This window comes from Ascaphus truei, chromosome 21 (genome assembly GCF_040206685.1).
Source record: "Ascaphus truei isolate aAscTru1 chromosome 21, aAscTru1.hap1, whole genome shotgun sequence".
In the NCBI taxonomy this organism is placed as follows: Eukaryota; Metazoa; Chordata; class Amphibia; order Anura; family Ascaphidae; genus Ascaphus; species Ascaphus truei.
This window is the reverse complement of record NC_134503.1, coordinates 16,883,828-16,955,916: the sequence shown is the minus strand read 5'-3', so window position 1 is coordinate 16,955,916 and position 72,089 is coordinate 16,883,828. Positions and strand designations below refer to the sequence as shown.

The window sequence follows — 72,089 nt, the reverse complement described above, 5'->3', positions numbered from 1 at the left end:
TAAACTCACCTGGGCAGGGACTGTGTGTGTGTAACAATCCTATGTGCTGTGTACCGTGCGCTAGTCTGTGATTGTGAAGCTTTCAGTCCCATTGGGAGAAAAGCGCTATATGAAATAAAGTTATCATTATTAAGTTCCACACTGACCAGTGGCAGACACACACCGGGCTATATCCTCTGGGTTATAAATATAACTCTGCAGGCGAGATCATTCAGTGAAAGAACTCTAACACTATTCCACGCTCACAGCAAGGAGTGAAAGCTTTCCATGAAGCCGGCGTGCAACAATACAATTGGAACTGTGCAGCGGTGGTGGTAACGTTGACAGCAATTTGGGGACACGAGTGCTGAAATGTAACCCCTTCATTGCTAGAACAGAGAAATAGTGCACACAGCTGTAACAATACTCGCAATTACACGTGTGAATATTAAAACATGTAATGTTACTCCTGAAAGGTGCTGCATGATGTCTAAGGTCCCACACAAATACCTCTAGGGAGAAATACAGAGAAAAATAACGTATGCGCAAACATCCAGCAGAACAAAAACTAAAAATCTAAATCGTATGGGGGGAACAATGTGAATCCCAGTAGTTTAGAACCAGAGGTGGAAGTCCAGCAGAGAAGATATGGATGTAAAACAATCCTGAAAATGAATAGAGGCACAATATAGGGAAGTGCTGGTTAAAAATGTTTAGTACGCAAGAATAAAATGCCACTTACAATCTAACAGAGTAAAATCGCATTCTGGGAGATAACCCGGTACCGCACACGGTGGTTCCGCGTGACGTCACGTAGCGTCTCATTGCAATGGCAACGCGGCTATTTTAACTGGAGCTACAGGGGGAAAAGATGAATTTGCAGAAGATGTCGGAGAAGACCGGGGGCCACTGACGCAGGTAAGCAGTCAACAGTGGCCAAAATGCAGCCGCCCGTGGCGACCGGGAAAGCGCATTTGTCGAACCGTGTGTGTGTGTGCGTGTGTATATATATATATAATATATATATAATTATTAAGGTTATGGTGGGTAAAAAGAGTGACAAACCCTCCACAGTAAAGCATAAAGCAACTGTAAATATTACTGTATGTTCATTTGCATGTCTTAGACAGGGTTGCAGACCTGTCTAAGACATGCAAATGAACATACAGTAATATTTACAGCTGCTTTATATATATATACATATATATATATATATATATATATATATATATATATATCTCAAGAAGAAAGGGGGCTATTTCTCCTTTTTCTTGTCATATTATCTAATCCCCACAGCACCATCAGAGTATATAAATTGAATACTTAGATTTGTATTTGTGATATTTAGTCCTTTATATATTTATTCTCTGATTATCAGTTTCCTCTTTTGTTGGTTTATCTATACACCCACCCACACACACATAAAACGGAAATAGCCGTGTTAGTCCAGTTACGATAGTGCAGAATAAATGAATACTTCAGTATTAGGTAATACCTTTTTTATTTGGACTAACAATATATGTCATATGACAGGCTTTCGAGAGTTCTCCTCTCTTCCTCAGGTCACCAATACTGATTAACACAGGGATCTATGGCTAAAACAGAGGTTAGGAAAGCAGGGGAAAAAAACAGATGTAGATAAGCTAGAGTGAGAAAGCATGTCTGTAGACATTGGAAGAGTAATAAAATGGCGACAAGGAACAGCATGGAGGGGGAAGGGGATGCTGTGGGGGGGGGGGGATGTGGATAAGAACATTGGCAGAGAGGCAGGCAGGATAATTATAAACAATTGTGATAATGTGTGAGAAACTCCAAATCCGCATAAAGTCCTCTTGTTTTGGTGTCAAAGAGTCTTATCATTACAACTAACTTCTTGATACCGAATTGGTGGTCATTATATTTCCCAAGTGGTCATTTTTCTGAGCCATTCCAATTTGAATAAATATGAGATCTGTTGTTGTTTTTTCTGCCATATGAATTTTGGCAATTGTTCCATTGTTATTTCTTTGTCTTCTTGTGCCAATATTTGTCAATTGGTATGCTGTACCACTTTTGGTTATATCATGGCTTTAGTATTCTTGATACAAATTTACCACTGCTAGTAGATACTATAATACTCTATATATGTTACCAAGACGATGATTATATCTTATTATCATTATTTAAAAAAGAGAAACCGGCGCCAAAAAAATAAGAGTCAATAAATTCCAAACCATAAAGGTGAAGTCCAATTGGAAGTCCTCAGATGAACAAAGGAATTGTGCTGACAACTCTCCTCCCAGACCGTGCAAATGGAGAAAGAAAAAGAAAACAGATTATGGTGCAGTATGCCAATTACTGTTGACTAATAAAACAATACCAACTAACAACACATAACGCACAAGACTGACAACACACCAACACTAGCAAGGCTAAAAAGTAAGATTAAAAAGCTATTTATTAACACAACTAATGTGGGTAACGGAGGTGGGATATCCAGAGGGGTAAAACTGGAATCCTACTTACAGGACCCCAGTTGGGTAAAGGCAGTTTGCACAGAATGGATGGTGAAGTCCTCCAAAGATGGCGACCGGAGCTCCCTCACAGGCGTCCCCACGTGATGTGGGTGGGAGATGAATCACTCGAATTGCAGGGCTTTCCGGCGGATATGACGTCACGCCCCTCACTGCTCCTAACGCAACGGGATGTGATGCTCCCAATGTGAGTGTCCTCTACGGCTCCACCGGCTCCACCGGCTGTGACTCCACACACGATTCCCCAATGTCTGTGACTGGTTCGTGTGTTGTCAGTCTTGTGCTTTATGTGTTGTTAGTTGGTATTGTTTTATTAGTCAACAGTAATTGGCATACTGCACCATAATCTGTTTTCTTTTTCTCCATTTGCACGGTCTGGGAGGAGAGTTGTCAGCACAATTCCTTTGTTCATCTGAGGACTTCCAATTGGACTTCACCTTTATGGTTTGGAATTTATTGACTCTTATTTTTTTGGCACCGGTTTCTCTTTTTTACATGGTCTCCTACTGACTGTACGGTCAGTCTTCACCTGGCTGCCAGTTGTTTGTTATATGCACTAATCAAGTTTGCCTTTATTATCTATTAGCACTGTTTTACACCATCTTTTTCTGTGTTTATTATCATTATTATTTTTTTTTTGGTGTACATAGTCCAAAATAATATGGAGAATTATTTTATTAATTCATCTACTTGTTTATTATTATTTTCTTTACATCAATTAATAGATGCACTATTTATTCCCCTTTCTTTTAGAAAATAGGGGTTGTGCTTTAAAATCTATGTGGTTGGTTTTGTATTCACGTCTATGCCCGCCATGGTTAATCCTGCCATTATCTGATTACATCTAATGACCATCAGGTGTCTGTTTTGGAAAAGGAGGGGCTTTATAATTTACCTGTGTCAGTGTTCAAGCATACTCCTTGAGAAAGTGCTGTTTAAGTGTGAAACGCGTCGGAGTGCTATTCCCTTGATTTGTCCTTATGTTTTTTGTTTTTACCATGTAGTTCAATAAATCCTTTTTTATTATTGTGTGCTCCCGGTGGGTTGCTGAGTGTTTTTTTCATGGGTATGCTGTCCAGCCTATCCCTGCTACCTCTTTGCATCCCTTTCTCACTTTAGCTTATCTACATCTATTTTGTTGTTGTTTTTGTTTCTGCTTTCCTAACCTCTGTTTTAGCCATAGATTCCTTTGCTAATCAGTATTGCCGACCTGAGGAAGAGAGGAGAACTCTCGAAAGCTTGTCCACTGACATAAATTGTTAGTCCAAATAAAAAAAGTTATCACCTAATACTGAAGTACTCATTTATTCTGCGCACACACTCACACACCCCATACCATTTTGGAACTTGCTCTTTTAGACCGTGCACCCTGAGGAATTTTGGTACTTGTTTGTTTTTTTATTGTTTCCTCTACTACCCCAATGATAAGAATCAGATTAGCATTTTCGGACATCCGGTCATTAAATGAAGTAAGAAAGGAGAAGGGTGTCCATTAAAACAGGCAGATTATAAGGGAACTTAAAATTCTCAAATGACATTATCTACAACAGCGGTGCGCAAACTGTGGGGCGCGACCCCCAGGGGGGGCGCGAGACTGCCGGTGGGGGGGCGCGGGGTTTACAGAGGCCCCGTGTGCTTCCCGAAGGCACTTAAATTAAGTGCCCGGGGAGCTGCAGGGCCTCTGTAAATCATACTTACCCGTGACTCCGGCGGCTTCCTTCTTGCGTCGCCATGGCAACGCGGCGTCAAAATGACGCCGCGAGGTCATGTGACGTCACGTTGCTATGGCAACGTGACGTCATGACGCCGGAGGGCGGGTCAATGGTGGTTAGGGGGGGCGCGGAAGAGAGGGGACCACCGGCAGGGGGGCGCAGGGAAAAAAGTTTGCGCCCCCCTGATCTACAAGACAACACAAGAGACATTTGAAAACACTTATCTGATTAAGGGCTGTGTATACGTCCTAGTCATCTTTGTTATTACCAGTTGGTTATTAGAACACTTAGCCCGGGTAAAGCGGACTGTGGGATAGAGTTTCACAGATTGATGTGGGCACTTCACAAGTTGTGGGCTCTTTAAATCCTGGAAAAGAACACAGTGACAAACGTGTAGTTTTGACATTCTCCTCTCAATAAACAAAGTTATCCCACAGATAGACACCCCCCGCAGCACGCGTGTGGAGGCGGCCAGAAAATCATGACACGCAGCAGCTGCCAAACTGATTTCGTCTTGGCAGCATCGGGAGAATCTGGCTCCATCCTCCTGGCTTTTAAAAATGATGCACATAGCTTGTTTCATGTTGTCAACCTGTGATGTGTTAGTGTTTCAGTGCTAGACGAGAGACATTGGATAGTTACAGGTAAGCGCAGAACAGGTGCAAAACTGTCATGCCAGTCTACCCGTCTCAGACTTGGCAAGCATTCTGCGTACATGGTATAAACAGAAGGGAATAGCTAGACCATTATTTGGATACCACAAATATCAAAATGAGAACACATAGATAGTACATAGTTACATAGTTACATAGTGGATGAGGTTGAAAAAAGACATGCGTCCATCAAGTTCAACCTATGCTAAATTTGGACGACAGATACATTATCCTATATTTGTATATTGATCCAGAGGAAGGCAAACCAAAAAACCCCAGTGACACATCATCTAATGATATCTCATAAGGGGGAAATCAATTCCTTTCTGACTCCAAATATTGGCAATCAGATTACTCCTGAGATCATCATCCTTCCCATGTTTACTTATGTAGCCCTGGTAAGAAATTGGGCTATATGTCTTTCCTCCTCCTGGTATAAGCCCTGGTAAGGGCAGGCTGCCAGGAGTTATCATGGGTTTCCCTCACCTCAAGCACTGCTCTGAGTGGTGGAGGTAGGCCACCTGACTCTGTGTCTAAGGCAACAGACACAGGGAAGGGGCCTGCCAAAGTCATAAAGGGCAGTGCACAGCCTATTTAGTCAGAGTTCTGTTCTGTTAGAGTGTGTGACTAGTGAGAAGTGCATGGAGTGCACCGCTGGAGAAGGAGATTCTGCGGCCTATGATTAGAGCTGCTAGAAATATAGTAGCTAGGTGGACCAATTCCTCTCACCCTCCTTAGGGGGTGAGGGAAGAACTAGCCCCACCCTGGGTGCCCGTGGCCTGGGGTGGTGGCAGGGACACAGATACCATCCTGAGGGAGAGCAGTCTGGAGGAAGAAAGACCCTGTACCTGATTGACTGTGTTGTTGCTGCTACTCTGCTGCTGGCAATAAAGAGCTGCTGCTGCTGTTACTAAAGACTGTGTGAGACTGGAATCTCTCGTCCCTGAGTGAGGGACTCTCTGGAGGGATTCCACCCCTCATCCTTGGGGCTTACCAGAGATGGAAGCGTTGCACCATTAAATGAGACGGAGGCACGCACCCCAGTAACCTGGTCCTGTCATCCCCCATACCATCGCGGGAGTCTCAGGCCCTCCTGTTGCCAGCATGTATGCACCACACATATACACATAGCCAGACCCTAGTACAGAGGGGGGGGGCCCAATCTGCGATTGGCCCCGGGAAGAGGGGCTACACTTATTAGGTATATTCCTGCATACCTTTCCTTTCTAAAAAGATGTCCAACTCTTTTTTAAATATATCTATTGTATCTGCCATCACAGTCTCCATGGGTAATGGATTCCACATTTTAACTGCCCTTACTGTAAAGAACCCTTTCCTTTGTTGCTGGTGAAATCTCTCTTCCTCGAACCTTAAGGGATGACCCTGTGTCCTTTGTACTGCCCATGGGATGAATAGTGTCACGGTGAGATTATGGCAGGCTGTATAAGGTCACATAAATATATATAACAGATGATATATATTTATCACTGGGTCTGAACTGAAACGAGTCTTAGATATAATAAAGTGATTTTATTCCTTAGGATAGGTGAACACACGAATAATACAATAACAGACAAGAAGTACACTTACTTAGGGGTTGGGGAATGAGAAGTTAGATGTAGCATTTCTCTTCAGCAATCAGGTAATCATTCAGGTGATATCAGGTAACCATACCAGCAAACGAAGACGATTACCACAGTGAACGAAGACTCAATGAAGACACGAATGAAGACAAAGGATATATGGGGAACAGCAGTTTATAAACCTTTTGTCCCTCTATCCTTAACCTTAAGTACCTGTGATTGGTTTTCAATTACCTCCAGCCAATCTTTGATGGGGGGACACATTGTAGTACCTGCCCCCCTGCTAGCTGGCACAGGCACAGTAGAACTCTGGGGTCTCATTTCTGTAGCCCCCACACATACAAATGGAATGCCAGCCAGTCTATCCATCTGGATCTCTAGCCAGATAACCTTTGTTGGAAGGTGATAACTGGGACACTTGGAGACTGCTCTGGTTTGAGCCTCCTCCGCCCTTAAATCATCAGGGAGGGTGACAAGACCCTTTGAACAATACTTAAATCCTAGACATTGGGGCGCCTCTGGGGCCATCTGCTATCCTGGTATGCAAAGGAATTTTTCTGAGTCTTTGTCCATACCTTGGGACACAGTGTTAAACATAAAACATAAATGTATTAAAATATCCGGTTCTATTGGGTCTAGCAGAACCAAACTTCCCAGTTCTCATGGCCGGAACTGGGACACCATATGGTCCAAAAAGCGACTTGCTATGACCTATGGAACCGGAGTTACACAAATGCACATTAAATCATTTTTCATTTTAATACAAAAATCTCCGCTAAAAAAGAAATCTCAGCTTTTCACTAAATCCCCATTGAAATCAACGGGCTTCTCCGCCATAGACTTTCAATGGGAAATTGCCGCCATTGAGGTCAATGGGGTTTCTCCGCCATTGAAGTCTATGGGAAAAGTATCGAACCTTCAAGGGGGTCCATACTCCGTCGGGTTGGTCCAGGAGGGTCAAGGATGGTTCTGCAGTGATGCCGGAGCAGTGACTGCAGATACCCCAAACCTTGATCCGCTGGGCCCTCCGGAACCGGAGATATGGAGTACCAAAATACAGCATTTCACACTTAGTCATTTTTCTGAGCCGTTTCTGCCGCCTCCGGCAAAGCCTATGGCGCGACCCGTTCTTCTCGGTTCAACCCTTATCGGGGGTCCAGGATTTGGGGACCCAGTTGTGGTCGAGTGGGGGGACGCCTAGGGACTAGGGGCAAAAAGAATTTTATTCCTAGGGGCCCTAGAACTGTTTATACCCACGCCACTTGACGTTGACCTTGACTTGTAAGTGATCAAAGCTCTCCTATTGAAAATGTATCCGCTTTGCGGTTTGCGGTCTGGACGGCAGCCAACTTGTTCTTCGAAAGTTACCTAGAGGAACCTCCATTGAAGTCGATGGGCCCATTGACTTTCAATGGGAAACCGCCGCTCTCCCTCTCGGACGCCACCTGCTGGTCTTTACAGGAAACAGGACTAAAACAACCGGATTCTCCATTAGAATTCATGGAGCCCTAATGGCGGCCAATGGGGACCTGCAAAATGGTGCCTGAAAAGGCGGGAAAACTTCACAAAGAGCTATAATCATTAAAGGACTATTAACCCTTGTGCTCCCGGATGGATTCCAGTGTGTGTGTGATGCAGACACTGATTAAACCAGACATTACAATGGAACAGGGGAACAGGGGAATACAAATGTACATGCCATTACAGGGGTTAAATCACTGTTCTGGGTCTTAGCCCAGTTAACCCTTTGACTCCCGGGTGAGGTCAGGGGATGGCCAAATGGGGTGTAACCCCTTTAATCCCGGGCCACCCCCTTTCTCCCTCTACAAATAGTTCTTTTGAAAGCTCCTTGTATTGTCCCTGAATATATTTGTATATAAAACTTGCGTAGTTCTAATTACAATTTGGAAACATTTATTACATATTGCATAGAAACAGTATATACAATTGTAGATATCAAGGTGCCATTAATTATTTTGTTATATTGTGTTATATTGTTTGTTATTATTGTTTGTGGCACTGCTGTCACAGTCACTGCTGTCACACTGGGAATGTCTTAGGCTACGGTTATACCAGCACCGGCTGGGCGCGCGCGATCTCGTGACGTCATCATTGCGATGCGTCCGAGCGGCATGTGTACTGCAGGCAGGAGGCAGCCGGAGGAGACAGGGTGGCGTGGTGGAGGGGTGGCCGTGAGCGGTTCGCCCTCATTGGCTGAACCACTCACGTGACATGGCTGTCACCTGAAGAAAATAATTTCCCTGGTCTGTTCTCCTGTGTGTCGCCCTGCAGTTCCTGTCTGCGCGCGCGTCGTGCTGGGTGTGTACACTTTAATTGTCTTCTTGCAATTAGATTTTGAGCCGCCGGTCACTTTTGGTATAATCACGGCCTTACAGTACATTAGGAAGAGAGCTGTCTGCAGGACGCACACTGCTTCAGCAGAGAAACAGCGGTGCCACCAAACGCAGCACTTGGAGAGACCCAATTGCAATGAAACATGCATTCAAATGCTCATGTGTAAAGTAAACATACAGAGGTCATGTAAAGAACATGCAATGAGTTGCTGGCCTCAGACCACAAAAGGGTATTTATGTACGTATTAAAAGGTACGTATTTATGTATTAAATATTTATCTGACGCCTCGGACATTGAATCCAGCCTCAAACATTTAAGGGTTATTCATTCAACTACAATAGTGCCGATCAGGTCCCAACACCACGAAAACGCCTATTAGCTTCAAATGGGAGTTTCTGTGCATCGGGATGCAATGATTAACCCCCAATAATAAGGATTAATGCAATAGTTAGCTACTATTCATTATGAAGTGAAGCCAAGCTCCTGTGTTCCCTTTATATGAATGGGACGGAAATCTTCTGCACAGCAGGAAGCAACCTCACCGTATATTGCACGAGATGCCTCACATTGTACCCCGCGGCGGAATATGTTGGCACTTTAAAACAAACAATAATAATACTCCTTCTGCGGGGGGCTTGGACAAGCCTCGGGCACTAAACATTCATCTGTAAGCTCTTGAAGGTGGGAACTCATTGAACTTGGTTTAATCTACGGTCAGCATTGTGTTCATATAGAGATTGTTTTTTACTATCACAAATGCGCTATAAAGTAATTCTATGTTCCCCAAACAATATAGGAATTAGTTTCAGGCGTGATTTCTTTCTTAGTTGTGACTCCTAAGGGCTTGCCCCCCCTGTCTACTACAGCGTCCGCTGTGGCGGACGCTGCACGGACGAGAGCCCTCCCCTCAATGGCGCCGGGCCCGCTGCGAGGGGGGGCCGCAGCGCTGGGGCGAGAGCTGCTCCTGCTCTCAATAGAATTGAGAGCAGGACTCGCGTCGAGCGATTAGGCACGCCCCCCGGCGGTTCAGCCAATGAGGGCGAACCTGCCGGGTGACGTCATGGCCGCGCCCCCCGGTCTCTTTTCCTGCAGCTCCCTGCAGACCAGGTAATCGGCTGCACGCGCTGCCAATCTCGCGGGCGCGCGTTGCAGCTGAGTTACCGGGGCCTTAGCCTAAGAGATGTAATGTAAATGACTTGTTCCCGCTGCAACAGATCGGTTATCCTTATGTTATTAATCATCAGCGCCAATGGCGTAAATGAATCTGTAGACTCCCGTGGCCATGTTACACTTCCCATGTATACACAGGCAGAGCACTATACACAACGCTAGTCAGTCAAACAACGCTATGGGCTAGATTCACTAAAGGTCGATATCGCTGCGTTAACATTTAGAATTGCCCCCCAAAAAACGGTATAGTGGCGCAGCGTTCACAAAGAATTATTCCTAAATGGCAGTGGCATAATTAAGGGGGAGGTATGCCACCAGCACTTGAGAAAGGCTGTTACATCGGTCAAAACGTCACCATTTTGGCACAATAAATCAGTTTATAGCAAATCCGTAGTGCCCGGATTCACTTTTCTTCTGTAGACTTTTGTTCACTGACAGGTTCTCCCTGGACAGGAGCACCGGGGATTGTATCACTTTATTTTCTACTTTATGGTGTGCCGCATATAACTATGTTACAGTAATTAAGGGGCCCCCCATGCCACAACGTCGCAATGCCATGAAGGAGGGCGGCTCTGTTATAGAGGCCCCGCGCTCTCCCCGGCAATGAGCGTCATTGCCCCGTGGGGAAGAGCGCGGGGCATCTGTAACAGCTTGGAGGGGTCAACAAGTGTCCGGAGAAAGGGTTCAGACTCCCTTCATGGACGACGGAGCCACCTTTGCTGAAGCCGGCATATCCTGAGAAACTGACCTGCTGGTGGCCCTCTGATGGCTGGAGTTGGCCACCCCCGGTTCTAAGGCATCACCCCTATAAAAAGTATGCACATTTGTACACTCACTGTACAGATAACATGTTCTTCATTTGGACTGGGACTGAAGAAAGCCTTACAAAAGCAGGTAGGAAACACCAGAGCACTTCCAGATGGTAAATGGAAGGTTCCAGAGGGGGCTCACATACAGTATACAAATATAAAGACTTTATTGGATCACACAAGACCCCCCAAAAGATCCACAAAATGAGTTCCTCATCCCTGTTACTGTTTTTGGATTATGTCACACTCTGGACTTTTATTTTTAATCTGGGGAGTTGTTTATTGCGCCATCCGGGCTATTTGTATTCATTGCTATAGGCAACACTAGGCACCATTCCCCCCCTATATGTACATTAACTTTGAGAAGGAGGTAATATTTATATACTTTTCAATGTTTGATATGGACACAGTCGTTGTCTGAAGCACCGGACGCACGTTTATATTTGAAGAAAGTCTTACAAGCTTTGTCAATGAACTCACCAATCTCGATACCCCAGTCAAATTAGGACAATGCCCCTAAACACTACCTTGATTTGTTCGTTACCATTGACGGATCTACGCTCTCAACCAGTGGCTTGATGCACAGAACCTTTGGACATCTCCATAACGGAAAAGGGCCTACAAAAAAGACACAACGTGAGGTGGAATTCCACGTGTTATGTATTTGATTATATGCCCTTGCACCATGTCTCAAGTTTTACCATATAATAGTATAAGAGGATGTGGAACTTTAGGATACACCTGAATGTCCTCTGTGTCAGGTTATATATCTACCACTCTCAAACCCTATAGCTTTATATATTATATGATTATATCCCTCAGAGTTGGATTTATTGCCCACATCCTTCACGACTCGGTCTTTTTATGGTGCACCATTTAAAAGATTTACCATGATTAACCAATGTATTAGTCTATAACAATAATTGTTTATCTGCCCTACATTTTGAGTGCGTTTACACCACTTTCTAGATATCTATCACACTTCTGTTTCCTCAGAGAGAACCATTTGTTCCTTATTATGAGTGATTTATGAATTTTAGGAAGTAGAAAGAATCGTTCTGTGGGACATTATATCTCCATATTGGGACATTATGTCTATATTTAAATGTTCTTTTAATCATGGTGAGAATGTGACTCGGACTGCGATTGCTTCTGTTTCTCTACATTTTTATAAGGATGTTATATCTTCAGATTTCAATTGTTTTTTTTACTCATAATGTTATCTGCATGGACTGAGCTGGTTCTCAGCCAATTTAAGGTGTTTTTCTTTATTTACGCAAATTTCTATATTGACCAATTCCCATCAGCCGGCTCTCCCCTCAGCCAGGCTCTCCCCCTCAGCCAGGCTCTCCCCCTCAGCCAGGCTCTCCCCTCAGCCAGGCTCTCCCCTCAGCCAGGCTTTTCCCCTCAGCCAGGCTTTTCCCCTCAGCCAGGCTCTCCCCTCAGCCAGGCTCTCCCCTCAGCCAGGCTCTCCCCCTCAGCCAGGCTCTCCCCCTCAGCCAGGCTCTCCCCCTCAGCCAGGCTCTCCTCCCAGCCAGGCTCTCCCCTCAGCCAGGCTCTCCCCACAGCCAGGCTCTCCCTTCACCCAGGCTCTCCCCACAGCCAGGCTCTCCCCACAGCCAGGCTCTCCCCTCAGCCAGGCTTTTCCCCTCAGCCAGGCTCTCTGCAACCTGTTTCCTCACAGGTTGAGTGCAAAATGACAGCCTGGAAGAAATCTGCTGTCTTCCTTATAAACCTCCCCTTTCCAATCAGCTAGCAAACCTGCCAGCTGGGGTGTGGTTCTTTTGGTCTGCTAAAGTCAGAGAGTTTTTTTGTTTCAATCTGTTTTTATTATTTTTTTTTAGTAAGAGAGTTTTTTAACCTCTTATATACTCCCTTACAAGGGGTGACACATTTTTCGCCTGCCTCGGGTGCAGTCTGGCATACAGTAGTTCACCTTTGAATTCACATTTCTGATTTCTAAATAGTTATCACACCGTTGCATCTGGTACTGGAAGCAAGTGTGCGATACAAAGTCACTAACACTAATTGTTAGAAGAAAACGTTACTGCCAATGTGTACCAGGTCAAGATGTGTATAAATACATTATTAAGTCAATCTCTTGTGATAATAGTAGTCCAGGGACTATCCCAACGAGGTTTTGAGGAGTGGGTTGTAACCCACTAACTCTTACCTTCAGGGTGTATATATATACAGTGTTCGACAATTGTATACATTTACTCGCCCGGGGCGGGTGGATTTAACCCCCGGGCGAGTAACTATTGGCCCAAGCAGCACACGTGTTTTTTTTTTTAAATTCCCCCGTTCGCGCTGAAATTTCCCTGCTCGCGCTGAAAAAAAACCAAACAAAAAAAACTCCCCTACCTGACTCCTGATTGGCGCGCGCTCCAGGCTTTGTGGGCGCGCGGCCAGGCTCTATATGAGCCCGCCCCCAACGAGCGGCCATTCTGCCTGGAGCTCTGTTGGAGGGTAAGTATTCTCCATGCTGCGGCCCCTCTGCCCCTTCCCTGCGATCCCCCTGGTCCCCACATGGCTCCCTACTCCCCACCGCGGAAGCTCTCCTGTCCCCTGCTCCTGTCCCATTCCCCTGCTCCTGTCCCCTGCTCCTGTCCCCTGTCCCCTCCTCCTGCTCCCTTCCCCTCTTCCTGCTCCTGTCCCCTTCCCCTCCTCCTGTCCCCTTCCCCTCGATCCACCGATGTCAGGGGCGGGAGGTCCCCGCTGCTGCAGCCCGGTTGGCTTGCGGGGGAAAGGCTCGGCCCTCACCACGTGCCTCCCATGCGTCCCCTACCTTCATGATGGCGCAGCCGCCGCATGAGGTGGGGGGATGTCGGCCTGGCCCCCCCCCCGCCACGAGCATCATGCCGCCGCGGGCTGGGGGGGAAGAAGCAGCCTGCAGCTTGGCCGTGCACTGTGACATGCCGGCGAGGGGAGCAGGGCAGTGGCGGCCACGGCGGGGCTGACTGTCACCTGGGGCGCCCAGTGGGGGATACCTCGCCACGTGCCTCCCACCCACCCTTGTCATTGGGGGGGGGATGTCGGCCTGCCCCCCACACGAGCGGGAGATGGGCGCGGGTGGGTGGGGGATTTGCGTGGTGCTGGTCGCGGCCTTTCCTCCCCTGTGTGTGTGTGAGAATGTGTATGTGTGTGTGTGTGGGAGAATGTGTGTGTGTGAGAATGTGTATGTGTGTGTGTGTGTGAATGAATGTATGTGTGTATGGGAGTATGTGTATGTGTGTGACACCAGAGGTCCCCCCCAGTCAGTAACCCCCCCAGTCAGTAACCCCCCCCCCAGTCAGTCACCCCCCCAGTTAGTAACCCCCCCAGTCAGTAACCTTCCCCCAGTCAGTCAGTCACCCCCCCCTGTCAGTCACCCCCCAACCCCAGTCAGTGTCAGTCACCCCCCACCCCCAGTCAGTGTCAGTCACCCCCCACCCCCAGTCAGTGTCAGTCACCCCCCACCCCCAGTCAGTGTCAGTCACCCCCCACCCCCAGTCAGTGTCAGTCACCCCCCACCCCCAGTCAGTGTCAGTCACCCCCCCACCCCCAGTCAGTGTCAGTCACCCCCCCACCCCCAGTCAGTGTCAGTCACCCCCCCCCACCCCCAGTCAGTGTCAGTCACCACCCCCAGTCAGTGTCAGTCACCCCCCCACCCCCAGTCAGTGTCAGTCACCCCCCACCCCCAGTCAGTGTCAGTCACCCCCCCACCCCCAGTCAGTGTCAGTCACCCCCCCACCCCCAGTCAGTGTCAGTCACCACCCCCAGTCAGTGTCAGTCACCCCCCCACCCCCAGTCAGTGTCAGTCACCCCCCCACCCCCAGTCAGTGTCAGTCACCCCCCACCCCCAGTCAGTGTCAGTCACCCCCCCACCCCCAGTCAGTGTCAGTCACCCCCCCACCCCCAGTCAGTGTCAGTCACCCCCCACCCCCAGTCAGTGTCAGTCACCACCCCCAGTCAGTGTCAGTCACCCCCCCACCCCCAGTCAGTGTCAGTCACCCCCCACCCCCAGTCAGTGTCAGTCACTCACCCACCCAGTCACCCCTGCCCCACCCAGCCACTCACCCAGCAAACCACTCAACCAGCCAGTCACTCACCCAGCCTCTCTCTCTGTGTATCACCCACCCTCTGTGTGTGTCACCCACCGTTTCTCTCCTCTGTCTCCCCCACTCTCTCTCCCCCCCACACACTCTCTCTCTCCCCCCCACACACTCTCTCTCCCCCCCCACACTCTCTCTCCCCCCCCACACTCTCTCTCTCCCCCCCACACTCTCTCTCTCCCCCCACACTCTCTCTCCCCCCCACACGCTCTCTCTCCCCCCCACATGCTCTCTCTCCCCCCCACACTCTCTCTCTCCCACACACTCTCTCTCTCTCTCTCTCCCACACTCTCTCTCTCTCCCCCACTCTCTCTCTCTCCCCCACTCTCTCTCTCTCCCCCCCACACTCTCTCTTTCCCTAACACTCTCTCTCCCTCTCTCCCCCACACTCTCTCTCCCTCTCTCCCCCACACTCTCTCTCCCTCTCTCCCCCACACACTCTCTCTCTCTCCCCCCCCCCCCACTCTCTCTCTCTCTCCCCCCCACTCTCTCTCTCTCCCCCCCACACTCTCTCTCTCCCCCCCCCACACTCTCTCTCCCTCTCTCCCCCACACTCTCTCTCCCCCACTCCCTCTCTCCCCCACACTCTCTCTCCCTCTCTCCCCCACACTCTCTCTCTCCCCCCCACACTCTCTCTCTCTCTCTCCCCCACACTCTCTCTCTCTCTCCCCCACACTCTCTCTCTCTCCCCCCCACTCTCTCTCTCTCTCCCCCACACTCTCTCTCTCTCTCCCCCACACTCTCTCTCCCTCTCTCCCCCACACTCTCTCTCTCTCTCTCTCCCCCACACTCTCTCTCCCTCTCTCCCCCACACTCTCTCTCCCTCTCTCCCCCACACTCTCTCTCCCTCTCTCCCCCACACTCTCTCTCCCTCTCTCCCCCACACTCTCTCTCTCTGTCACTCCCACACTCTCTCTCTCTCTCTGTCACTCACACTCTGGATCTCTTATTTACCCTATATATCTTAACTGCTCTATACTACACCGAAATCTTAACTACCCTATACTGCTTTCTTCCAGATCTGGCTCAAGCTTCACACGGAAGACATCGGAACCCCCCCCTAACCCAGAAGACAGGTAATGAACACCTCCCCAATGTATAACATTGCGGGAATGAGCGTACCTGGACATTGAGGGACTGCGGATCAGGTAAGATCCCAGGTGGGATTGCTGCTTTAGATATTGTGAAGCGGGGACATCCAGACATTGGTTAAGGGGTTCAGGAAACTAGTCATTCACACCTGGCTTTTATTTCTAGATCCGAACTTTACACACAAACATGTAACAAGGACTAATTGTAGTATAATGTAATACAATAAATACATTTATGTCAAAAACGAATGTTGTTCTGACTAGGAATTTATTAAATGTATTTTATTTATATATTTAATTTTAAAGCGGGGTTGGGGGCGGGACTAGGGGCGGGGTTGGGGGCGGGGTTGGGGGCGGGACTAGGTGGCGAGTAGATTTTTGGGTTGGGCGAGTAGATTTTTGGGTGATTTGTCGAACACTGTATATATATATATATATATATATGAAAAAATCATCTCAGTTGGCACACTGTAAACATAGATAAAATGCTGATGCTTGCCCCATATGCACATGTAAAAATAGAATTTACCAGATTGGAGTCCGGAAAAAACGAGACAGCACACAGTCTTAGTAGTTCCAATGTAGATGTAATCAAAGTAACATGGCACCACCTCCACAAGACTGCACAATAAAGGTTACCAAGAAACTGACAATAGTATATACACACTGGGTAGATATACTGTATATATCTTTATGGATTTCATACTTGTTGAGAATCACTATGGCTATTTCCATTGATTTTACACCTCTAGCCTCCGGCCCTGTGCCTCTGTTTATGCGTTATACTAAGCATATTTACATTTACGGATCTGGCACTGGAGCGCTCATATCACTCCTCATATCACGCTTTGGATAACCGCCTTTCATTCATGGAGGTTTTTTTTTATTATCACTTATGTATATATTCCATGCATTTTTAAACATTGGTATAAATAAAACTGTATTGTTTTTCGTCCGTATGCTACATGATCTATATAGGAGGTTGTGTATTAGTGAAGTCATTTACCCATAATCCCTTGTAGTGATCAAGGTTATTGATACCTTTAGGATTTCTATGGTCACCACTTTGATATCCACAGCGAGTGCTTATCGTAGCATTTTCTTTTCAGCCAGTGTGTGTGTTTATGATGCTACATTTTTCTGATTGTGTGCTGACAATATGGCAGACGCTCCGAGCCACTGCCCCGGAGAGCTCACGCTCTAATAGTTTCATGCCGGAGGCACGGGGAGATAAGAGATTTTCCCTGGATCACAGGAAGAGCTGGCAATGGAATTCAAACCAGATGTGCCCGCTGTGACATCAGCACCGAGCGATGCTCCGGGCCGTGTGATCCGGACTTTTAAAAAGCAGATACTATTGAAAACGACTAATCTGATTAATCCTGCAGTTGATAGAAGGGCCTGAGCAAACGGAAGGTGGAAAGCAAGGCATGCATACAGTATGTGGTTTTTAGTGCACAAGCTTTCAGTCCTACCTAGAGAGCCATCTTTACAGAAAATGTCCTAACTGATAAATAATTGTTTACGCAATTCTGCATTAACCCCCTTTTCAGCCATAAGGGGCTGCAACATTTTACCAAGAGGTATCAAGATATTACCGTAATAACAAGGATTTAAAGAGGCATTCCAGTTCCAAAAAAATATTTTGTTTTTGTTTTAATATATGCTGCCTTTGCTTACCTTTATTGAAAATTAATGAACTAAGCTGCCAATGGATTCATTCTCGCATGATCGATCAGCAATGATCCTGCTTCTAGGGTTCACTAAATTGCTGCATTTCAGTTTCAGCCAATCCTTCAGTCAGCGTAACTCAGCAGCTACAATCTATCCTTATATTACTACGGTAACATTATCTATTGTTACAGTTTGCAGCTCAAGCTGCTGGGAACATTGGCAACACATGATCCCAAACAGGAAAGTGTTGCAAAGATCTTGCACTGCTGGGGAGGTGGGATAAAACCTGCTATAGAAATAAAAGGTTACTCAGTGTATTAAAGTTCATTAAAAATGGCATTAAGGCTAGAGAGATCTGGGTCTGAGAACCCTGGAGGCCATTCGGGATTCCTTAGAAATTGTGGGATACTGCGTTTGGTTTAGTAGAATATAGCTCAGTCTCTATGCTTAGCCTGGATTCTTAGGAATCTATTAAAACCTTTGTATAAACAGGGGAAAATGTTTACTTTCACAATTGAAAAAAGATAATGTCCTAATGTTCTAAAAAAAATTTTTTACCTTATGCAAAGGTCTAATATCTGTATGTAATGTAATAATTACTCTGCTATCCCCCCTTCCAACACTAAAAACGGAACAAAAATTATATATATTTTCTTTTGAAGTGGCATTAATAGTTGTATACATTTTATTTTTAAATGTAGTAAGTATTATCTAGTACTACAAAACACACGTAGGCTTGCTCCTTTTTAATGTGTTCCTTAATATTTAGTATTTTAAACATTAAAGCCCTTATTTAAGGCGTCTTATTGATCCAGTACTGTCTGATCTACTACTTGTAGAAGAGTTGATCTCCATTCAAATGAATGGAACCAAAACCTTCACAAGAGCAGGGAAGCTGCTTCAGGGCACATTGAATAAGGGCCCCAAGAATGACTGAATGATCCTAATATCCAGTGACAGGCCCAGACAACCCTACTCATCTATCGCTTTGTGCTAATAGATACTCTGTATTCCCCAAAGGGAAACTGAGCTATATAGGGCATGCGAGTTACAAGACTAGGACTGACGGGACCTGACCCTGGAAATCAGGAGGTCTCACCATTCTCACGCTTCATTAGCACTCATTAAAACACACACACAGCAAAAGGGCCAGTGACTGTTAAAATGCTTGGGAACAAAAATGCAATGTATGTTTTACGTACAACTGCAGCAGTGCAACCATTATAAACAGAATGCCTATGTATACAGGTGTAGCAAATGTTATTGTTCTCTGGTGTGATACTGTTGGGATATATTGGGATATATTGTGCCAACATTGTCATTAAATCCTGGTGCAGCTGTGATATTCTGTGATTTATACGAGGATGTGTTGTGTTACCTGGGGAAACAATGCTAGGCGTTGCATCTGGATGACAGTGGCACGGTTTTACCACCAATTAACTGTCAATACACCATTTGATTTTGTTACCTATTCATTTTTTCTCTGGACAATACAGCAGCACCCCCAAAAAAAGAGACTTTTAGGCAAGACACAAATATCAAAGCACGATTAACGACCCGATGTCATTTCCATTTCACTTTCTTCCCTCCTTAGGCTCGTTTTATAGTCATCGCTGCTGCGCGTGCACATGGCGGGCGTGTTAGGGTGCAAGCGGTGACGCGCATGATTAAGGGGCATGACTCTGACATCACAGCGTTAAGCTGCGCTTTGATTGGTTCGCGGTGTGGCAGCAGCACGAAAATACAATTTAATTGTAACTTCCCTGGTTTGCCGCGTCACCGCTCACGGCCGCGCACATCCCTAGTATAGAAACGTCTGGCTAACACAGCCAATTATGATTGACGCGCGCACTATATTACACGCCTTAAAAAATACAATTAATCAGCATTTAAATCAAGATAATCGAATACATTTACACTTATTGGGGGAAAACAGCCGTTTCCTATTTCTTTGCTGCCAAAAAAAAAGAGGATAACAGAAAAGATGATGTTTGTGACACACACACACGCGCCCACGCACGCACGCGCACGCACACACACGCGCACGCACGCGCACGCACACACACACACACACACACACACACACTTTCCTCTTTAAGTTTGTGCAGGGCAAAAAGATACATCTACTGAGCCCCAGGGATATCCTGAAAACCTGACCTGTTGGTGGCCCTTGAGACTGGAGTTGCCCACCCCTGCCCCAGGGCCATTATAAAATAGAAATAAATAGAATTAATAAATTAATAAATAGCATATAAAATAGAAATGCCCCCTCTCTCTGCCTGCACACAGCTACATAGAAAGTGACCATTTGACCCACCGAGCTGTGTTCATGTAAAGCACATTATTCTCCCTGCCTATATTCCCACCCTCCCCTGGGCTCTGCCTCAGCTCTCCTCCCCTCCCCATGATGTCAGTGCTGCTGGAGGAGGAGAGTGGAGAGATTACATCCTTTGCCCATGTATGGCACCCGCTTCCTGATGTTCTGTGTGTGTGTGTGTGTGTGTGTGTGTGTGTGTGTGTGTGTATATCTGTGTGTGGGAGATTTGCATTCCCCTCCTGCTGCACTCAAGGAGAGAGCAGGACACAGATAAGCTGGACAGCAGGGTCTGCACTGGTGAGAACTCCACTGCTGTCATTCTATGTCTAGTCCACCTGGACCATGGGAAGCATCACACAGGGCAGTGCACCCTACATGAACCAACCTAGCCACTTCCAGCCTTGATTCCAGGCACCTATATATCCCTCCCAGCTTTGTTGTACAGCCTTGTACCTCTTGGGCTCGTCGGATGTGTTCCCAAATCTTCTTTTTAGCCAAGGATGGGCACAGCTGTCTCCAAGAGGAAGGCGCTGAGGAATGACACAATCTCCAATGTAGCAGCCAAAGTTAGGTGAGTGATCTCTTTGCTGATAATCTGGGGTGAGGGGGGGGGGGGAGGGGGGTGGAGAAAGTATGTGGCAGTGGGGCAAGGGAAGAGAGAGATGGGTGGGTTTGCCGGGAGCGGCTTTGGAAGTGGGTGAAACCTGTTTAAATCCCTGTGTCCACTCCTGGTGAACGTGGGCTATTCGCCTGTCCCAGGCAGTGAAATATTAAATTGTAAGCTTTTTGCATCAGGGTGTATTGTGACAAATACTGCATAAGATGCCAATGCTTTGTAAGAAGTAACCCAAATAATAATGATTACAATATGATACATGCAGATCTTTTATTTATTTTTTAAACCCCATTTTCCCCCAAGTTGCCTGTAAAGGGGCTTATTCTACTATAGACGCAAATCCTGCAGTGCTTTTAATACTTTAATAAATCTCATCCATCCCTCCTGCATATCAACTCACTACTCATTAGGAGTGAGCTTCATTCACCCTGTGAATGTGAGTTTCACTCATTTACAGTGGGTGAGCCTCCATGGCTGTCAGTATCATGGATTTTCACCAAACACAGCACCTGACTTTATAAAGCTTCAATAGAAACCAGAGATATTACATAATGTGATTTTGCTCCATAATCCCCAAACAAATGGATATTTGAATCATTGTATCTATGGGCAGCTGACTGCTATGTGCAGAATTGCTCCATTTTACATCCTTTGTATCTACATGGGCCTGCAATGCAATATATTGCAGGGTCCTTAGGCAGTGAATGTACATTTAGAGAAGGTTCACCCCTTTTTAGATAAGAAGCAGACAGCACCCCGATCGCTTGGCTCACCTATAACCTTCCCTTTGTGTTCAGTCCATGCCATCACCCCAAAAACCTACATATCCCATTTGAATCAATTTCCCTAATGGTTCCCTTCATCAATGTATCTCCACATTACCCTGCCCCTCAGGCTTTCATGGTATTCTTTCACCGCAAAATGCATGCTTGGTGTAAATCATTTGTCTGCGAACAGCCAACTAGTTGAAAAGTGTGATAATTGTGAGGCGTGCAATGGGTTGTAGTGTAACATGGAGAAAAAAAATGCCTCTCACCGCTGAAATGGTTAAAGGAGTGTATTTAATGCCTGAAGCGCTTATTTATCTAAAAGAGACGAAAAACCTGGGGTTATCCAGGTAATGATAATTATTATTGTTGTTCGATTATAGAGTGCAAACATCTAATACATTGCACTGGGGAATGGAGGGCCCTGGTGAGTACATTACATGAACACAACAGACATATTGTTACAGGCACAATAAGGTGGACGGTTCCTTCTCAGAGAAGACAATAGCCTAAAGGATCCAGAGTTTTCAGGTTTTGGATCTACAGTGAGCCTTCAAGGCCAACTCCATCTGGCAATAGAAAGTTGCAACCATGTTGCAATGTTCTATAGGTGACCCTGGACCCATATACTGTATGTCATTATTTTGTAAGAAACAACAACAAATTCGGTAACTATTACCGGTATCTTGGGGGTCCCTGGTGCTGGGAGCATCAATGTTAAGATCTACAGGACCACCCAGTTCTTCGAAGGTTAAAATAATTGTGTGTGGGGTGCATGGGGTGAGGTTGCTCCTTTGAACTACAGTATTAGGGCCACATCTGCACATGCTGCTTTAAAGCTTGCTTAGTTTAATCATTAAATAATAGTATAATAATATAATCCCACAGTTAGGAGACCTTGCAATTTAATGTTTGTTGCACGTTTTATGTGATATGCCCAAAGTCACACGGGGATTATAACCAGCTGAGCTCGGACTCAATCCCACACACGTGTATATTCACAACCAATACCTTACTATAACCACTACGCCACCCTTCCTCAGTTCCCAACCCATGGTAATGTAAAGCTCAATGAAGATATATCATTTAACGTGGCTGCATAAACCATCGCTAAATCAGCCTGCGAAGGAAGCTCTTTAATCCAGGCAGTAACCCAGTCCAGCTGCATTTGGCATACAGAGCTGGAATACCTGAGCACTTGTGGTCTGCTGGCGTGAACAGCTCTTATTTTTATTCTTGGTTATCACTCCTTCCATCGAAATAACCATGACCTCAGCAAGAATACGTTGTTTCCTCTCTCCAGAGGCCAGACACATTCCCCATAATGTTTGGGAGAGTGAATAGAAGATCATGTAGCAGATAATATTGATGGTCCGATTGCAGAACCATGCGCAGTGTATATGAACTGATCACTATCTCTTAAATATAGTTACTGTACATTGTTACATATGGTAGTAGAAGAGGTTGAAAAAAAAGACATCTGTCATGATAACGTCATGAGGTGACAACATCCATCAAGTTCAACCTATGCTAAAGACAGATACTTTATCCTATATTTGCATTTGCAGTATAGTTATCCAGAGGAAGGCAAACAAAACCCCAGTGAAGTATCATCCAATGCTGTCTCATAAGGGGGAAAATAAATTCCTTCCTGATTCCGAATAGGCAATCAGATTACTCCCTGGATCAACATCCTTCCCATGTTTTCTTATTAGCTTCAGTATATCCCTGTATACATTTCCTTTCTATAAAGAGGCTAAATCAAACCATTGCAGCTTAAATGCGGATGACTTTATTATAATATCATATTTCCGGGGCCGACTACTTGATTGTTACATTGGACACGAACTTCTGATTTCCATACCACATCACCAGATGTAATCACGGGAGGTCATACACTGTGCAGTATTAGACCTAAGCCACGGTTTAACCTGTCCCATCCTCCGATAACCGGTACTGAACATATGAAACTAATATCAGAGCAGAGTTATTGATCCCCAATCATTTTATTTTCCGCTGTTTAGTAAACGCCCCAGGACTGCCAAAGTATATATTTCAAGTAACAATTCCTAAAGGTTAATTGCTAGCATTCTAAAAGCTGTTAACACAACGTTATTCTGTTAAATATAATATAAACGTAATAATTTATTACTTTATCACATATAGTATGCGTTAGATTGTGGAAACAAAGTGCAGAGCATACAGTAGTTATGGTTGGCTTAGATTTGGAAATCAGATCATATTTGGAGTATAAGGTTATATAGCACTGGCAGTGTGCGTAGCACTGTACACAGCAATAAGTACAGAAACATGAATACATGTTTCGAAGAGGTGATCTGTTTTTTGGTGTTTGCAGGAGGTACACATAGGGAGACAGAGAGAATTATCCAGGGGGACAAGAAGCTGGCATTTGGTCTCCAATTGGGATCTGCAATCATATATTAAACTAGTGGTTTTACCAGCAGGCAATGCCGAAATCAGCTCTTTTATATGGTAATCAGGAGGTGTTACAATGGTAAAAGATGATCCTGTAGCTGCGACTCTGCTTAATGTGTGTAATGAGAGACATCTATTTTTACCATTGTGGTGCGAATGGTTCTTTGTGCGGTAACACTGTACAATGTCGCACATGGTAGAACGATGTACAGGGGTGCGCAAACTATTTGAGCTGCGCCCTCTCCCCGCCGGCTGCCATCCATGCTCGCGCCCCCCTTACCTCTTTTGCTGGTGTCAAATGACGCCGCGGGGTCATGTTATATCACATCCGCGTCGCCATGGCAACAGGCGTCAAATTACGCCGCAGTGTCATGTGACGTCACATCCCGGTAAGTGAAGTTGCAGGGGCCTCACGCGATTCCCCGTCATTTAATTTAACCGCAACTGCCCGTGCCCCCCCCTCCCCGAAAAATCTTGGGGCGCGCCCCCCAGTTTGCACACCTCGAGTCAGGTGTTAAGGATATCCCTGCTTCAGCACAGTTGACTCAATCGGTGGCTCAATCTGACTGAGCCACTGATCGAACCACCTGTGCTGTTGCAGGGATATATGTGGCATCACAGCCTTCTGTAATTCCTTGTGTCACTATTATTGGGATACATTACTATGCATCATTACTGCAGATAGTCCCAGGGACATCATGGAACGTCTCATTAACCATAATTAAGCCCACACTTGCTGACATTACGGGAATACGGTTATCCGCCTTACTTGGTATTGGGCTATTTCTGTCCAATCTAACTCCGCATTATACCGAGTGTTAGGTCCCCTTTCTTATTTCAAATATTTAGGATAATTGCTCCTATTTGTATCTTGTTAGCGAAGGGTGTGTTTTATCACATTGGGTTTGAGTGCAGTGATAGAGAGCTTTCTCCGCAATCTTCTCATTAATGATATATGTTATCCCTTTACGTACCACACATCACTACTTTCTATCAGCCATGCTGGGATGTTGACTAATTCATTGGGTGCAAATCTCTACACCTCTCCATGTGGTCTTCGGGGAACAAATTGTCACACACGCTGCTGTGAAGTCACACCAGGAGTAAGCTGGGCCACTGCCGGCTTTTCATGACTTTGCAAAGAATTACAGTAGCTTCCCTAGTTGCATTATTTGCTGGTGCTTTGTGATATCTGCTCCTACATCTTTATTATCAGCAGATAAGAGGGTAGCTCCATTTTATGATGTGGCTGTAGTCCAGCCCTAATTTGCCCCGTTCCCATCAAACTCCAGAACGGTTAAGGACAGTTCAGAGAGAGAAAAACAAACAAACAAGAACTGGATCATGATCTGATGATGACAAAGTCAGGCTGGCAATGTCATATTCCCTTTATACCTGCAAAGGAAATGGCAGCTGCTTCGTTCCCTCCTAGAGACGTGAGAAATTGCCCACAATGCATTTCCCCCTGCCCCCCCCCCCCCCAAATTCGACTCCTTGCCAAACATTTTGCCAAGCCTCAAAAGGCTAATAATATCACAAAACGAGTCTTTAAGTTTGCAATTATCGGAAACTTTCAGTGAAAAAAATCGGCAGTGAACAAAACTTGTGGCCTTATTCGTGGTCCCTACGCTAAGCAAATCTGGCCATTTTTGCCAAATATTCAGCTAACTCCAAAAATGGTAAATGTTCCACGGTTTGCGACCTCCTGCGAGAGTTTCCCACATCTCTACGCACTCCCCCAATACCTACAAATACTGAAATACAGATGTACTGTAGTAAGACTTCATTTCCTCTGCGCCGCTGTCACAGAAGCAGAAGCACAAGACAGTGTTTGCCGCGGTCACGTAGCGGGGGGCCCATGCTTCTTTGTGGGACCCCCCCCCCCCCCCCTCGCCCGCAGCGTGGCTACATCTGTATCTACACAGGAGGGCAAAAAGGTGACAAGCACAGTAGAATTGTAAAAAAAAAAAAAAAAGTTTGTGTTGCATCAATTTTCTTCTCTCGCCCAGTGTGTACTCAGCACTTTACAAGGGAGACAATACAGTACAGGGAATTAGAGTACAATAAGGGCAACAAACAAAGTTAGACAGGAAAGGAAATCCCTGCCCTGAAGAGCTTACAATCTAAGTGGGATGTTGGGAGAGTTACAGAGACAGCAGGTGAGGGAATAAGTGCAGTAGATGGCAGTGCTTGGCCACAATGGTTGGGAAGAGTGACTGTGGGTGGGGGACAGTAGCCACGAGTGCAGGGTGCTGAAATGTTTTCTTCTATTTTCCTCTTTGAAGCGCTTTGAGTCCCATTGGGAGAAAAGCGCTACATAAATAAAGTTGTTATTATTATTATTATTATTATTATTATTATTATTATTATGACATAGTATTCTGCCTTGAAACTGGGATAAATAGCTCCATCTAGTGCTACAACATAATATCTGCACCATGTATAATGACAATATGAACTACACACGGGGGGGGGGAGGGGGGGTAGGATCAGTTGTCGAGAGTGATGCAAAATAACTATTGGTACTCTACCAGATTTAAAAACGATTATTAAATATTGTGGTTAGGCTATTTGGGTCATATATTAGAATGAAGAATAAAATATGTTATGCTATCAAAGCAAAAAGGGAGAGCATCTTTCTAACCTGTCTATTTAAAAAGTGGAACCGTTAGTAAATAGACAAAGAGTTGTAGTCTGGGTTTACAAATAAGAAAAAGTACTGTTACTCAGATGTCCTTCCATAACCAATAACAATCACATTTTGACCACTGGTTCGCTCTCCTTAACAGCTGGAGTTCCTACCCATACCCGTGTCTTGATAGATATATATGACATATCCATCAGACTATATAGGACCACATTTAATAAGCAGTGGTATTCCATAAGACACATTGAGGGTCGGAAGACACCTTACAATGGTCCATATTCACTAGTCCGTACTGGAAGTTATCTGATGGAGTAGCACTGTTTAATAAACAGGGTCCATAGTGCAGGCAGCAACTCCTTGTCCAATCCTTACCCCACTAATGAAGATAAGAATTTCTGTGGATGTGACTTTCACAGACAGGACAGGTTTATAAAGAAGACTTTCATTAAATTACTGATTTTTTTTTTATTTATAAAACAAATACAATATTTGAATGGTTGCAAAGCGACACCATCGCCTGACAAGTTATTAGCTACCGGGAAATGTCGGTATCATCATGCAAAGCTGCTTCACAATCAATTAGTAATAGAATAGCAATATAAGTTCTGATCCAATGTACAATGAATACAGCTGCGTGGGGTGCCTGCAGTAATTGTCTTGTGTATCAACTCCGACTGCCTCACATGCTTAGCCTGGTGAGGACTGCTTAACTCTGGCACTGCCTGCAGCTACCAGGGCGGACATGCAGGGGGCTACATAGAATTAGCATCTTTATCCATTTGTTGCCCCACTTCTGTTCTCACAATTTTGAAAACAGACCAACACATGAGACTCAATTGACATTTATGAGGTTATTAATGCTAACAGGCAATGAGTATGCTCTAGATCAGCGGTGTGCAAACCCCCCCCCCCGCCCGCGCCCCTGCCTGCTCTCCTTACCAGCTCGCACCCCCCTCCTTGCTTTTCTTCGGTGTCACGTTGACGCCGCGGGGTCACATGACACCCGCGGGGGTCACTTGACGCCGCGTTGCCGGAGACAAAGTAGGAGACATTGCAGAGGCCTCCTGCGATCCCCAGACATTTCATTTTAATGCCTTGGGGAAGAGCACGGGGCTTCTGCAACTACCGTGCACCCCGTAAAAAAAACTTGCGCCCCCCCCCCCCACTTTGCGCACCCGTGCTAGATGACTCACTGCAAATGAGCGAGACATACACTGGGCACCAACCTCATCGCCAACACTAAGAGACTTTCCAGTTGAGCATTCGTGCCACCAAGGTGCTTTTTGAGATTACATAACGGCAAGGAGCGCTGCAAAGTACATAGGGGAGGAAAACAGCACTGCGGAAGGTTGGTTATCTAAATAGAATTCCCCCTTTGGGGCCCATTTATTGGAAAAATCATATGCCCATTTCACGGGAGGCTGTAACTGTGGGCGTGAGTCTACATGGACTTTTATAGATCTAGCGTGGGCTTGAAACAAGATGATTACGGGTGTTAAGGAAAAAGGGACAAGGGAAAGAGACGAGCCAAGAAGCCAATTTGTGCGACTGTCAACAAAAATGGAAATTGGCCTCATTCTCAGGTGGAAATATAGTATTTGGTCCATATCTGCGGTCTTAATTACCAGCATGCCACGTCCACATTGTTATCATGATTTGAAACACTGGCGTGCTGCATCTTGTGCGGCTTTTCTTGCAAAGAAGTTGACAAAGGTGCAGTTAAACTTAGCTGTCTCGTTTCTTTGTCTTTGGATTACCCGGTTCATGCTTATTCACAGCTTCATTGTGAAATCCTCCAGTTGTTATCCCTTAATAAAAAAAAACAAAAAAAACCATCTGTTTTTAAAAATACTTTTGTGGATACTCCATAATGGCCATCATTTTTTAAATACTTGCTGTTTTTACGGTTTGGATGCATTGTAGGTGCAACAAAGGAAATGGTTCTTTATAGTGATGGCAGGTACAATGTGGAATCCATTACTTATGGAGACTGGGATGGCAGATACAATAGATATCTTTAAGAAAAGGTTGGGCATCTGTTTGAAAAGGAAAGGAATACAGGGATATAGCTAATAAGTAAACATGGGAAGGATGTTGATCCAGGGAGAAATCGGATCTCCATGATTGGAGTCTAGAAGGAATTTATTTTTTCCGCTTTATTGGATAATGTTTCACTGGGGTTTTTTGTTTGACTTCCTCTGGATTCAAATACTGTAAATACAAATACAGTAGGGCCCCACACATTTGGCGGGTTCGGTTCCAAGCCCTCGCCGAAAAGCAGAACATACAGTAGCTTTTTTTTGTGTAGAGTGCACACATGCTATGTCCACCGGCGATTTCCCGTTTCTTCTCCCACCTGCGCGTCTCAGAATGCAGCATTCTGCGCATGCACAAACTCGGCATTCCCTTCTGCGCATGCACGGACTCGGCATTCCCTTCTGCGCATGCACGGACTCGGCATTCCCTTCTGCGCATGCACGGACTCGGCATTCCCTCCTGCGCATGCACGGACTCGGCATTCCTTTCTGCGCCTGCACGGACTCGGCATTCCTTTCTGCGCATGCACGGACTCGGCATTCCCTTCTGCGCATGCACGGACTCTGCATTCCCTTCTGTGCATGCACGGACTCGGCATTCCATTCTGTGCATGCACGAATTCGGCATTCCCTTCTGTGCATGCACGGATTCGGCATTCCCTTCTGTGCATGCACGGACTCGGCATTCCTTTCTGCGCATGCACAGATTCGGCATTCCCTGCTGCGCATGCACTGACTCGGCATTCCCTTCTGTGCATGCACGGACTCAGCATTCCTTTCTGCGCATGCACGGACTCGGCATTCCTTTCTGCGCATGCACAGATTCGGCATTCCCTTCTGCGCATGCACGGACTCGGCATTCCCTTCTGCGCATGCACGGACTCGGCATTCCCTTCTGCGCATGCACGGACTCGGCATTCCCTCCTGCGCATGCACGGACTCGGCATTCCTTTCTGCGCCTGCACGGACTCGGCATTCCTTTCTGCGCATGCACGGACTCGGCATTCCCTTCTGCGCATGCACGGACTCTGCATTCCCTTCTGTGCATGCACGGACTCGGCATTCCATTCTGTGCATGCACGAATTCGGCATTCCCTTCTGTGCATGCACGGATTCGGCATTCCCTTCTGTGCATGCACGGACTCGGCATTCCTTTCTGCGCATGCACAGATTCGGCATTCCCTGCTGCGCATGCACTGACTCGGCATTCCCTTCTGTGCATGCACGGACTCAGCATTCCTTTCTGCGCATGCACGGACTCGGCATTCCTTTCTGCGCATGCACAGATTCGGCATTCCCTTCTGCGCATGCACGGACTCGGCATTCCCTTCTGTGCATGCACGGACTCGGCATTCTCTTCTGCGCATGCACGGATTCGGCATTCCCTTCTGTGCATGCACGGACTCGGCATTCCCTTCTGTGCATGCACGGACTCGGCATTCCCTTCTGCGCATGCACAGATTCGGCATTCCCTTCTGTGCATGCACGGACTCGGCATTCCCTTCTGTGCATGCACGGACTCGGCATTCCCTTCTGCGCATGCACAGATTCGGCATTCCCTTCTGTGCATGCACGGACTCGGCATTCCCTTCTGCGCATGCACGGATTCGGCATTCCTTTCTGCGCATGCACGGACTCGGCATTCCCTTCTGCGCCTGCACGGACTCAGCATTCCCTTCTGCGCATGCACGGACTCGGCATTCCCTTCTGTGCATGCACGGACTCGGCATTCCTTTCTGCGCATGCACGGACTCGGCATTCCCTTCTGTGCATGCACGGACTCGGCATTCCTTTCTGCGCATGCACAGATTCGGCATTCCCTTCTGCGCATGCACGGACTCGGCATTCCCTTCTGCGCATGCACGGACTCGGCATTCCCTTCTGCGCATGCACGAACTCGGCATTCCCTTCCGCGCATGCACGAACTCGGCATTCCTTTCTGCGCATGCACGGACTCGGCATTCCTTTCTGCGCATGCACAGATTCGGCATTCCCTTCTGCGCATGCACGGACTCGGCATTCCCTTCTGCGCATGCACGGACTCGGCATTCCCTTCTGCGCATGCGCAGAATCTGAGTTCCCTTCTGTGCATGTGCGAAAAAAATGACTGCAGTCGGGAAACAGTACCGCCGTATTGGCAGATCACTAAGAGGCGGGGCCCTACTGTATAGGATGAGTATCTTTCGTCGAAATTTAACATAGGTTGAACTCGACGGACATGTCTTTTTTTTTTTTTCAACCTCATTTACTATGTAACTGTGTATAGTTTGGTGTGTGACTGCATAATCCTCCTCCTAACTCTTTTCAATCTGTTTCCCCCCCCCCCCCTCGTTCTTTCCCTATGGGATTTTAATGCCCAGAGCAGCGAGGGCTTTTGGAGAATATCTTTCACAGACACACCCCGACAGCATGAACGGCTCAGGTAAGACATACTGCACAGCACTGATGCAAATGTGTTAACTAATGAAAACAAGTTGTGTGCTCATCAAGTATGGTGTATTAGAAAGAATGTTTTGGTCTATGCCTTGTAGGACTTAGCAAATGTATCGTTTCAAATAACGATTGGCTTTAATCTCGCTATTGGTTGATGACCAATAGATCCAGGTATCCCCATTCATTGACAAAATTCTGCACTGCATTAAAAAGTGTTACCAACGGCCTTAAGACATGGATATTCTGCTGGGAATGAGCTTGACCGCTGGTGACGAGCTTGTCCGCTGGTGACGAGCTTGTCCGCTGGTGACGAGCTTGTCCGCTGGTGACGAGCTTGACTACTGGTTGCAAGCTCACAAGTCCAACCACTCACAAAACTATTCTGCTTTATCGGAATACCTACCCCAATGTTAATAATAGTTTATTCTTATACGGCACTGACATCAACACATTAAATCCCTGAGTTTACAATCTGATGTATGGTGTCTGAGAGACAAAAATATAGAACGATGCCACCAGAGACGGAACTAGGTATTTTTGGGCCCTGGGGCAAGTTCAATCAATTGTGCCCCCCTTGCTCAATTTATAGAACCCCCTCTTTCCCTCTCTCTACTTTGCTTTCCCTCTTCTCTCACACTGCCTCTCCCCCCCAATCGGCTTGCCCCCTCCCCTGGCTCCTACCTGTGGAGCAGGGGGGGGGGGGGGATCTTCCTTGTGGTAGAGGGGAGCCCAACCAAGCAGCCGCCATCCGCCGACAGGCCCAGGACAGATGCCCCCACTCCCCCCCTTGTCAGTGGGCCTGTCTTCGATAGCTGAATCTTTGTGCCCATTCTGTGCCCCGCTCGCGCTGCCCTAGTTCCGCCACTGGATGTAACCAAAGATTGCAATGACATTCAAACAAAAGTCTCTTACTTCAAAGTTAGTGCTAGGGCACTCCATCCATACTTTATATCCAGTACATGTCTAATGAAGGACATGCTTCGTGGTCCTACCTGAAAATCCGTCTACCGCAGGAGAGGCGCACTTCATTGGTTAGAGGCGCCTTGCCTCTCTGCATTGGTTAAAGTGCATTAAAAGCATACGTTTTCCAAAAATATCGGCTACGTTGCAAGACCGCATGACACCATAACAGCCATCGTCATCGGCCGAGGCTCTGAGATCCCACCAGCCATTCATGCCACTCCGAAATGATTGTAACATCCGTTTAATGAGTGAGCAGACGCCGGTTCATTTTCTGAAATGGCAGCAGCTGGCAGAACCTTTGCCCGCGCGTTGTGGGGCTCTGAGTCCCAATAGAAAGCATCTGTGTCAAGTAACATTTTATTGAAACTAATTACATTGATCTGTTTTCTTCATTACCCAGCAAACCCAGCAGGGTCCCATCCCAGAAACACGCTTGCGTTGGTGAACAAAGCAAGTAAACAGGTCCCAGAAAAGCTCATTTACTCCTGGCCTCTACTCTCTGCGCGTAAAACACATTATTTTTTTGCTTTTCGGGGGGATTTCTCTCTGAATGCAAGTGTGTGCAGATCTGTTCAACGAAGACTAGTTGCTTGCTGGTTATGCAGGATAGGGGGTGTGATGCTACAAACCTTAAAATGTCATTAATAAAAGTAATTGTGCTGAGCTTTACTGTACAGTACCAATGTGCAATCCAGTTCAGGTACCAAACCTCTTTAGGTTTAGAGCAGGGGTTCCCGGGGCCAGTCCTCAAGCTCCCCCCACCCCCCAAAAGGTCAGGCTTTCAGGATATCCCTGCTTGAGCACAGGTGGCTCAGTCGCTGCATCAGCACAGGAGGCTCAATCTGCCACCTGTGCTGAAGCGGGGATATCCTTAAAACTTGACCTGTTGGGGAGTCTTGAGGACGGGAGTTGGCCACCCCTACACTAAGGGGTGCATCAAATCACTGATCTCGCCGGACTTTGTATGTAAAAGTGATGGATGGGGGGGAGGGATGTGTGTATATATGTATGTGTGTGTGTGTATGTATATATATATATATAGTACACCGTCTTTGAATTATATGGTTTTACATATCAGGACATAATAACAATCATCTATTCCTTAGCAGGTCTTAAAATTAGGTAAATACATCCTCAGATGAACAACAACACATGGCATATTACACTGTCATGATTTATTTAACAAAAATAAAGCCAAAATGGAGAATCTATGTGTGAAAAACTAAGTACACCCTTACTGCTTCCATAGGAATTAAGATGCTAAGTAGCAGACAGGTGCTGCTAATCAAATGCCCTTGATTAATTGATCATCAGCAAGTGTGACCACCTCAATAAAAGCCGAAGTTTTAGCAGTTTGCTGGTCTGGAGCATTCAGGTGTGTTAACACAATGCCAAGGAGGAAATACATCAGCAATGATCGTAGAGAAGCAATTGTTGCTGCCCATCAATCTGGAAAGGGTTAAAAGGCCATTTCCAAACAATTTAAAGTCCATCATTCTACAGTGAGAAAGATTATTCAAAAGTGGAAAACATTCAAGACAATTGCCAATCTTCCCAGGAGGTGACGTTCCAGCAAATTCACCCCAAGGTCAGACCGTGCAATGCTCAGTGAAAATGCAAAAAACCCAAGAATTACATCTCAGACTCTACAGACCTCAGTTAGCATGTTAAATATTAAAGTTCATGACAGTACAATTAGAAAAAGACTGAACAAGTATGGTTTGTTTGGAAGGGTTTCCAGGAGAAAGCCTCTTCTCTCTAAAAAGAACATGGCAGCACGGCTTAGGTTTGCAAAGTTGCATCTGAACAAACCGCAAGACTTCTGAAACAATGTCCTATGGACAGACGAGACCAAAGTGGAGATATTTGGCCATAATGCACAGCGCCACGTTTAGCGAAAACCAAACACAGCATATCAGCACAAACACCTCATACCAACTCTCAAGCACGGTGGTGGAAGGGTGATGATTTGGGATTGTTTTGCAGCCACAGGACCTGGGAACCTTGCAGTCATTGAGTCGACCATGAACTCCTCTGTATACTAAAGTATTCTAGAGTCAAATGTGAGGCCATCTGTCCGACAGCTAAAGCTTGGCTGAAATTGGGTCATTCAACAGGACAATGATCCCAAGCACACCAGCAAATCTACAACAGAATGGTTGAAAAAGAAATGAATTAAGGTGTTGCAATGGCCCAGTCAAAGTCCAGACCTCAACCCGATTGAAATGCTGTGGCTGGACCTTAAGAGAGCTGTGCATAAACAAATGCCCACAAACCTCAATGAACTGAAGCAACATTGTAAAGAAGAGTGGGCCAAAATTCCTCCACAACGATGTGAGAGACTGATAAAGTCATACAGAAAACGATTACTTCAAGTTATTGCTGCTAAAGGTGGTTCTACAAGCTATTGAATCATAAGGTGTAGTTAGTTTTTCACACATGGCTTCTCCATTTTGGCTTTATTTTTGTTAAATAAATCATGACACGGTGTAATATGTCATGTGCTGTTGTTCATCTGAGGATGTATTTACCTAATTGTAAGACCTGCTAAGGAACAGATGATTGTTATTATGTCCTGATATGTAAAACCATAGAATTCAAAGAGGGTGTACTTTCTTTTTCACAAAACTGTATACACGCATCACCTTCAGAAAGCTACAGTTCTGGTTGGCCTTTCGTGTGATGTTCGATAGTCACACGCCGGGTATACCTGCAACTCCCCCCCCCCCCTGCCTCCCACCTTATAACGACCTCTGTGAATTATCTGTCTCTGTAAGTCTCCCAACATACCACTTAGACTGTAAGCTCTTCGGGGCATGGATTTCCTTTCCTGTTCTCTAATTTTGCTGCGCTCAATGTATCATTATAATTCCCTGTACTGTATTCTTTGTGAAGCGCTGAGTACACTTTTGGCGCTATATAAATAAAGATATATATACATACATTACATCTACATCCCGAGTTGCGAGGCTTGAGGCTGATGTTTGTTGCAGAATTAAAAAGACAGATAATTTCTACAACAATTTGACTTTATTCTATATAAAATTTGCTGCTTTGCAAACCAGCAGATTTCACCAGACTAGACAACCTGTCTTTGTTTTAATTAAGAGCTCGTTTGCCTTTTCCACAAGAATCATTGAACCGAGAAGAAGTTAAGAGGGCAACTAGAGAGGGCGAGGGGGAGTGTAATGGAAGCGGGTTGAGATTGTGTTGAAAATCTGTTTTTAATTACGGGTAGATGGGTTTTAATTATCTCTGAGCCCCAGCTTAATGCTGTAAATACCATTGCACAGCTAATGTTTAATTCCGCTTTTCACCCCTTGCATTGCTTTAGGGATTTGTATTATTACTACATTGCACTGTGTGGCGGATCCCATCAGCCTCAACAGTTAGGAATAGCTGCACACTCCTTTCTGTAATACAGGTATCCTGTAAACTACAAATATCCGTGTTCCTCTGGTCGGGAGTTATTTTGCTGGAATGCTACTGGAAGCAGGAGCATGGCCAGGTATCTTAGCAATGAAACAAGCTTCTCATTAAAGACGTGCAAAGTTTCAAAGGGAAATAGAGCTATTGGTCCCTGTAAATCTCCCTGGATCCCAAGAGATTGGATGAAGTATTTCCAGCTAGAGTGGGAGTTCCCATCTCTATAAGGGGTTAATGCCCTCCGTTCATCTGAGCAGGCAATGCGGAGTATTACATGTGTGACTTGCAGTCGAAGTCAAAGTTCTGATGTTTAGAAACACAGGCGTTTGCTGAGGAAGATGGCAGGCAAAGGGTATCGTTTTTTTTTAAACTTCCCAATTTTTGCAGCAAGGCGACTTTTATCAATAGCATCCGGGGTCTCAGAATGAGTTAATTGAAATCTGCCCACTATCGTTATTGGCTTTAGTCCTACTGTAGTGCCGACGGTTATTCTAACACAAACCAGTGGCAATCGCCAAAAAGACCCAGGTACATGCTGGGTACATGCTGGGTCGCGTTTAAGGCAAGTTTAAGGCATTTCTGCATTGACTAATGACCCATCGGATTAACACAGCAGGGGTCCCTGGCAGTCCCCTTCAGTTTGAAGGGGACTGCCAGGGACCCCCGCTGTTAATCTGATGGGCCATTAGTCAATGCAGAAATGCCTTAAACTTGCCTTAAGCTAGCCAGGTTACACCCAGCATGTAACTGGGCTAGTTTAAGGCAAGCCTTAGAATACTCGTTGTCTCGTCTGTATCTGCGCTTCAAAATGGGTAGCCTTGGTTATGATTTCCAATACAGCACTGATATTAAAATCAGTAATACATCCTATTTGTTTTCATAGATCACCTCCTTGTCCAAGAGGACTCCCCTGAAATGTTGCAAGCTTCCCAGAATAAGCGCCGTCTTTCTGCTATCTCCGACAACAAGTTGGAAAGGAGCTTCTCAGAGGAGCATGGAGAGAAGCTCCCCAGTGAGGGACCCAAACCTCGTGTCTACACCATATCTGGAGAGAGGCCCATGCTCTCTGACCACGAGAACGACAGCATGGAGCTGGTGGTGATGAAAGCCGAGCACGAGGAGAGGCATCATCATCATCATCACCATCAGCATCATCATCATCAGCAGCCCCTGCAGAACTCAGGCAGTGCCCACAACATCACCAGGCCTTCCAAGAGCTGGGCGGGCAGTCGGCAGAACTCCAAGGAGTGCGCCAACTGTGCCCGGCTGACGGTGCCCATGCAGCACTCATTCGATCTGGAGCAACATCAGGCCAGCGAGTCTGGTTGGCGCAGGAAAAAGTTGGAACGCATGTACAGCATCGACAGAGTGTCCGGTTAGTGTATGTGTGTTTACAGTGTGTAGAAGTGTAGACAACACAAGACAGGATGCAAGGAATTGCACCCGAATCCGGCGCCAACTGGCAATCAAGGCAATGGCAGGATCGGGGTGCCATACCCCGCATTGGCGGCTTGATGAATCTGTGCAAATGAATCTTAAACCCAAGATCTCACAATACAATTTTAATATCCAAGGCACCAAATAATGCATTTATTATTAATTTATAGATCTTTGACATTACAAAATAAACTCAACTCTAAGGTTTATTCATTCCAATGCGATCATTTCAAGCACCGTGTCAGATAGACATGAGGAGCTGCAAACACTGTAGTGCTGGAGACTCATCCTGAATACTTAAACTATGATGAACATAGAACAAAGTCAGTCACAGCCTCGTCTGCTGCGATGAAAGAGCCACAGATAAGGTCACAAAGATACTTTTCTCTCTGTACGTTGTAATAGCAAGAGACAGGGGGTGCCCAATGCTACATCCCATTGACAAAACATATATGGTAACAAGTGTAGTGTAGGACCTACATTAATTTGGTTATATCTTGGCGTTGGTATGCAGGCTTATGACGCTTTGGCCAAAGGGTTAACTAAATAACCAAGTATTTATTATTATTATTGAAGTATTTTACTTTATACTTGTTACCATATATGTTTTGTCAATGGGATGTAGCATTGGGCACCCCTGTCTCTTATTGTATGCAATTGCCAGTAGCTCTCTTGTTGACATAAATATATATATATTCATGATGTGGTGGGTGTGGGAGTTTGAGCTTGCTGGGAATGTGTGTACGTTGTAATAAGACAACCAAAAGCAGAGAGTAGAGAAACATTATAAATACAATAGTAGAGATGGATGAGCATTTAGAGTGGTTGCAGCTTTTAGGAGACGGAGTGTAGTTGTGGAAATAGAAGTTTGACGCACTTATGTTAGCCTATCCTGCATGTTATCTGTTGTAGTGGTCACGTTGGTTGGTGGTTCTTGAATTTATGGGTATATCTTATCATTCATTTATGGTTTATTGTTTTAACCTCTCTCTTCAACAGACGATGTCCCCATCCGGACTTGGTTTCCGAAAGAAAACCTCTTTACCTTTCAGACTGCGACCACAACTATGCAAGCGTGAGTGAAACATCGACATGACACCCTGTAGCCAAGTACCTAGAGTACACTAAACAAACAGCGTCTAAAAACTAGCCCATGTAAGGAAACTGGGCAATTTTGCCAAACCACTGCATGTTTAAGTGAAGAAACATCTAAAAAGGGGCAAATCATATATTACAGGCTCCTATTCAATATTGGGAAAAGCAGTTACTGCTAAATAGTGAAACATGCGTCAGCTTCCATTCAAGTGAATGGAAATGACCAGGTTTTTAACAACTTCTAAGGCCGAGTCCATAGAAGGACAGGCCGTGCTGAGCCGTGCGGACGCTCCGCGCTGAGCCCCTGCATCCTCAATGAAGATGCCTTGAGAGGGGGCTCACGCGAGCGTCCGCAGGCGTGCTGAGGCTTTGGAGTTTTCAGCCGAGCGCCAAGCTGTTTTTCAGCGCGCTGTCGGCTGAAAACATCCAATCAGCCTGAAGCAGCGTCAACGCGTCGGCGCCGTGACGTTGACGTCAGTGCGTCGCGGGCGATTGGCCCAGCGACGTCACTGCCCCGCCTCCAACCACCTCCCCCGGCTCCCTTCGCGCACGCTGGCTCGCCTGCAAGTCCGTGGAATCGCGCTGACTGAAGCAGGCGAGCCTCAGCGTTAGCGCGCCTCCGCTCTCCCCACCCCTCTATGGCCCGGGCCTAATATTACAGATATGGGGGGGAGGGGCAGGAGTTACTTATTGCAAACACTGGTGGAAAGGTTACCCTATCCCACAATCAGCCGGAGCAGGCATTTCCAGATACACCCGTGTCTGAGCCAGTGAGCTGACACAGGGTTTTTATTAAAGCAGCGAGGTATCCGTCCTGACAGAATTAGAACAACCCCGGAGAACTAAGACCTGCTTTCCTCCGCGTTCCTTAGAGACACACCGTGAAGGCAGCCGCTCACACTGGTGGTGTTTGGAGCCGGTACGAATGTATTGTTTGAGGCTCTAGCTTTGTGCTGCTCCTAGATGCTGGGACCTCGGAGGATAAGCAGCTGACACAGGCGTTCCCCCCCCCCCCCCCCACACACACTTTATTTTGGCCAGAGCAATATCTGTTCTAGCTCCTTATACCGCCACAGAAATGTCCAGTTAAATAAAATCTAATTTCTTGACATCACATTTCTGGAGCTCCTCAAAGTCAGAATTAATATCGGGGAGAACTCTGTGGGCATTAGAAGGGTGGGAAATGTGTCACAGGTAGGGACCCTGCTCAGTACATGCAGTACAGACACAGGTGTGCAGACAGATGCAGCTTGGGGGATTCTGTTTAGACATAAGCAGAGAAGACAAGCACACATACTTTGAATTAAAAATACCAACATGTATAGATCAGGCTGTCTTCATAAACATTATACAAACTGTATTTAAACTTCCCCTGTACACTTTTTTTTCTCTCCCCATTCTTTTGCTGTGATCAGTATCTCGTAAGTACCTCTTTTTGTTCTTTTGTTTTACAATCATTAGACCAATATGTAAATGAGAGTTGAAATCTTTAACTGTGTAATCCCACAAACTCCCTGTGCATGAATGCCTGTTCTGTATACAGCTCAACCCCCTTATAACGCTGTGCGTGGGGGCCAAAGAATCACATCGCGTTATAAGCGGAACGCGTTAGAAATAATGTACAATTGTATGCATTGTGCAATAAAGTATTTAAGATACCAATAATCGTGTTCGTAAAGTATTCATAAATACTAAAATTGGGAGCCACCCTTGCATCGCGTTATAAGCGGATTCACGTTGTAACGGATCGCGCTATAACGGGGTTGAGCTGTATTAACAAACTCCCTGTGCATGAATGCATGCTCTGTATATTAACAAACTGCATGCTGTTTTCGTATTACACTTGGTTTCCATTTCATATGTCGGGGTACTAATCTGGCTCTATGGCGGTGTGCGCATTTAGGGATTTGTAAGAACCAATCCAAAAACAAAGTAGCTAATGAGGGGGGATTTGTCCTGGATGGAATTGCTTTACTATTCCATGATTAAATCACAGCAGAGTACATCGGGGAGGCTTGCAGCCAGCGCATGTGATGCGCGCCCGGGCTGTATATAAATGACTAGGCTGACATCCGAAGCCCTGAAATAGTCAATAAATATAACCTCCTGTTAAATGAACAATCGATCAAGCTACAGAATTTCTATTAGGAGTGTAAAATTGTCAGAAGCAGCAGTCTACTAAAGCAGTGCATTTATCTTAGTCTGTAGCACAGAAACGCATTACATTACACATATATTTGTATGTTGTCTACAATATTATATATTATTATATTTATATATATATATAAAAACAAACATCACAGCTTGCACTCAATGTACTGGTTCATATAGACAGGTGCTAGTCTCAAATAATAGAAAAACAACATTACCATTCTCTCGTCCGGTAAAGAAAGACTGCACTCGGTTCAGTAATCATGAAAAACTGTATTGGGCATCTGAATAAAAAAGATAAAAAAGATAAGGATTGGGTGACTTATCTTTTTTATTCAGATGCCCAATACAGTTTTTCATGATTACTGAACCGAGTGCAGTCTTTCTTTACCGGACGAGAGAATGGTAATGTTGTTTTTATATATATATATATATATATATATATATATATATTACAATAACAATATTATGTACAGCAGTTATTGCTATAATGAGCGTATTAATTCAGCATGCACTTTTTGTACTGTAAATAATTAGTAATAGCACTATTAGTGTGTGTTAATATGCCTGACGCATGTTTTTTTAAAACTTGAATTCTCCTGAAATAACCACTTCTCATGGTTAACCACTGGTGATACTCAGCAGTAAACCATAGATCACCATACCGGTTTTCAAAAACACACAATAAACCTGTTGACTAGGTATAGAGAGTCATCCTAATTATTTGTATGTAACCTTACCACTGTGTGAGGCACTGAATTGAACCATAATAATTTAGGCACAATCATCTTACAATCTCATACGTGGTGCTGGGGATGAAGTTACTCAATCACACTTACAGGCTTGTGTATTCAAGACCAACACCTTAACCAGTAATGTAAATGGATGTGCTCATCACTCGGGTTTTATAAGGGGTTTCGGGGGGGGGGGGGACGGGGAAAGAGTGGAGGGATATATATACTGGGCTAGCCCCTCTGGATTTGGTCTGGCTGTGCTCCTGATTCCATGTGTCACGTTGTCCTCATCTCTTTGTCTGTGGTCGGGTTGGTTTACCCCGGTTCTGTGTGTTTGTCATGGTGTCCGTCAGGCCCGGCTTTGTGGTGGTGTTTTGGTTTCTGTCTTTGCTCGGTTGGTTAATGACGTAAAAACGGTTTCTCAGGGCCTTCCGAGGCTATGCCGAGAGGAAGAGACGGAAGCGAGAAAATGACTCGGCAGCTGTTATACAGAGGTAGGGTCATCTCCATAGTGACTGTACATGTCTAAAAGAAGAGGGGCTTTAGTACCCAGCTCTTCAGTTTCTGTCCCCTGGTGTATCTGTTGTGGTGAAGTCAGAGATACATCTACAAGGGAAGGGTAGAATAAGTGCAGTAGCTTTGTTGGATATTTTTGGAACACACCATCATTTCTTCATGAAAGTTCCATCTGAGCCACAATAGCACAGTGTATACAGAACGGATTGCACTCTGGGACCTACATAGCATGCACCCCAGTTCCGAAGTGGCGCTATTATACCGGAAAAGACGCGACACCGGAAATCTCCTGCCACACCTATTCTTTTGATAAAGACGCAGTGTCGGCAGTCTGCCATGGCACCATATCCATGTGTAGTTACAGCACAAAGAGTCGTAAGCTGGGGGGTATTTATTCAACTGCAATAGTGCAGATCAGGGCAATAGTGCAGATCAGGGTACTGTCTCGCAGAAACTCATATTGACGTAAATGGACATTGCGGTGGCGATATCGCCCCGGTATGCACTATGTCAGTTTATTGTATCCCGTATATCTGACATTGTCCCTCCAGATGCAGCCAACATTATAGTACCAGTTAAAGGGAAACTTTGCGTCAAAATCGTGTGTCATGTAACGCGAGATTTGACTTGGCGCCAATGAAACAGGAGTTGACGTGGTGTTTTTACATTGACGCGTTAACATATCCTAGTATAAGTCAGAATATCACAAAGTTTCCATAGGATTAAATTGCAATGATTAGCCCAGTATATCCCAATAAATTCCAGCATATAACACCAGAGAGAACAGTGAAACCCCTATAATCCCGTTTGCTGTCCGAGACCCTTCAACACATTCAGATGCAATGCGTTACAGGCAGACAAGGTTTATAACAAGGGATGGGCTCGTAGACCATCCTACCAGTGTCTTTCCTACAAATCCTGAACAGAATTATGGGATCGCACATGCGTCAACAAAGGAAATGTGAAAAAGCCATTTAAAAGTGTATGAAATATTGATGTGAAGCATCATTCCTTTCATAGTTTGATTTATTTCTTATATGGCCGTTTCATTTTGTTGTGCCACCCTAGGGGAGACATAATTGCATTACCTATCAAAGAAAATAAGGTGTTTCTAAAGTGGCCTCCAAAATAGTAGTCGTGCCCTGTAGACGGACGTTCACAGAGGTACACAATTGGAGTCTTTATAATGTGAAATTATAATAGGCTTTATTGTGTCTTTTCCTTTTCATCAGGAAATCATCCAAACACGGGGGGGAACAAAGCTTCTATTCACTTGGGAGTATCTCTAGTGAAAATACCATGCAATTAATTCACAACTCCATAAGTCAAGCATGTCTCGCAGCCCCAAAACATATAGCATGAAATAAGCAGATATAAGCAGTCTCTTAATAATGAAAGTCTTATCTGTTAGCTGCTGTAGAGTAAGCTTCTCTGCTCTCCTGGAACCGCACCCGTGCGTGCACAGAAAATATCAGCATCCAGGTTTAGAAGTCTTATTTGGTGTCTTGCAATCAGCTATGCTGGGCAGAGCTCAAGACATGTGCTGTCTCCAAAGGTCAGCTCTCAGTCAGAGCTAAGGAGTCCCTTCCTGTCTCAACAGACAGGCTTTTGTAAGCAATCAGGCAGGTGGTGTTTATTAATTGACTACCAGCAGTTAACCACCACACTGCTAGATTAAAGGCACATTACTTGAACAGGGATTACTCCCCTGTTACATGCCCCCACAGAAAATGTGGGGGTTTTGGGTTTAATTCTATTATTCCTATCCCTATGCGTTTGAAGCGAGGTCTTTATGAAGGCGGTCAGAACTTTACATATGATTTCACTTTGCCGATTGAATGTTCCATGTATTCAGGATTCTTTATCCAAAGCTTCTTGTCGCTACGTATTTCAAAGATGTATTGGAGTGGAAAATATTGCTGTTGTTTCTTTGAACTGCTATTTTTACAGTATTAAAAAAAAAGTGTGTGTGTGTGCTGAGCACGCGCATTTTAAGTGAAACTTCTTTGTCTTTTGTCACAGAAATTGTGTTTGTGATGATGTTTTTAATTAAAAATCAAAACACAATTTCAGTGCCAAAACACAAAGAAGTTTGACTTAAAACGCGTGTTTTAGCTATTTGCACTTGTATATTTAGGGTAACTGTGAATTCCTCGTGTGTGCGTGCGTCAGTCAGTGTGTGTGTGTGCGCGCGTCAGTGTGTGTGTGTGCGCATCAGTCCATTTGTGTGTGTGTGTGCGTGCGTCAGTCAGTGTGTGTGCACACCAGTCAGTGTGTGTTTGTGTGTGTGTGCGCATCAGTCAATGTGTTTGTGTATGTGTCTGTGTCAGTGTGCCAGTGTGTGTCAGATAGTTAATGTGTGTGTGTATCACTGTGTGTGTATCCTGCAGGCTCTCCCAGCGCTTCCTCCTCCCCTCCCCCTCCCTGAGCTACGGGGACATGGCGCGCTCAGCGTTAAAACGATATCAGAGTGCTGAACACACAGCAGCCACTCTGACATGTATCTCGAGCTGGTCACATCAAAGTCCAAACTCCTTCACAGAATGTCTCTCAGATAGTCTAGTGCTCTGATCAGCAGTACCTCTTATATATGGGACATGTCTGTCATGGGACAGGGGTTGCTGGCCAATCAGATTTTGGATTAAGTTGGTGTCACAAAAGTCAGAGGAGGGGTGTGCTAAGGCACTCAAGACCTCCCACTTGGTAGGAGCCTCAGAGTCTGTGCAGTACAATGCTCTTACTCCCAGATCTGATCAGCAGCCTTTCACCTCTCCCTAGGTGTGCTGACACCTAGCTGTGCAACCCTGGTTTTAATCCCATCATTTCTATGGGAAGCTTCAACTAAGTGGATTGCTTAGTCTTTCTCCATAGAAATGACAGTAACAGTGGAATATCTAATTTACTTCCTTGCAGGGCTGACACCCAAAGCACATTACACACAGACCACAAATCACATCATAAGACAATGCCGGCTTGCTAAACTGGGGGAAGGATTGTCACAGGGAATCAGGAATACATGCTTTGAAATATATTCTTACAGACACGGGTTACATTTACACATTCCCTGTTCTTCCCCAATATTAAAGAACATTTGGCCGAAATAAGCCTTGCATACGGTAGGTGGCCAAGTTACATGGATTTAAGGGTAGCTAGTTGGGCTTCACCCCAGTTTTGTGATGCCAGGTACCCCTACCATCAAATACTGTATGAAGGCAGAAGTGGTACAATTGTGGGCAAACTGCAATAGATATATAAAATCCTCACCCTACCCAAAATCCCATTCCTCCCTCCCTTGTTTTTTCTCCCTTTTTCTTTAGACGTGCTTTGGTCTTGTTTTTCACTTACATCCCATGTGGATTTGTGCTTTTTTTTGCTCATTAAAACATTTTTGGCTTACAACCCCCTTTTTTTTACTTTTGTGTGCTGGGAACATTTGACTGTTTTGGATTACTTATTGGGAGGAAATAGGGTCCTACCGGTTCCGTGTCGCACCCCTTCCTTTAACTTGTCCCTTATTATGAGTGCTGTCTATTTCCTCATATTGTTAAGTTCTTCTGTTATTGATCAGCAAAGCTCCTGATTCCTGGGGCTCACTTAATGGCCGCCTTTCAGTTTCAATCCATCAGTCAGCGTAACTCAGCAGCTACAATGTATCCTGATCTACCTAGAGTAACATTGCCTATTGTCACCGTTTGCAGCTCAAACTGCTGGGTACATTTGCAACAAATTATCACAAGTAGGAAAGTGTTGCAAAGACCTTGCACTGCTTTACAGGCATACCCCGGTTTAAGGACACTCACTGTAAGTACACTCGTGAGTAAGGACATATCGCCCAATAGGCAAACGGCAGCTCGCGCATGCGCCTGTCAGCACGTCCTGAACAGCAATACCAGCTCCCTACCTGTACCGAAGCTGTGCGCAAGCGGGGAGACTATAGAGCCTGTTAAAAATGCGTTATTTACATCAGTTATGCACGTATATGACGATTGCAGTACAGTACATGCATCGATAAGTGGGGAAAATGTAGTTCTTCACTTTAAGTACATTTTCGCTTTACATACATGTTCCGGTCCCATTGCGTACGTTAATGCGGGGTATAGAACACAAAACCCCAGCAAGCTCTTTTTGGGAGCCCCTGAGCCCCCACAAAATATATATATGTATATAAATGGTGTCAAAATGGAGTGCTATTGAGCATGGCATATGTATACAACAGACGACAGAGAAGCCCATTGCTACATCCAACATGACAAAAATACACAGTAAAATACTTATATATTCTCTTGAAAAATTGGCATTTAGTTTAACCCTTTGGCCAAAGCGTTGTAAGCTTGCGAGCCACGACAAGGCAGACACCCGTTCGCAAGTCATAACACCACCAGATAAAATACTAATATACCTCTATTAGGATTATTAATGCGGGGTATGCCTGTAAAACTGTCTAGAGAAAGATGCACAGTATATGAAAACTCATTACAGATGGCATTAAGAGTTAAATAATAAAAATACAAAAATGCAGAAAGAATCATCTAATACTATAGAACTGATTTATTTAAAAAAACAAAACATGTATGATATTGCATGGATTGCTTAAATGTGCTATTTCCTTTCTGATAAGATAGTGAGTGGCAAAAAAATAGAAGTCTTCCAGCCAAAATTAAATTAAATCAGCTATCTTATCCTTTTACATGATAAAAACGGAACACTGATAGCATAGCACAATAGAATTGATGCGTCTCGTAGTTAAAATCCCCTTTCTAAGCCAAACTGTTTCCTAGAAATGTAAACCAGACAAATAAACAGATACAAACGTGTATATTCTGGGTGTGCAAAAACTGTATTATTCGTGTGATCACAGACAATACACTTCCAAGAATCAACTCCAACGTGATAGACTGACACTAATAAATCCACATTGAAACTACCCTTCTAATATCAATTGAAGGAAAAAAAGCATTTCCCCCTGAGCAAATCTTCCTACATGTAGATCTTCTGAAAGCAACGCAATTTTCATACGTGATGTAATAGTAAGGAGGGATAAGTTATGCATCCAACGTATGGTATAAAGTGACTATCGCTTACATTTTATGCCCGACCATACTGTAACTCAGGTGTTCTCAACTCCACTCCTCAAGAACCCCCCCACCCCCCCTTCCCACCGGTCAGGTTTTCAGGATATCCCTGCTTCAGCACAGGTGGCTGAATTAGTGGCTCACTCTTCGACCCTGACCTGTTGGCAGGGGGTCTTGAGGACTGGAGTTGGAAACCCCTGCTGTAGCTTAGGCCACATCCTCCTGTGACCTCATTAGAATATCAAACTCGCTTCTTGACGTTGGCAGAGTGATCCATAGATTTGAGTCACCGGTCATTTGTTCGTTCTCTGTTGTAGGATAGCGTATGTTGATTGCAGATTGTGGAAGGTTTGTGTTAGGCAGGTCTGTACAGTTGAGCCTGTAGCAACCTCAGTTATAGCAATACATGCTCTGCATTGAACTACAACTATCCCTGCATTATGCTTATAGAATTCTGCACTCTGTTTTACCCGCAGAAACTTTCGGAAACATTTACGAATGGTTGGGAGCCGAAGGATGAAGGCACAAAGTAAGAAATTGCAGATGAGGTTTAATACAGATAAATGTATGTATGTGGTTATGCATTTGAGAAGCAAGAATAAACAAGCAACTTACAAATTAAATGGGGATAAATTAGGAGAATACTTGATGGAGAAGGATTTAGGAGTGCTTGTACACAGCAGGCTTAGCAATAGTGCCCAAAGTCATGCAGTAGCTGCAAAGGCAAACAAGATTTTATCTTGCATTAAACGGGCAATGGATGGAGGGGAAGTAAACATAATTTCAAAGGAAAGTGTTCTAGAGCAGTTACAATGTGGAATTCATTACCCATGGAGACTGTGATGGCAGATACAATAGATTTGTTCCAAAAAAATGTTGGACATCTTTTTAGAAAGGAAAGGTATACAGGGATATACCAAATAAGTAAACATGGGAAGGATGTTGATCCAGGGAGTAATCTGATTGCCAATTCTTGGAGTCAGGAAGGAATTTATTTTCCCCTTATGAGATATCATTAGATGATATGACACTGGGGTTTTTTGTTTGCCTTCCTCTGGATCAATAAGTATAGATATAGGATAAAGTATCTGTTGTCTAAATTTAGCATAGGATGAACTTGATGGACGCATTTTATTTTCAACCTCATCTGCTATGTAACTATGTAACTTGCCATTATACTGAATAAGGGCTACAGCCCGGAATTTGCACAGCCCACTGATGCAGAAGTCTCGCCTCTCCTTTGCCTGACAAATAGAAGGTTTACTGGGCATCTCCTATGAATAGTATAGGTAGCAAGATGCATTTATCAGAAACGCAGCACCTCTGGAATTTGGGATTTCAATGTTCACCACCTGGTATCCTCCCCTCCTGTGGGGCGCCGCTAACAAGATGACATTTTCTATGCACAAACGTTTTACCATTAAAACATATTCATACCCTATAGGAAGAATACATTCCTCCAATACAAATGTTTAACTACCCTAGTATTCTTTGCAGTAGTAGATCTTTAATCTCCCTCGTCAGAGCCTTACTCACATGCTCATTCCTCATACAGTACCTTATGAACACCATTGAGTTTAACTTTGTTTTGGGGGTGCTGGCACTTACTTGGCACTTATACTTGGATAATAATAAGGACCAACAGAATAATCTTTATAGGTGCACTATGGATTAGAGAAGTTTGTCCCCAAGGGCCTATCATCTATGTTAGGGGTGGCCAACTTCGACCTTCAATGGCCACCAACAGGCCAAGTTTTATGGCTATCCCTGCTTCAGCACAGGTGGCTCAATCAGCCCTTGCGTCAGCACAGGTGGCTCAATCATAGACTAAGTCGAAGAATGTGCTGAAGCAGGGATATCCCTAGTACCTGGCCTGGTAGTGGCTCTTGAGGACTGGAGTTGGCCACCACTGATTATCATAATCCTCCTCACCAACGTGACTTTCTTTTTCCCATTCCAGCCTTTGCAGATCGCAGGGAGAGGAGCTTCAGCCGGTCCTGGAGCGACCCCACCCCAGTGAAGGCCGATTCCATTCATGACTCCCGAGAAAGTAAGTGAAGGCAGACCCAGGAATCTATCAGTCACCGTGCTGCAATGGATGCAAGCTGCATGAAATCTAGGTTCCATACCAATGATGGCTGCATATATGGTGCTATGTTTCTTAAATAAAAATAAAGACAGAATGCACAGGAGTTTCCATAAGATTATAACAGACTGACCTTAGCGGTCACTGGGGATTCTTATTGGACGTTATCCAGCAGCGAATTTCAAAATTCGCCGACCCTTGGCACTTGCCCGTATCTGCCGCCTCCTTGCTGCCGCGCCCTCCTGCTCCTTCCAAGTCGGGCGTCAAACGAGGCCACGGATGTCGCCAACGTGACGTCGCATTACCATGGCAACGCAACGTCAGGCCATCGTTTGACACCGCGACGTCACGTTGCCATGGCAACGAGACGCCGCGTGTCGTGATTTGCGACGTCACTTGACGCTCGATTTTGAAGGAGAAGGTGGTCGGCAGCGAGGAGGCGGCAGACACAGGCAAGTAAGTGCCTTCCCATTAGGTCCGATAGGCCCGGGAGCGCGGCAAATGCATATGGGGGCGGACATTTTTTCTGCCCCCAAATTTTTTCTCCCTAGAACCGGGCCTAAAGGGAAATCTGACACTGAAGATATCTTAAACGAGCGCAGCGTTGTCAGTGTCAGGCAGGAATGTGTGCTTTTGTGTTACCTGGTACTCTATTCTTTGCTCGCGGTTGCACCACATGCCCCAGCACATACTTGACAACGAGAGGTACTGTAACCCCCAATGCATTATTTTCCTGGTAAAACATCTTATAAATAAATACATATGTGAAAAGCTTGTTGGCCAAGTTTCTTACATATTGTTAACCAAGGAGGTTTCCAACATGTGCTGATGGAGCAACACAGACAAAATCTGGTACATGCCATTAAAAATATATAATATGGGTCGTTCCTCCTGTTGACATTCCCCAAATGGTATGCTGGTGCTGATGGGGGAAAAACGGACACAAAGTACCTTGATATATTCGTGCAAAGAAACACACAAAGTAGAAAATTCCTCTCTGCCCCAAAATGATCCTGATACACCTCCCCTTTATAGGAGAAGGGGTGCATTTGGGGCTCGGTGCATTAACTCGTTTGCCCCGACAGGTCACGAGCTGCAGAATTCCTGCAGTGCGCTGAACGATGAATGCGATGACTTGCAAACTGAAAGAGAGCTTGAAGTTCTGTCCTGTGAAGGGGATGATTTCATTCCCCCGAAAATCATGGTAAGGATTTTCTGCTGAATAACTTAATGCCCCCCCTCATCTACTGACCTGCTGCGTCGTCCCCTCACTGTTCCCTGTAACTCTAACTCCCTCTTCATCCGAGATGTCCACGAAACCTCCACTTTATTTAGAAGAATGACCATATCAGCCTATTAAATAAAGCACATGAATAGTATGTTAGAACTAGAGGGGGTGTTTCTAAAAGTCTCCTGGGTGCAAAATTGGGGTGAAAACCTGCTTCAAATTGATCAAAGAAACAAATCCAATAAATTTCCATTAAATGTGTTTTCTTTGGTAAATTTCGCACTGTTTTGCACCCTTTATGTAGCGGAGAGACTTTGATATATTACTCCCAATACCTCTCTTTGGGTACGCACCGTTATCCTCTACCCTACATGCTGAGATCCCAATGGTTTATATGATTTGTGCTCCAAAATTGCCTTGATAAATGATCCCCACCTCTGTACGTTCTGTAGAGAACCAATGTCAGACACTTCCAGCCAAGTACATTAGCATCTATTTTTGCCGTTCCCTATCCTGCCTCCGATACCTTTATTAAAAGCGAGACATCCATAAGCTCTCACGAGCAGAGCCGTCATTACCTCTCTGTATCTGTTTGTCCATGTTCATCCTCACTCGTACGTTAATTCTATTTCTGTAATATACAGAACTCCGTCCCCGTATTGTACCACGCTGCGGAATATGTCGCCGCCTCACAAATAAACGATAATAATAATATTCCATAAGTGGCAGCTTTGGGGCAGGAGAAGACACACACGTTTCAGAATGTGGACAGGCCAGGATTGGAAGAAAGTGTCGACTAATTATTTTGGTTTCTGCTTTTCTTTGCAGCTTATTTCATCCAAAGTCCCTAAAGCGGAATACATCCCAACTATAATCCGAAGAGATGACCCTTCCATCATTCCCATTCTTTATGTAAGGAACCTTTTTCATTTACATCTCCTTTTTATTGTTTATGGAGAATGACATGTTCTCGATTTTTAGGTTGAACAATTTCCGTTGTTTGTGTGTGAACCTTAAAAAGAGCAATCCAAGCCGTTTTTATTTTCTTATTATGTTTATTATTTTTTTTTTTACATGACATTGAAGCAGGGGGCCTCTGGAGCTGAACCCCATTAATCTCAGCTCTGGAGACCCCCAGCTTCCCGAAATAAAGACCTCGAAAGGGGGTGCCGGTATCTCGGCAAAAAATGTAAATATCCCACGGCACTCCGGCCAATAAGAAGCCAAACCGGATGACATCACGGCGTCCTATTGGCCCGGAGGGCATAGGAGCTTTGAAACTCCGCCATTTCGTGATCTTTGCTAGCCAAGCATGTCCCGGCACCTATCTACCTCCGTATCTCCGAAAGCCGGGCGTCCCCAGAGCTGACATGGATGGGGTTCAGCTCTGGTTTCCCCTGCTTCTATCCTATGTTAAAAAATAAAACAGAATTCGCCAAAAAATATTGCACGCCTCTTTAATTTATTAAGAGAACGGCTTGCCACCACCTGCACTAATGTGTATGCTTTTGTTTCCTGCCTAGGATCATGAACATGCAACATTTGAAGACATTTTAGGTATGTTTTTATTGACGAGTATTATTTCTTTGCATGAATTGGCTTTTTCCCCCTCATTTCCCTGGATGTGTGTTCAGTTCTAAGGACCATGTCTCCAGAAGGACACAAGTCAATTAGAGATTCTGCAACGGGCTACTACAATGGCGCATGGCCTACACCAGGAGTGACCAGCTCCAGTGGTCAAAGGCCACCAATAGGTCAGGTTTGAAAGGATATACCTGCTTTAGCACAGGTGGCCGTCAGTGGCTCAGTCGAAGACCCTTGACCACTGGGAGTTGGCCACCTCTGGTCTACATCATACAACTTATCAGAAAAGGCTAAAGGACCTCAATGTGAACATATGGGGGAGAGAAGGGGATATGAATTGGCTTTTTCCCCCTCATTTCCCTGGATGTGTGTTCAGTTCTAAGGACCATGTCTCCAGAAGGACACAAGTCAATTAGAGATTCTGCAACGGGCTACTACAATGGCGCATGGCCTACACCAGGAGTGACCAGCTCCAGTGGTCAAAGGCCACCAATAGGTCAGGTTTGAAAGGATATACCTGCTTTAGCACAGGTGGCCGTCAGTGGCTCAGTCGAAGACCCTTGACCACTGGGAGTTGGCCACCTCTGGTCTACATCATACAACTTATCAGAAAAGGCCAAAGGACCTCAATGTGAACATATGGGGGAGAGAAGGGGATATGATAGAAACGTTCAAATTATAAAAGGGTTTCAACAAGGTACAGGAGAAATGAGAAGCGCTGGAACAAAAGGACAGGCTCCGAAGCTGGAGGGTGGGGGGATCCCGGGAGATGCGAGGAAGTATTTCTTCACTGAAAGGGTGGTGGATGTGTGGAATAGCCGACCAGCAGAGGTGGTAGGGGCTAATACAGCACAAAAATGGTGTCGGACAGGCATAAAGGAAATAGAAAAAAAAAGCCAAGGATCAAATAAGATATGAGGTTTTACTGTAGAGAGAGAAATTCATTGGCGGGGTAAGTGGTGTCGCCATCAAGTTCTATGTCTCTGGCAACCTAGTGTGCCATTATCGGATGAGAAACCAAACCCTGTGTGCATTTTTGCAATAAAATAAATCAAAAATGATATTTACGTGGTCACACAGTCAGCATTTTATTACCAACGGCAGTGGTCCTTTTGCAATGCTACAGTATGCGTTCACGTAAGGGTGACTTCTCAGGCATGTCTCACACATGGGGAGAGCTTGACAGATAGATAGTGAGAGGATGGGAGTATGATAGAAAGATATCAAGCAGGACAGAGACGGCCTGGTGAAGGGTGAAGGAGACGAGTAGACAAACAGCGAGAGAGGAGAACAGAATATTGTATTAGGAAGGGCAGATGCATGGGCTTCCGCAGGAGGGGGCAAGGGGGGGCGCTTGCCCCCCCCCTGGATCACTCGCAGCCCCGAGATCCCGCAGGGCAAGCAGGGTGTCCGGCCTGCTGCCTGTGGGCCTGCTCCCCCTCCCAACGTGGGACGGAGGGTGGGGACCCGGGACCCAACCCAGCCAACCCAGCATCCACCGCGCGCGTGCGCCAACCCAGGTTCCCCCGCACGTGCCTCCTGTCTCAGGCAGCAGCTGCAGGGGATGCTGGAGCCACCTGCCAGTCTGACGTGTCCCCCCCCCAGCCCACCTCCGCGCGCCAACCCAGCAGCTGCTGCGGGAGATGCTGCAGCCGCCCGCAAATCTCGCCCCCCCCCTAGCCACCCACCTCCAGGCGCCAACCCAGCAGCATCCGCGAGGGATGCAGCTGCCCACCGCCAGTCTCGCGCCCGCCTCCATGCGCCAACCCAGCAGCAGCCGCGGGGGATGCTGCAGCCGCCCGCTAGTCTCACGCCCCCCCCCCTAGCAGTCGGGAATGAGGTGGCTCTCATTGGTAGCACTACCAATGAGTTAAAATTATGCCCCCCCCCCAAAAAAAAATTCTGCGGACGCCCATGGGCAGATGAGTGAAGATCCGTCATGGAGGAGGAGGAGAATTTAATATATGGTCCAGAACTTCATGGGAGTCCAGCCAAGGGAACTGAGGAGAGCGGCAGAGACGGGTCCCAGAGAGAGCGTTAGCATTTTAGCCAGTGGTGTATGGATTATAAAAAGGTGAAGAGCTGCAAGTGTAGAGTCCAGATAACAGAGTTGCCATTGTCAAAGCAGCAGGGTGTCATATGAAAGGGAGGATCGGAGTAATGTTTGTGCAGGGTAATTAACAAGACAAACGATCTCGGTCATTATGCAATGAAATCCCCCCAAAGATAGTTTCACACGGTTCAAAAGATACATGAAAAAATACATACAAATGAAAACAAAACTTTTATTGGTAGAACTATAAAAAAATAAAAAAAATCTAGTCATATAAACAAAAAACACATTACAAATATTAAAAGGGATCCGGCCCGTTGAACAGCCAGCATACTCAGTTGGGAACTTATTAGCCAAAATCAAGATTGATAGATGAATTGTAATATACAGATGCAGCAACGAGTAGTTTGAATGAGACTGCCAGGGACCCCTGCTGTGTTAATCCGATGGGCCATTAGTCTGTCTGCAGAAATGTCACAGAAATGTTGCAGCATTACTGGGGTATTGCCCTAAATTTTCCCAGGCAAGTGTTCGGATACTCGTGGCTGCACCTGTATCTGTTGCCTGTAGCTTAGCCACAGAAGATCATATAGTTAGATTAGTAACGCATTCATTTATCAAAAGGTGTGCCTTTTTAGTATATCATTCACTTGCTTGTATACAATTAAATTCTTCTCACTTGCTACCGTAACCATCCCAGTAATACTGTAATAAAATACTCTATTTTGAAAAATAGAGAAAAAGTTGGTGATGATAACAAATCTCTAATAAGAAGCACATATAATGGTGCACCATGGCTATTTAAAACTTAACATTTAATAAACCGACAATTAATATAAGTCTACACGTGCAAAAAAATGTGTTATATTTATTGTGTGTTTTTATTATTAAAAACTTTTTTACCAGGAGGTAGGATAAGGAAGGTGCTATCTTCTATGCATGAATGCAGAAGAACTAATCCTCATTATAAGCTGTCGTATGGTATTTATTTACAAGATATAGAATAGTTGTGTAGCCCATAGTTCTATGGCAGTGCCATTACTCACATGGTTTACCATTAGGATATAGTAATTATCAAGGAGTTATTATGGGAGTCATATATTAATTTCTCAATTAATGGTGAGCATTATAGTATGCTGTGATATGGACTATAACCCCAACAGTGCATTCTATTAACCAATTAGGTACACATGCATGCCTATATGTTCCCTATATAATTAACATCGGAATTGAATGTACCTTAGGCTATGCTATAGGTGAGCGGTGCGCAAACTGGGGGGCGCGAGACTTTATTGGGGTGGCGCGGGCTGCGCGGCGGTTACAGATGCCTCTGTAAAATGTAATTACCGGCTTCTTGTCCACATGTCTCCATGGCAACGCAGCCATCTCCATGGTAACGGGCGTCATTTGACGATCATTAGAGGCGAGGGGGGCGCGACCAAGGAGGCAGCAGATAGGGGGGGCGCAGGGAGTTTGCGCGTCCGCTGCTATAGGTTACTCACTCATGTGAGAGAATACAGTGAATGGGCTACACAACTATTCTATATCTTGTAAATAAATACCATATGACAGCTTATAATGAGGATTAGTTGTGCTGCATGTTTGCTGTTTGTTTCACACATCATGGAGGTTGTGCTCTAAAGTGCGTCAGTCCCAATTAGGCCGTAAAGCGCAGAAACCCCCAATTCCAGGCAGTGAAGACAGCACAGACACTATAATTGAGGTCGTGCCAGTTTCCGTGCGATAGTGCCACGATCGGCACTATCGCTGTTTCATGAATAACCCCCAGTTTTGAGAGACTGCTCTTTCTTAAGATATATTTTACAAATGAAATGTGGGGTGTTTTGTTGCCTTCAGGATAAAAATGTTGGGACTGCAGGTTTAATGTCACTTAGGATATGGGCAGCTAATAGTCCTGGCAGTAACGTGATGTGAAGTGTGCCTGCCTGACATTCAAATTCATTTACGCCCATGCGATAGAAGCCAGCATTCTACAACGCTCACGCACAAGACGCGCGCCTACAGTGATTGTAACACGAGATGTGGTGAGCACGATGTGTATTAAAAGCCGTGGAGAGGATGTAAGACTCGACTTCTCTCTTTTACTTGCAGAGGAAATTGAGAAGAAACTCAATATATATCGGAAAGGTTGCAAGATCTGGGAGATGCTAATATTCTGCCAGGTGTGTACCAATGTTCAGCACAGGGCTAGCGATGCTATAGCAGACAGTTACATGGTACCGCGCATATATTCTAACACAGGGCTGGCCAACGTCCGTCCTCAAGGGCCTCCAGCAGGTTCAGTTTTAAAGTTATCCCTGCGTCAGCATAGGTGGCTCAGTCATAATGACTGAGCCACCTGTGCTGAAGCAGGGATATCCTGAGAATCTGAGCTGTTGGTGGCCCTTGAGGACTGGAGTTGGCCAGCCCTGTTCTGATGTAATGCTGCCTGAAATTCGGGAATGGTACAGTACTTGCAGATGTGAAGCAGTTTGGCTCACGCGGGTGACCACGTTGATGACTGACCGTGCTTTCCATTCCGCAGGGGGGTCCCGGCTATTTATACCTGTTAAAGAATAAAGTTGCTACTTTTGCCAAAGTGGAGAAGGAGGAAGATCTCTTTTTGTAAGTTGGGGCTTTTTTTTTAACACTTATGACAGAAGCATCCTCAATAGCCTCAATTGAGCAAGCCAGCCCCCAAATGCAAAATATGCATGGCCCTGGCATTACTAACAGCAGAAATCAGTGTAACCCAATTTTAACATATGAAAGTTTCAAGAAGAACTGTAACGAACTAAGATGTAATATTTGTAAGATATTGAACTTAAAAGGCTGGTTGAAGGTCACTTTTAGGGACACTGGGACTTAACCCATCGATGTCACAATGAACACACAATGAACTAGAATCACTGTCAAAATACACAATTAAAAAAAAAAAACATCTCTACAGATTTTGGAGGCGGTTGAGCAGATTAATGAGCAAAATGAACCCGGAACCGAACATCATTCACATCATGGGATGCTATGTACTTGGGAATCCTAATGGGGAAAAGGTAAGTAGAGAAGGGTTAAGTCACGGCTCACGCCTACCGTGCGACATAACACATATGTTGTGTAGCTTCTAATGTGCCAAGTGTTTTTTTTTTTTATGTAACTTCTTAAAGAAGCACAGCACATTTGAGGGTGGGTGGGGGGGATGTTACCTGCCTCTGATGACAGAAAGGTTGTACCGCAAAATATCGGGTTGATTAGGACTATATTTTGTTGTTTACCTATAATTTATTTTTTTATAGAAAAAAAATGCTAATTTTAAAAGAAACTATTATATTCACCCCACATTATCAAATCTATTTCTAAAATGATGGCTTGTCTATATCTACTGACCTCTTACAATAATACCAATGCAAACCCATAATACATTATATGGCTCGCTACTGGTGTTTACAACTGGTTAGACCAGGGGCGGCCAACTCCAGTCCTCAACGGCCACCAACATATCAGATTTTAAGGATATCCCTGCTTCAGCACAGGTGACTCAATACAGGACTCAGTCATTGACTGGCTGCTATTACAATATAAAACAAATCTGAGTCTGATTAAACGCTGCTAACCGTCATGAGATTTTATTCTCTGTAGAGATCAAAGATCCCCCCCCCAAAAAAAAAAACCCCAACATCTTTGATGCATCCAATAAAATTAAAAGCTGCTGCCTATAACATATAGGGGGTGGCCACTCCTGGGTTGGATGTTATGGCAGCAGCCTTTTCTTTTATTGGATGCATCAATTTGGGAGGTGAGGGGGTTCTTTGATCTCTACAGAGAATAAAATCTCATGACGGTTAGTAGCGTTTAATCAGGCTCAGATTTGTTTTATATTGTAATATGTGCAGTAGGAGCGCAAAGCACCCCATGCTGCTTTACTGGCCCATATAATGATGTCAGACATTGCTCACCTGTGGATCTGGTCCCTTTCAGAGCTGTAAAGATCTATAGTGTACATCTACATGTAATGAAGCTCTTTGTAGCACTGAGAAAAATATACAATGGGAACTTACATGCATCTTTCCCGTATGAGCATCAGCACAGGAGGCAGCACTGTTTACGGAGCACCATCTGGTGCCAGATTAAGATAAATGATATTAAAAATAAATAAAAAAAGTAGTGGTCCTGTGGGTTTGCAATTTAAAAACGTAGTTGTACTCCCTACATCTAGTGCCATTGTACGTCAACCACTAAGCACAGCACATGTTTCGGGCCACTATGTTTGGGCAAAGTGCCCTTTCTCAATATCAGTGTCTCTGTCCTAGCTTTTTCAGAACCTGAAGAATCTCATGAGTCCATATAGGATTGAATTCAAGTCTCCCCTTGAGCTTTCGGCACAAGGTAAGCAGTATGTGGCTGTTACCAGCGTGGTTGTTCGGCAGCTTTGAGGATGCTGAAGGTTTTATCTGAAAGTTGGTGTTCTGTAGGGTGATTGCATGAAAGCGGATGTACAGTGAGCGTTGTAGAAGTTATTACAGGTTATGACATTTTTAACATTGTCCCTTGCAAGCCAGAACCGTAAACGTCACGCCTCACGTAATATTGTAGGGGACGGGCTGAAGAGCACAGCTGGTCAATGCTTCGGATTTTCGATAAGTAGACTAACCAGATTATCTCTCCCATGAGTAATTAGAATCTGTGATGCGAAGCCTACACTTGTCACTCTTTTGGATGGCAGATTCTCCCTTACGCAAACTGTGCCCCGAGAGATTGGATTTAGGAAGGCTTCCCAAACTTGCCAATGCACTTCTGAAGATAACAAATGTATGCACATTGCTCCTCTAGCCAACAACTGTGCAAAGAAGCCCTGATATGCAAGCTCTGCTAAAGTCCCAACATCCAGAGACTGTGCTCCTTCCTTACGACAGGCTACATCACTACAAGCCATTGCTACAAAAATGCTAGTCATGTACAGCAGCATTGTGTTATAGCATCACCGACTGTTTCCAGCTGCTCACAAACACACACTGTACTCACCACTGTCAGCTTGGTCTCATAGCAAGAGCATGAACATGTCAAGACTATGGAATTATGTAATGGGCCGTGTTTTTACTAAAATAAATACAGTACATGTCCAGATAGGAACATCTATGTATAGGATATTTTTTTCTCTTGGAAACATTGATATGTTGGCCCCAACAGTATGCCTTCGTCTTTGACATGTAGCCCCTCCCTCCCCCCCCCCCCCCCCAAGTCTGGAATGCTCTTGGATTTAGGAACCACCCGGATGCAAGATAGGTCCATACACATACACACACACACACACACAACACACAACACACAATGTAGGATCAGAATGTAATGATAAAGTTTGGAATGTGGGATTTTAAAACTGTCTCTGGCTACTTTTCATCAAGGCATCTGTAAATTCTAGTATTCTAATTAATCCTATAAGTGAGGCATTCTTATTGCATAAAGGGTCAGTGACACTGGCTAATTAAAATATTGAAAATCAAACAGATAAAATGGGTAATTTAAAAATAATATTTAATCTACAGAGGTGACCCATGATGCAAGAGAGAATTTTCATGGTGATGTTGCGTTGCAATGACAACTAGGGTGCACCTTTGTACCCAAAAAGGCCTTCGTTATATATTTATCCTTTCATTTGACAAAAATATTTTGTCACCTTTTGTATACATGCAAAAAATGTGAAGTCAAATACACATGAACGGTGCAAGATACTGTATCCCATCAGTTGTGCATGAGAGAAACATTCTAACAAAGTATTATTCCAGGGTAATGTGGCCAGAATAAATGGATGGATGGGTGGAATCTTGTCAGATAGTTACAGTCTCAGATCTATGTATGTCTCACTTAACGAAGCACATGAGGAAGGCTCCCAAGCAGAGTAGAATTGGACATTCTGATTAATGATCAGCCAAATCACACTGTCTCTCTTTTTTTTTTTTTTACCTTCCAGGAAAACAACTGATAGAGACGTACTTTGATTTCCGATTGTACCGTCTCTGGAAGACTCGCCAGCACTCCAAGCTGCTGGACTACGATGACATTTTATGAACCTGCGAAAGACCCTCTTGAAATGGGAAGACGGAATCTCAAAAACAACACTTAGGAAGACTTTTTTTGTGTTGTTGTTTGCCAATGGCCAGAAGAGTCTACTGGGATCTTCCAGAATGGAGCAAGAAGCCCCAGGTGAGAAGACGTGAGGAAAGGAAGAGTGCGGTCCACTTGGGGTTTTTCCATGTTGACGGAGACCTTGGAAGGAATAGTTGTTAAGGGGCTTGCAGCCTCTTTGCCAGAAGATGGAATGCAGTGGAACAGAATCTAGAAGTCTCCACAGTGCTGAGCTTCACCACTTCAGGGCAAAAGAACGGGGCCCTATATTTTGAGGTCCTTTCAAGACTTTTAAGCTCAGGTTTTCTTAAGACAATAACGTAACTAATTCTTGCACTAGAGAGCAAGGACTCCAACTAGCCTTCAAAATCACAGTGAACTTTTTACTGTTATCAGATCCAGGTGACATTTTTATCGAATTTATTACCACAGATGAAGAGGAAAAGCAAGGACGCAGCCTGGGTTCCTTGTGCTATACTCCATCCCACCAGACAGAGTAAAAGCAGGAACAATTAATTGAATAATATGTTGAAGTATTATATATCTATCTATATACATACAAGTATAGATCGTATTAAGGGTTTAGCTTTTTTTTGTGAGGTTGACGTAGGAAATAAGTGCAATTTTTCAAAAGTGCAAATAGCCAATTTAATTGTTCAGAATAATGACGTGCAAAAAAGGTTCTACAACCGTCCTGCACATAAAGGGTTATGGTGTCAGTGTGAGAAACTATTTAACAATAATGAGATATCTTCTGTAGACATATAATCACCAGCAATGTGTATTTAGCCTCCCGTACCTGCTGCAGAGCGACTGTAGTCTTGCAGAGGTTGGTTTGTGTCATATAAAACGTTTCATAGAGAGCTGCACATGCACTAAATGTTAGATTGTAAAGTTCCTTCCTTCTGTGGACTGCCTGGTCCAGTACTGGCCAGGCACACAGAACATTTATATAGCATCTCATTACAATGTATTGATATTGCTTTTGGTTGTGTGAACTTGGTAGGCTTAGGTAGAATTATAGATACAAAAAATATATAACGGATATATATACACACACAGTGAATTTGAAGGTGACCAGCCATAGCAATGGCATGTTCCCTCCTACAGGCGTGCCATGTGGTTCTTGTTATACAGTAGCTCAGGTTTGGTAAAATTAGCGACCTTCAACCTCCTTATCATTGGCCTGAAAAGTCACTCTCCTAGTTTGGGGAGTTTTTATTTGAGACTGACAGGCCAAAGCCTCTCGCATCTTGCGCGTCGACTCACCTCTTAAGCAGGAAAAGGTTACTAACGCAGTCTGACCGGGTCACCCTCAAGCCTTTTTAATTCTGTGCTGCTCTACTTTCTGGGCAGTTTCTGTGGGGTTTTTTAACTGTAGAGGCCTCTACGGCTCTTGACCTTGGGTAACTTTCCTACCTGTGCACTGCAAAATACTGTGCCCGGTCACCTGGTGTTTACATTGAGGTGTATGTTTTAATTTCGCACATTATAGCCATTAAGAAATTCAAGGTTAGGTCAATGGACTAAAGGAGTCCTGGACCCTGATGTTTGCCTGATTTTGGGTCAGGAGCAGGCGTTTTTAGGTTTAAACTGACTCCAGTAAGTTGACGTGTGTAAAGTTAAAGATGACATTCCCAACCAGTGAGAATTTCAGATCCATGAAAGTCCGATAACCTCCTTGTAGAGGTGCAATGGATAATAGGATTGTAGGCTAAATCTTGCATTGTAGCTCACGATAAAATGCACTTGTGGAGGTCAAAGCAACATTGCATAACCCGATACAAATCATTAACTTGATCATGATCCAGGAGACAAACATGCTACACACTATATTCCATTCTGCCTATAAATAAAATAAAGATGTGCAGAACACATACAGTACTCTCTTGCTAAGGCAGACGTGTCCGGGTTTGGCACGAACCAAGCTTCAAGCCTGCGGAATGCAGGATGATTGAATTAGTGGAGACCTCCACTAACGATTATCAGACGTGTCTTGGATGATTTTATAGGTTAAAATGGAATGCTTGTAACATGTAAGGGCCATGTCAACAATTTAATGTACTAGCTCGGCCAGTACACATAATACTCTATTAAGGTGATCCTGCCCATTACTAACCAACCATCAGTAATAACACTTACAAAACCGAATACTTCCATTGTTCTGTCCAATGGTTTATTGGGTTCTTGTTTCCTCTCTTATCCAAAATGGGGGCAATTTATCTTGGCCTTCCACATGCATTTTGGTGGATCATTAATTGCTTTAATTAGTGGGGTGTATTTAGATTAAAACTGGGTGGTGAATTTTCTAAGCGTTATTTCGTTTTTTTCCATGTGTGATGTCTTTTGCTTACAACTGACACTACTTGAGCAGTGGATGTTGTTAAAAAAATAACATAATAATGTACTTGTTGTAGTGGAGGTGTCACTCATTGCATTGTAAGCCCTTACGATAGCAAAGTGAGGCACTGAAAATAGCTATGTGAATATTATTTAGTTATGATGAAGTTTAAAAAAAGACGCAACAGGCATATTGATGCAAGTCCCACACATAAACCTCAAATCAGGAAATGTGATGAATACTTCTTCATTTTTTGTTATCTGATTTCTGCATTTTGCAAATCAGAACTACAACCAAAGTGGGCCTTCTGGGACTATAGAGTCCCCTAAGAACTAACAACACGTTAAAATGTAATATAAATATTTTCACCATTCTCCCTTTAATCCTAGATTTTTATATGCAATAACTGTAGACAAACTATTTTTCGCATTGTCCAAGGTACACTTCGTTGTTGGGTTACCATCAAACATTGTCATCCCAAGGTACTGCAGCTGATATTTACTAAGCAGTGCTATTCTGTAAGACACCTTCCAGCACCATAGACAGCTCATTCAATTCCAGCACCATAGACAGCTCATTCAATGCCAGCACGGTATTATGCCATAGAACTCCTTATGCCAGCGTATTTTTTGCGAATTTATATATATTATTTAAGCAGGGGGTCTTCGGAGCTGAACCATATTAATTTCAGGTCCGGGGACCCCCTTCTTCTGGAGATACATACCTCCGAAGTAGGTGCCGGTATCCGCTCTCCTCGGCTACCAGGGTTCAGAATACATCCGCTGTTCAAATATTTTGCGCCCTGCGGACCTATAGGAAGCCGTGATGTCATCGGTGCGGCGTCCTATTAGCCCATGTGATGTGGGATCTTTAAACTTTAAAGCCCTGCTTGCTCAGCTGGAGCAGCTATCTGCACCTACTTTGGTGCTGAAATTAATAGGGTTCACCCCCGGAGACCCACTGCTTCTATTATATATATATATATATATATATATATATATATATATATATATATATATATATATATATATATATATATATATATATATATATTATTTTAAAATGTCACCAAAAGATTCACCAGCATGGATTGCTCCTTTTAATAGATCCTTGTTAAAACATTTTGACTGTGATTTATCAAGGTTTTTTATGCTACATTTACTAGTTTCACATCAAAATAATGTTTTGCAAGATTGGAAAAAAAAATAACAAATTCCTATTTTTCTATTTACTTTACTAAATCACTTAAATGCCCGACAAACCGTATGCTTTTAACCACCATGGTCGTTGATGCAACCTTTTGGCTGCCATTGGGGTTACATAAAGCATTATTCAGAGAAAGAATTACCCTAGTAAATCTATTTATTCTTTCCTTCACCAGTTCCAGCTCTTATACATGTATGCCCCTGTTCGATGCCAACAATAGCCCTGTAGGGTTACTGCAATTCTGTACTTTGGAGATAACACTCCTATTATTATTATTTGAAACCCTTCGCTTATTTTGCACATTCCCTGCTGAAACCCATACAGCATTGGGACTCATTGGTCTCTTTGGGTATTTTAAATAAGCAATGAAGAAGTGAACAGTTATTATAATATTACTTGTATGGGGATCTAGACTTCACATGTTGGGTGACTACAAAGCATTTACATACAGTAGGAAGGTGGCGGGTGGCTCTTTTAAGACATACAGTATATAGAAGTATATGAATTAAGCTTTAAATGTATTACAAAATATATATATAGAACAATATCAGTATAGCTGAAAACGTCTGCTACCTAATGTACAGTATATAGCAAAACAGCAATGAAATGATAAATGGCTGTTTTGGAACATGCATAGAAAAATGTTAGCAATTAGGTAGATGCTGTTTCAAAACTTGCAAAGAACAATATTATCACAGATGAGCATATGTATAGAAGAAGTATATTCGTGAATAGGTAAATGGTTTGTTTTTTTGACGATATATGTAATAAACAATTATTTAAAAATAGTAGAGTGATAGTGACGAATAAAGAAAATGTATAAACTAGATTAATGAAACTGTAAGTGTATAGGATTTTTTGTAAAGAAAAGGTACCTTGCAAAAGACATATTGAAATGTAGCAGTAGGGAATGGCTATTACAAAATACAGCTCAACCCCGTTATAACGCGATCCGCTACAACTCGAATCCGCTTATAACGCGGTGCAAGCGTGGCTCCCAATTTTCGTATTTATGGATACTTTGCAACACGATTATTGGTATCTTAAATACTTTATTGTACAATGCATACAATTGTACATTATTTCTAACGCGATCCGCTTATAACACGATGTGATTCTTTGGACCCCAAGCACAGCGTTATAAGGGGGTTGAGCTGTATGAATACATGAATCAGTAACGAGGCGAATGACTGTTAGACAACACAAAAATGAGAACACCAGTTTTAGCAACAATGTTAACAATCGATAGGGAGGTGAAGTGTCAGGTAGATATACGGGTGTATGCAGGAGCACAGAAATTATTTTGTGGGTGGGGGGCGGTGAACGTATACGAAATCAGTAACACATATATACATTTCTATAATGTATAAACCCAGGGGGGTGCAGGGGATGCAGCAACCCCCACACCCCAAGTTCACCCCCCATGGGTGTATGTATCAAGCATATTGTTTCCAATGTGAGTTAGGTCATAGACAATTCCACTCAGAGTAAAGAGTTTCATGCATTGGACAAATATGTCCTTGACCAGCTAGGTTAAACGCAGCACAGACGTGGTAGTTTAACTTCTTGAGTGCCCTAAAGTCATAAGGGCTGGCACTCCAGGGGTCCAATGACATACAGGGTACTCGTTTTCTAGGAGAGGATGGGGGGGGCGGGGAATAACATACAGAGAACTGAATGCGATCGAAACAGAAGTGGGGTCCCCTCCACACCACGGGGGGTGGGGTGGGGGGGCTTGCCTGTAACCACAAGCGATCACGTGGTTGTAATCCAGAAGGACGTGGTTGTATGGTGCCATGCGGGGGCTGGGATGGATTGGGTACTTACTGGTAACAATCGTGTGACATCTGTTTAAGACCCTAAACCGCACTGAATTTATAATCCAATCACAATTCTGCACTCAAATGTTTTAAAGAACCGAGTCTGTTTTGATCATAGTTTCAAAGAGGGGATATGTATGTCATTGCTATGCAATGGTTTAACACAGGGGCGGCCAACTCCAGTCCTCAAGGGCCACCAACAGGTCAGGTTTTCGGGCTATCCCTGCTTCAGCACGGGTGGCTTAATCAGTAGCTCAGTCAATGACTGCGCCACCTGTGCTGAAGCAGGGATAGCCTGAAAACCTGGACCAGTTGGTGGCCCTTGAGGACTGGAGTTGGACACCCCTGGTTTAATGGCTTCTGGGGGTAACTATATTATCCTGAATAGATTTTATGCCCATGAGCTTTGGACATGAGATGGTGATGTTGTTCCTCACTTTGCTTTAGAAAACCCTTATGCTGTTTATTGATTTTAATCTCCCAGGTGCCAGAGATGGCTTCAACTTTAATGAGTTTCCAGCCCCTCTGGTGCTGGTGAGGTTAATGCCAGGGAAGGGGCAGAGAACTGGGGACATTTTGTATAGAATACAAAAAACAATAGGAAAAGGGATGGTGAGTGGCAGGGAATTTAAGGCAGCAATTCCCCCTATTCTTTTACCCACATTTTTTTATTTTTTTATTACAAGATGGAAACCTTAGGGTCCCCCCAGGCTGCACTGTGCTATTTTCAGCTCCAGTTCCCAAGATACTAAATAGGGAGGTTGCCGCTTTTAAATCTCCCTACAGGGGAAACAAATCATAGGCCAATAGGAACCTGCGACGTCACCCGCTGTGGCTTCCTATTGGATGGTCAATTAAATCCCTTAGAAAAAACAGGAAGTGATACTGAAAACTTCACTGATATGTATCCCGGGAAGCAGGGAGATCCCCAGACCTGATAATAGCATGGTTCAGCTGCAGGGCCGGCTGGGAGATTTTGCAGGGCTTGGTGCAGTAGGGTTTCGGCTGGGCCTCTTATCTTCTCCAGAGCGGCATCCCCTCCTCCTACAGTGTCACATGATTGCCGTGTCACCATGTGCCGTCGCAGTCTCACATGATTGCAGGAGAATACAGGCTCTAGAAAGAAGGTACGAGGCACTGACAGGTACCACCAGCTCTCCGCCGGCAATCAGTTTAAATGTTGTGGGGAAGAGTGAAGGATTTGGCGCTGTAGCACTGCCATCGAGTCGGCCCTGAAAAACTGCGCTCCACACTGGGGGGTGTAATTTACTTGATCATTTTGATAGTATTGCTTCCTGCACTATATCGGTCAGTATTGCCCAATGCAAAGATTTCCCCATGATTCTAGTAAACTCACAAATGACCCTCGTCTCCCAACGCTCCTAATGAAATGATTTGCCGCTCGGCTTTCCGGGGGTCATGCTCTAGTGTATTTCGATCCTCCAGCGTGGGGGGAAATCGAATGTCTGCCAGCTATGAGTTTGTACCTTTCATTCAAATACTTGACTAATTTTTTATTTATTTTTTAAATCTGCACACACAGCCAGAAATATCCAGAGCTGAAAGTTGTAGAACAAAGCCTATCCCAAACACCTTATAAACTACAATTGTGCTGCTTCAGATACCAAGAAGAAGAAAAAGAGACGTCATGGTATCTCTGATGGGAAGAAGGAACCCAAGTGCATGAATTTGTGATTCGAAGTGCAAGGCTCTTACTCACAGATTATGCCCGTATTTACAGGGCTGCTCCATGAAAACCCTTTCGGCACTGGAAGACCCCATACTGTCCATTCAAGTCAATGGGCTGTAAATGTGTCAAGCACTGGAAGGTATCTTCTAGCATAGTAGGGCTTAATAAAGGTACCCCTATGGGGAGGATTCATTAACCTCCATTACAGGGCATCGCAGCTCGAACCTGTGGTAACTGCCATTCAAGCCAACAGCAGTTAACACAAGATTGAGGTGCGATACCCAGAATCGGAGTTGAGTGAATCCCAGCACGTCTCTTCTGGGTACAGCCGATAACCGTATGGCATATCACATTCTTGCACAGTGCATTTCCACTATAAATCCATTGGCTCTTGCCACAACCAACAAAAAGCTGGATGCCTATCATGTGGTAGGTTTATGCAGTATTAGATTGTGTTCGACCAAGACTCTCATTTTATGTAGAGTGCAACAAGCCTTTGAAATATGTATTTTTTAACCTTTCCAAAGTGCAAAATAGCCATGTGTTTTTGGATGACAGTGCAGTGAAAGATCTTCCTACTGTCATTTCTTAATAAAAAAATAACTTCTACTCACATCTTTGTCATTGGTCTGTTATTTTATGATAACATAAAGAACCATCATTCAGATTGAACATAAGAATTAATGATATAAAAGGTAGGCATTGTTATCATTTAAGGCTGCTTTTATCAACACTGTTTGTACTTTCCCCCACCCCCCGGTATTGTAATTTTGTAAAGCGTCACAAACACTGCAGATTCTATACAAATCCAATTCTACATAGATTAAGCTGGCACGACAGGTATAAAAATATTTATCTATATTACCGGAAAGCAATTAATTGAGAGTTACCTCTCAATTTCAAGTATGTCCTGGGCGTAGCTATGATAAAAATACAAGGTTCTATTAAATGAACAGGGTTATACATCTATATATATAATTCTGAAAATGGGTTTGTCTTTGGTTTTGTGCGTTTGTTGATTGGTTGGCGGCGGCTCACGCTCGGATTAGCCTGCGGGGTGGGGTGATGTCACAAACAGGGCTACGCACGCCCTCACCCTCACAGCCTTCTCACACTGCACAGCCTCTGAGAGCCTATCCACATGGCCTGCAGCCACATCAGTGACCGCTCCCACCGCTGCCTCACACCATAGCGGGACCAGGAGCGCACGGTAACATACCCCCGCCGCCTCACACCCCTGCGCCACACCCGCCGCCTCTCACCCACCCGCACGCACCCGCTGCCTCTTACCCACACGCACACTCGCCCACTCGCCCTTCTCCTCACCCCGCGGGCCCCCGTACTTTACACACTCGGCGGGCCGGGGACGCGGGGGGGGGGGAAGGAGCGTCGGGGACCGGGGTGTACCCATGTGCTGTGCGGAGGGGTCCGGAGCTGTGTAGTGGGCGGAGTTCTGCAGGGGTGGGGGCCCGATCTGTGCAGGGGGGGAGGGTGGAGCTGTGCAGGGGGGGGACGGACAGATTCAGGTGAATGGGGGAGAAAGAGAAAGGGGGGGGGAGATAGAGAGGGGAATGGGAGAGAGAGGGGAGAGCGGGAAAATTAAATCCCGGGCAACATCGGGAATATCAGCTAGTTATATTTAAAGACATTGCATGAACAAAGATAAAGATAATATGTCGTATGTAACAGGTGCAGGCAAGATTAAAATGGGAGACCGCTTTAGTCTTGAAAGAATTTAGACTGGAGCCTCAGGTAGATTGTTCGAGGTGTGAGGTGCATGCAGGGTCGGTGGCACAAGGGTTACATGCGCCCTAGGCGAAACTTAAAATGTGCGCCCCCGTTGTCTAAAAAATAGTAAGATAAAATAAACAGTGGCGTAGCTATTGGGGCTGCTGAGGGTGCGACCGCACCCGCACCCACCGCACCGCACCCCAGCGCTATAACACCGGAAGTTGTCGAGCATCTGAACTTCCGGCGCCGGTGTTACAGCGCGTACCTCCCCTGCCACCTCCTGTGCTCCTGCCCCAATCGGATGTCTTCGCCTGCCACAGCCAAGCCACCGCCGCCCGCTGTCTCAACGTCTTCCCTCCGCTGATATCGTCTTCTACTGCCGCTCCGTTCCCTAATAATATTATTATTAATGCGTCCCTAGGACCGTTGCGCCCTAGGTGACCACGAAGGTTTGCCTAATGGACGGATCGGCACTGGGGTTCACGGTAATAGGAGGATGAGCAGACGGACACTTGGTGGAACCTTGGGACCATGAACAGTCTTTTGGAGTCAGATCTCAGGTGATAAGTGCTGCGTGTGGTAGGGATGAGGAGCTCGTTCAGACAGGCGTGTAGCTTGCCCAGAAAGTACTTCAAGGCAAGTGATAGCCAATCTAGTTCTTTAATAACCTTTTCCCAGAAATACTGTGTGGTCATTCTTAGCTCATTCACAAATGTTAAACCTGTGCCGCTTTTGAATTGCTTAAAACTAAAATCCAACATGCTTTAATGGCCACTCCAAAAACAACAAACATGTAAGAAGTACTTTTGCTACTGAGGGTATATACCTCGTGAGAGGAAAAGAGAAGTGGTCATATTATGAAAGTGATTGGGACTGACCAATTGGTCTTTACCTTAGTTTGGTGGTCAGTGTTTTAGTATTTTTAGTGGGATTTCCAAATCCGCCCAAGGCCCTCGCTTGTGCCTGCTGCCCTGCTTCCCATTCAGAATCCAGCGTCCAATGACGCCACGGACGTCACCGTGATGTCGCACGGCGTTGCGTTACCATGGCAACGCGACATCACAATGTCGTTTGCCGTCACGGTTGCCATGGCAACCGAGACGCCGTGTGACAACGTTTGCGGAGCCATTTGACGCTCGATTTTGAAGGAGAAGCAGGGCAGCAGAAAGCAGGCAGCCGGCACAGGTAAGTAAGTCCCTTCCCATTAGTTCCGATAGCGCGACAAATGGGGGCGGACATTTTTGCTGCCCCCAAATTTTGCCACCTTAAGCCCGGGCCTAATGGGAGATCTGACACTGGTCTAGTTGTAATCAAATTAAATCATATTTTACTAGAATATTAAGAAATAAGAACAGGAAGACCTGTACGCAATTTTTGGATGCCGTTTTATACCGAAGCCTTCTAAAAATAAGTAACACAGGTTAAAGAGGCAATCCAAGCAATATCCAACATGTGTGTTTTTTGTTTTTGAAATAAATCAATTCTTTAGTATTGGATAATACTGCATTAAAAAAAAATATTATTCAACTCTTTATGCCATTGTTTATGTTTTAATATACTGAGCCCTCTGTAATTTGTTGCCAATATACCCAGGAATTTGAGCTGCAAACTGTAACAATAGGCAATGTTACCTTAGTAATATAAGAATACATTGTAGCTGCTGACTTACACTGAAGGACTGATTGAAACTGAAAGGCTGCCATTTTGTGAACCCTGGAAGCAGCATCTTTGCCGATTGATCACGGGCGAACGAATCAATCGGCAGCTTGGGTAATTAGTTTTCAATAAAAGTAAATCAAAGGCTGCATATATTAAAACAAAAATATATATTTTGTTTTTAACATGCTGCATGTATTGCCTCTTTAAAATTCACATTAAAATATCATTAGCTGCATTTGCTTTCCTTAAAGCCCTGGTCTATACCTACCTGTGAATGCCTTCAAAGCACTGAAAATGTTAATACAATCACCCGCCCGTGGAGGAGTTTATTTGAATTAGTATTAATAGTACAACCTTTGTATAAACGGAAACACAAAGTAATCTACTACCATTCTGATGCAGTTGGCAGTACATGTATATGCTGTTTTGCATTAAATACTCTAAGAAAGAACAACGTAATTAATGCCTAAATCCCACCGGGTAACTTGAGGCACATGGAGATAATGTAGTGTTTTTCAAGCTCTTCAGACAGGAAATAAATGCACCGTTTTGTGATTAGAGACAATCCATGGGTTATTTCTTCTTCCTCCATATTCTGGAATTTAAAGCAGCAGTTCAAGCAATATCCTACACGTGTGTTTTTTTAAATAAATCAGTTCTGTACTATGAGAAAATACTTGTATCATTTAAAAACAAATGTTTTAAAGACATTTTTAATGTTTCTAATGTAGGGAGCATGTCCAAAGTGACAGCCCCCTTCCCCTTCTGATAGGCTCTGGCTCTTGAGCCCCGCCCCCTCTCTAGCAGTGCACCAATTGTATCTAGTAACTGCCCAGTCAATCATATCCCAGGTCTACATTGCCCACAATGCTGTGCAAGAACTGAATTAAATAACCCTGAGCAAGCGATCGATTACAGGAGAACAGATCGATCTGTAGCTTAGCTAATCACGTGTCAGTGTGCAGATTGTATTGATGCACATATTGAATGGGGGAGAAAAAAATATATATTTTTTAAAAGACGGCAGCTTGAACTGCAGCTTTAAATGAAACCCATTCATTTGAATAGGTGTTAGGTCGTGCCAAATCTTAGCACCCTTTAGTGAATATCAGTCTTGGTGCCCTAGATGAGATCTGGATCCCCTTGCCTATGCTTTGTGACGTCAACCCTGAGAATAACAGATTCTAAATCTCTATCCCCTTCCCTAAAATGGCCTGACCCGCAGGATTTTCTCAAATGTTACTTATTTACCAGTTACAGTATATAGTCAAGTACGATTCAAACCATTTTTTTTTTTAATAAGGCCAATATTTATTATTACTGATAATGAAAGGAGCATTACACAAGGTTCCCTTGAGAGAAGAGGTTCCATTGGACTTTCCACCTCTCTATGACCCAGGGTGGTCCCACTGCCCACGATTATACTCTGCTTGTGAGTGTTACTGTTTTTAATACTATGTTACTATAAAGCAATCTGCACTATCTTCTATGTCCTCTCCTCTATTTTTTGGGAGTTTCCCGTCTACCCTGCTGATGATCTACAAACCTGAGTTGGTTACTCCTAATAACCGAACGGCCCATATTACTCGCACTAAATGTGAGTAGGATTACTGCTGTATACACTATTGGGATTTTATATATTTTTACTCTGTTGCACTATTGTGTGTTATTTTCTCTGTATATACACTGGCGACACACTTTATTCGAGCTTGGCTAGTCCCACGAATTCGGGTATACCCGGGTGTATTGAGGTTTGTGACTGTTTTCTGCCCGAGTGCATTGAGGTATTTTCCAAGCAGGGATTGAAGCATTTTATTCCCGCTTGCTGCAATAATGCACAGTATATATATATATACTGCATTACAATTCATGAATTTATGCCATCTGGTAGACACGCGAAGCATTGCAGCCTATTAAATCCTAATCATTATCATTTAACAGATCAGCCGCCCATCAGCCAGGCATGAACCCAGGCTGGGAAGGCAAATGCAACGGGGCTTGTCAGAGGTGAGGAGTGGCGCATTCCAGGTATCTGCCAGGTACATACTGGGTATTTGCTCGAATAAAGTGTGTCGGTGCAGTATCACTTCTTTTGATGACGACTTTTCTGCCCGGGTCACCTTTCGTTGGTATTTCACCTACTGGCGCTACGTATATCTGGGGAAGGGAATACATTTATAAAAATATATATCTTTACAAGTGAGCCAGGTGGACAAAGGCAGAAATAGTATTTATTGGTATTAAGAGTGCTGTACCGGAGGAGCCTGAGAAATGTCCTTGTCTACTTCTGTT

At 44.7% G+C, this 72,089-nt stretch overlaps 1 protein-coding gene across 4 annotated transcripts; it reads left to right on the top strand.

Annotated features, from left to right (window-relative positions):
• The first annotated feature begins 20,112 nt into the window (after nt 1-20,112).
• Nucleotides 20,113-62,692, top strand: NSMF (NMDA receptor synaptonuclear signaling and neuronal migration factor). 4 transcript variants are annotated; one of them, XM_075579163.1, is made up of 16 exons: nt 20,113-20,521; nt 30,813-30,874; nt 36,158-36,649; nt 37,711-37,786; nt 39,222-39,227; nt 41,117-41,185; nt 46,756-46,808; nt 48,240-48,329; nt 49,451-49,569; nt 50,422-50,505; nt 51,117-51,150; nt 55,343-55,413; nt 55,776-55,855; nt 56,181-56,283; nt 57,538-57,613; nt 59,196-62,692. In XM_075579163.1, exons 1-16 carry the CDS (start codon nt 20,451-20,453, stop codon nt 59,291-59,293), a joined length of 1,584 nt encoding a protein of 527 aa, XP_075435278.1. In that variant the 5' UTR covers nt 20,113-20,450; the 3' UTR covers nt 59,294-62,692. The 4 variants fall into 4 exon arrangements, with proteins under 4 accessions (XP_075435278.1, XP_075435276.1, XP_075435275.1 ...); XM_075579161.1 differs by lacking the exons at nt 39,222-39,227; nt 41,117-41,185 and having other exon boundaries at nt 30,818-30,874; XM_075579160.1 differs by lacking the exons at nt 39,222-39,227; nt 41,117-41,185.
• Nucleotides 62,693-72,089: the final 9,397 nt, after the last annotated feature.

Excerpts from the sequence above, each read along its gene's own strand:
- NSMF (XM_075579163.1), top strand. The coding sequence starts at position 20,451 with ATGGGCACAGCTGTCTCCAAGAGGAAGGCGCTGAGGAATGACACAATC. Across the intron at positions 46,809-48,239 it reads CCGAAGGATGAAGGCACAAA|CCTTTGCAGATCGCAGGGAG; the intron begins GTAAGAAATTGC and ends TTCCCATTCCAG. Across the intron at positions 51,151-55,342 it reads AACATTTGAAGACATTTTAG|AGGAAATTGAGAAGAAACTC; the intron begins GTATGTTTTTAT and ends TTTTACTTGCAG.